General features: G+C 40.5%; 2 protein-coding genes and 1 long non-coding RNA gene across 4 annotated transcripts; 2 read left to right on the top strand and 1 right to left on the bottom strand.

The window, feature by feature from the left end:
• Positions 1 to 28265: 28265 nt before the first annotated feature.
• RAB43 (RAB43, member RAS oncogene family) lies at positions 28266 to 42669 on the top strand. 2 transcript variants are annotated; one of them, XM_042453403.1, is made up of 3 exons: positions 28266 to 28547; positions 40813 to 40996; positions 42095 to 42669. In XM_042453403.1, exons 1-3 carry the CDS (start codon positions 28329 to 28331, stop codon positions 42343 to 42345), a joined length of 654 nt encoding a protein of 217 aa, XP_042309337.1. In that variant the 5' UTR covers positions 28266 to 28328; the 3' UTR covers positions 42346 to 42669. The 2 variants fall into 2 exon arrangements, with proteins under 2 accessions (XP_042309337.1, XP_042309338.1); XM_042453404.1 differs by lacking the exon at positions 42095 to 42669 and adding an exon at positions 41850 to 41948.
• Positions 37775 to 41936, bottom strand: LOC121923206. Its single transcript, XR_006102330.1, has 3 exons — positions 41810 to 41936; positions 40766 to 41021; positions 37775 to 37874 (listed from the first exon to the last, which is right to left on the bottom strand). It is a non-coding gene; the product is annotated as an uncharacterized LOC121923206 (long non-coding RNA).
• Positions 42670 to 60917: 18248 nt separating the features above from the next.
• Positions 60918 to 61649, top strand: LOC121924080 (unconventional myosin-Va-like). Its single transcript, XM_042455182.1, has one exon. It carries the CDS (start codon positions 61203 to 61205, stop codon positions 61623 to 61625), a length of 423 nt encoding a protein of 140 aa, XP_042311116.1. The 5' UTR covers positions 60918 to 61202; the 3' UTR covers positions 61626 to 61649.
• Positions 61650 to 63039: the final 1390 nt, after the last annotated feature.

The following is a 63039-nucleotide window of genomic DNA, read 5'->3' on the forward strand; positions in this document are numbered from 1 at the left end:
TTCTTGCTTATATTTAGTGTGAGTTCCTATCACATGGCTGATGCCTGAATTGTTTCTGGAAGATTTATCATATTGTTTAGGCCTATGTGCATTAAATTGTATGTATTTGTGCTCAGTGTTGTGTTTTGAGATTTGTGTTTTCAAAAGACTACAAGCTATTCAGAGACTTAAAAGATGCAGTGCTTTTGTTTTTGTTTTTGTTTTGGTTATGTGGATTCTTCCCCATCCAAGGCCACAGACTAACTCGTCTAGCTTCCCAGACATACACCTGAAAACCTGGGGTAGTTTATCTACACACCGTCTAGAATGTTCCAACAAAGTTCACCCAAATCTGCTGCAAAAATTATACTATACTTATACTCTGTTCAAATCATTACAACTATCCTGATTTGGCTGTGACAATCATGATTCATCTTCTGTGATTCCATAATTTCAGCTTCTATTCCTCTTCCTCCCACTTTCCCTTGTTGCCTTTGGCCCCTTACAGACAGGCCAAAATAAAGCTGCTTTGGGTCACTTTGGAAGTATGCTGTTTCAATGATGCATTCATACTAAGAGTCCGGTAGCCGCACCAAAGCCATGATCCAGCCCTAAGGACTAGAGCGCAGCTTTAGCGCAGCTTCCAGACTCTTAGTATGCATGCATCACTGAAACAGCATACCTCCAAAGTGATCCAAAGCAGCTTTATTTTGGCAGTCTGTAAGGGGCCTAAGTCTTACTTCAGTTGCAAACCAAGTTCAAAGTGCAAAAGCAGTTTGCGTTAAATTGATTCAACCAGCAAGGGGATGGGGGGGAGACAGAAGTTTGCATTTCCCAGGAGGCTCAAGCAAAAGCAAACTGCTGCCTCTTTTCCTAGCTTTTGTGTTCTTTCTTATTAATGACTTTTGTCACACTGATGTCATGGCTGATGTTGCTTGGCCACACATGTCCCAGTTTTCATCTGTGAAATGTTGGCGATTTTGTCATTACATCCATGTGTAGGCATCTGATGACCTTGGAGATAAGGCTGTCGCAACAGTGGTTCACATGAAACCTGGATGGAATTTGGCAAGTTAATTTTAAAACCAAAGGAATAAACAGGTAGATTAGGAGACTGTCATCTATATAGCAAGTACTGTTGAGTTTCTTTTCCCACCTAATTTTAGCAGTTACAAGAGCCTTCCCCCACTCTGTTTGCTTCACCAGATATGTTGGATGAGGATGATGGGAGCTGTAGTCTAACACATCCTAAAGTTGCAAGGAAGTCACAGTTACAGTAGAATATGCTACACTTTCTTCAGCTTCAGGCCACTCAACTCTGGAAAGATTTATCCTATCACTTTGGATTCATTTTTCACAGACCCATTTCTTAGTCAGTGGACATGGCTCCCCAAGTAAGTCTAGCCAGGTGCTAAGGAGTTGCTGGCAGAGGCCCAAGTAGAAGAATCAGAATGGAAGAGATCCTCAGAAGACAGACAGTGGGAAGAAAGAATTAGAAGTAAAGTTAGGAGGAAGGAAGGCCAGAGCTTGGAAAAGCCAGTGATCTTGTGGGTTTATTGAAATTGTAGTCCAAAAGTTACTTCCAAGCTCTGTTAGGGACAGTCACACCCTTCCCAAGGCAATAGAATGATACACAGCATTAGCATTAGAATATATTATTTAGTAATTATAAAACTGAGATTAGCATTGCAAATAATCTGGCATCTTTCACTTTGTATGCAACACCAAGAAGCATAGAAATAAGGTTGTAGCATAAATGTTCGTAGCCTCGAGTCCAAAACACACTGCAGAAATAACCCAGTTTGAGACCGCTTTAACTGCTCTGGCTCAAAGCTAGGGAATTCTGGGAATTGTTGTTTTGTGAGACATTTAGCCTTCTCTGTCAGAGAGCTCTGGGTGCCACAATAAACTACAGGTCCCAGGATTCCCTAGCATTGAGCCAGGGCGGTTAAAGTGGTCTTAAATTGGATTATTTTTGCAGTGTATTTTGAACCTATGTCCAATAATAAATAAAGAAATAAAATTTTATTTTTATCCCACCTCTCCAACAGGATCGAGGTGGCTTAAACAATGATAAAATACAATATAAAATACATCATATATTATAAAAATGCATCCCATTATCTCCTCCCTCCTAAAACAACACATAATAATTCCTCATAACAATAATAAAATACATTTAAATCATTAAAACCATCAGATATGGGTGTCTTGCGGTGCTCTGTATGATGTTCTGTATCAGTGGGTAACCAAGTGAGTTATTCCAGGAAGGCCTGTCAGAAAAGATCTGTGTTGACAGCCTTTTTAAAGCTGTCAAGGTTGGTGATGTTTCGGATCTCTTCCGACAGGCCATTCCATAATTTGGGAGCAGCAGTTGAAAAGGCCCTCTGGGTAACCACAGCCAACCTAGTCTTTATTGTCTGCAGTAAATTGTTCCCAGAGGACCTAAATCTGTGGGATGGATTATACAGAAGAAGGCAATCCCACAAATAGGTTGGACCCAAGTAGGGTTGCCATCCAGGAGGACCTCAAAACCGGGAAAATGTAGGACAAGGCTTAAAATGTAGGACTTTTTTTTTTTTTAATATTTCCTGGCCAGGAAATTAACAACAACAAAAAAAAGTCCTACATTTTTAAACCTTCTCCAAGGCCTCACTGGGCCTGGGAGACAGCCTCTCCCAAGCCCCAGCGAGGCCTTGGAGGACTCTAGGGCCCCGCTGGGGCCTGGGAGACTCTGTAGGCAAGAGGTGCACCATGTTAAGAACTGCATTAAGCACACTTAGGCTGCTGCCACACTGCTTTCACTCTCATCACTCCATCCTATGGAATCCTGGGATTTGTAGTTTGTTGTGGTGCCAGGGCTGGGCCTTGAAATCTCAGGCATAAGAGAGGCAAAAGGCTTGGGCTGCATCTACACTGGAGAAATAATCTGGTTTGAGACCACTTTAACTGCCTCGGCTGAATGCTATGGAATTCTGGGAATGGTGGTCCCTTTGCAAACTCACTCACACTCACACAGCTAGGACTTTGCATGATGATGATGATGATAATAATAATAAATGTGGAAGGTCCCTTTGCAAACTCACTAACACTCACACAGCTAGGACTTTGCATGATGATGATGATGATGATGATAATAATAATAATAAACGTGGAAGGTCCCTTTGCAAACTGACTCACACTCACACAGCTAGGAAGCCAAAAACACACACACCCCGGCCCAGAGAGGCCTACCTTTGGTCCTCTCCTTTCCCTTTTGCTGCTGCTGCCGCTTTTGTTGCGGCTGGGGCTGCCCTCCGCTCCAGTCCTTTGCCGGCCCAGGAAGTAAACAGAGGAGAGCTCATCCTCTTTAACCTGGGCGGCCAATGGGGGCAGAGAGCTGGAACAGCCCCGCCCCTGCCAGGAGTCATAGACTACTGAAGCAGGGGGCGGGCTGTTCCGCTATTGGCCAGCCAGGCCCAGCTTGCCAGCCAATAGTAGGTGGCCCTCCAGCGCGCCCGGGAAGATTAAATGTGAGTGTGGGCGCGCGGAGGCGCGGGGCTCAGCACAAGCAGCAGGCCCGGCTTGCGGAGCCGAACCGTGGCGGCGGCGGTGGCGGCAGCGGCGGCAGCGGCCAGAGGAGCAGCCACAGCAGGCCACACAGCGACGGCTGCAATGGTGGTGGCGGCGGTGGCGGCCACAAGAGCGGCCAAAGGCGCCGCCATAGTGGCGCAATAACAAAGCCGGGGGGCAAACAACAAAGCGTACCGTGACCGTGCAGACGGTCCAAAAGCGGGAAATACCCGCCCCCCGCCGGGTTATGGCAAGCCTAGACCCAAGCCATGAAGGGCTTTAAAGGTTATCACCAACACCTTGTACTATGCCCAGAAACTAATAGGCAGCCAGTGAAGGGATTTTAGAATAGGCGTTACATGGTCACTTCTCGGTGTTGTGGTAACTAGTCTGGCTGCCATGTTTTGGACTAATTAAAGTTTCTGGACTAGGCACAAGGGTAGCCCCATGTAGAGTGTGTTACAGAAGTCAAGCTGTGAGGCTACCAGTGCACGTACCACAGTTTCCAGGTTCCCCGGCTGCCTATACAGTGGACCTTTGGTATCTGCTGAGGTTTGGTTCCAGGATCCTGGCTGTGGATGCCAAAATCTGTGGATGTTCAAGTCCCATTAAATACAAAGGCATAGTAAAATGGTGTCCCTTATATAAAGGGGGGAAATCAAGGTTCACTTATTGGCATTAATATTTTCAAAAAATATTTTCAAGCCATGGATAGTTGAATCCATGAATAAAGAATCTGTGGATATACAGGGCTGACTGTATAAACGGATGCCCATACATTTGTTTGATCTGAGTTCAAAGTTTCTGGGGAAGAGGCCTTCATTTTATCATTGCCTGAAAGTCAGCTGCACTGGTCATTATATGAAAAGGCACAATGGTAGTGCTTACCATCTTGAGGATTGTATGTATTCTACAGTGTAATCATAGGCATGACTGCTCAGAAGAAAAAACTGGCATGTATTGAAAAGAAGGTTTAGATGAGATAGGTCTGCAGCCTTTATATACATTTTTTCTTGACCTACAGAAAGAATCTGATAATTTCTGCCCTAAAGCAGTTCTGACCTTTACTGACATCACATCTGACACTGAAATTGTCCATTCCATCAACAACTACCCAAACAAAGCAGTTGGTTCTGGGAACATTTTGTGCATCAAGCCATATTTTCCAATGGGACTATTATAGGTTAAAACAATTCTATGATACTTTAAAAGTTAGTGGGATTTTAATCCCATTTACCTAAAGGTCTTTTCTAAAAACATAATTGATTCAAGCTACTCTTTGGCCTGTTACAGACTGCCAAAATAAAGCTGCTTCAGGTCTCTTTGGAGGCATGCTGTTTAAATGATGCATGCATCCTAAGAATCCGGAAGCTGCACCAAAGCTGCACTCCAGTGCTTAGGAATGGAGTGTGGCTTTAGCGCGACCTCCGGACTCTTAGGACCCATGCATCATTTAAATAGCATACCTCCAAAGAGACCCGAAGCAGCTTTATTTTGGCAGTCTGTAACAGGCCTTTGTCTATTTAATCATGTGCCTGTTATCTGTCAGTTTTACCTTTGTTCCTTAAATATTCCTCCCTGTAGGCAACTGTGTGCATAGACAACTACTCAAAACCAAAAGAAGCTATTTAAAATTAAATGCTGAGACAGGATTGAATTGCTTTTAAGATTAAAAGACACTGGGGATGCAAAACCTTTTACTACAGAACAGATGTGACATGCTCTAAGTTGAAGAGGCACCAAACATAGCCAACTTCTTCTGAAGCAACCATGAGGCAGCAAATTCCCACTAGAAGAAAGTGGATACAGTACTAGTTTTCTGTATTCATCCTTCTCCATATATCTCTAGAGTTGACCAGCTACTAAAACTTTAATCAGTTCTAACAAACTCAGCTTCAGTGGATGGGAGACATGTATTATGAAGATAAGAGAATACAAGTGGCACCAACTATGACAATATTATATTATATTATAGTATTATAGTATCAAATATTCCTTTTCAGGGATCAGCTTGGGAAAGTTACTTTTCTTTACCACAGCTCCTATGGTGGCCAGTAAGCCATGCCATCTTGCAGGATATTCCATTCTAGTCAAGAGCCAGTATTCAGTGCCCACTGATCGTGGGCTGCGAGGGTTCTCTCTTTAGGGCAGGGATGGGCAAAGTGCAGCCTTCCAGGATTATTTTTGGGATGCCAGGGGTCAAAAATGCCCACTAGGGCACATGGGGGCATTTATACAGCATTTTGCCCCCCTGAGGCATTTTAGTTCCATGAGAAGCCTTGCAAAACATAGCAAAATTACCACCACAACCCCAGCTAAGAGGGTATCTGGGGACAAAAAATAATATTTTTGTTGTGTGGTACAGTGGCCCTACCATTCTCCCTCTCTCTCCCTCTCTCTCTCTCTCTCTCTCTCTCTCTTTCTCTCTCTCACACACACACACACACCACAAACAAACACTTTAAGGTTGTTGTTTTCCCAAAGACTTTGGGCCCGAACAGACAGACCAAAATAAAGCTGCTTTGAGTCACTTTGGAGGTATGCTGTTTAAATGACACACATACCTTAAGAGGCCAGAAGCTGCGCCAAAAACTGGAGCATGGTTTTGGCACGGCCTCCAGCCTCTTAGGACACATGCCCCATTTAAACAGCATACCACCAAAGTGACCCAAAAGCCTATCTGGCCTATCTGTTCGGGCCCTTCCTCTGCAGGTGCAAACTTTGGAGTTCCCCTCGGGTACATAAGTACTGAAATTGAGAGAATAGAGGTTGCTATCAGTACATATTGTATGGAATTAAAAAATATAGCTACATGCTGGAAAATCACCATACAAGGGATCTTGTAGCATCTTTGAGACTTAGAAGCTTTTCGCACACCTTTTTTTCCCCGTTATGAAAACTGGAAGGGGATGCTCGGGACCTGGAAAAAACGGATTTTATTGCACAGCAAATCATCCTCAAAAAGGCCCCGTTTCATCCCCTGGTGCCAAGCCTTCCCCATTAAGTGCTGAGGGGCGCCATTTTCCTTGGTCGGAAGAGCCCTGACCAGAACATTTAATGCTCCTCAGCACTGAATGGGGATGGCTTGACGCCAGGGGATGGAACGGGGCCCTTTTGAGGATGATTTGCTGTGTGATAAAATCCATTTTTTCCAGGTTGCGCACGGCCCCGAGTGTCCCCTTCCAGTTCCCGTAATGGGGGGGGAGGTGTGTGATAAGCTTCTAACTGAAAGAGAAAAGCTGATAGCATGAACGTTCCTAGGCTTGAGCTGACTTCTTCTGTAGGAAATAGGCTCATGTCTTACAAAAGTTCATGCTACCAACTTCTCTCTTTCAGTTAGGAGATTATTGCACTGGCAAATCAGCCATCCTGAGCCCAGGCTGAGCGCAGGCTGAAATTTTTGGAAAATTTGTTAAAATTGGGTGTTATCACACACCTAGGGATGCCATAACCCTGCTGTGCCCGTGCTTGTAACGGTTTTTGCAGTTTGGCATGGTCACGGTCTGGTTCACTCTAAATCCTGGGTTTGGGCCCGGCCAGCAGCCATCGCGCCTAAAGGGAACACTCGTCCCCTTGAGGCTGGCTGGCCAATGGCACAGTAGCTGGAGCGGAGCTGTTTCCAGCCCCACTCTGCCATTGGCCAGCCTCAAGGAGGAGGTAGACCCTTGGAGGAGGAGGAGGAGGAGTGAGACTCTGGGCCAGCCAGGGGGAGGGAAAAGCGCCCTTTCTTAGTGCATGGCGAGGAGAAGGAGGAGGGGAAAACAGGAGGAGGAGGAGGTGGTGGTGGGTGCCCATTTTCAAAGGTTCCCCCCCCCAAAGTGCACTTTCTGTGTACAGTAGAGTCTCGGTGAAGAAGCATGGGACATTGGATTGGGGACAAAAGTCCCTCGCCTTGCCTCCCCCTTCCCTCCTTCCCTCCCTCCCTCCCTAGTTCCCTACTTACCTTCCCTGCTTGGGTCAGGCTTCTCCCTTTGTCCTGAGGAAAATGAAGCCTCTGAGGAGAGGCCTGGGGCTGTCCTCCACAGCCGCCAAGTCCTCGCCTTCCCTGCTCCCCTTCCCTTGAAAGGGCTCCAAAAAGAGCCCTTTGCAGGAAAGGGGAGGTCTGGGAAGAGCAGGACCGGGCTAGTGCCCAGGTCTCTCTTCTCCTTTTCTGCCTTCCTTCTCTTCCCTCCAAAGAGCCCTTTGGGGGAAAGGGGAGGTCTGGGAAGAGGAGAGTGGCCTCGGAGGACAGGCCTGGGCCGAGCACACAAGTCCCTCAGGAGCCTGCGTCCTCGGTCTAGGCTTGTCCTCCGCTGCCCAGGCTTCTCCTTTCTGGGGATTTCCTCTCCCCCCAAGGGGTTGGGGGGGGAGGAAAGTGAAACTGGGAGGGAGAGGCTTGGATCTGCTTTAAAAAAAGGTGTCCTACATTTGAAAACGTTGTCCTATATTTGTCCCGGTTCGGAGGTCCTGATTTATGGCAACCCTACACACACCTCCATGCTCAGTTCGGAGGCATCTTGTCCCAATCTTAGCCATCCCAAACCCAATCCGTCCTTCCCCCTTTCTTCACAATAAACAGTTAACTCCTGATCTTTGCAAAGGATGGGAGAAGAAAAGATTGGGTTTGGGATGGCAAAGATTGGGATGAGATGTCTCTGAACTGAGCATGGAGGTGTGCAATAATACCCAATCTTAGCAATTTTTTCAAAAATTTCAGCCCATGCTCAATCTGAGATCAGGCCAGCCAATTCGCTGGTGTGATAATCTCCTCAGTCTCAAGATTCTACAAGATCCCTTTGCATATGGTATGAGTATTTCTCATTGTCATTGCACACAGAGAGAGAGAATCCCCCAGCCAGCATGGCCACTAGGCCATAACTATCATCACACTGTCATACCATTCTCTATAACCTAAGACATCAATCCTGTCCTTCCTAAAGGATGCCCCTGCAAGATCTGGTTAAGCTTTAGTAGCCAGCTCTAGAGCTATATAATTTAAATGTGATAAAGAGAAATCTTATTTAAAAAAAAAAAAAAGGCCAGGTCACCTGCATTTCTCATCACTGCCTGGTTAGGCTAAACACTAATTGTCAAATGTAAGATTTTAGAGAGCATTAATGGAGTCAAACTGTGACATTATTCAGTTATTCAGACCAAGTAATGTGCCCTTACATTTCTAACAGTGTCCTTGTTCTAAATACGAGCACGCAGGTCTGCCATTAGGGAGACAGCTGTACAGAGAACCCTGCAGTGTCATTCTCTCTTCCCTAGAATAAGGAGGGATGAAAGCACATCTTTTCTGAAATTGGCATTCTCTCAGAAAATGTCAGAAGCTTGAAAGAGGAGGAGGAAGAGGAAATAAAGAATAGTAAATGGAAGAATTTTAATGGCACTTGAAGTTTTAAGATTTTTCAGAAAGGGGGGGGGGTTGCTGTTACCATCTTCTGAGACTGAGACAGTGTGACTTGCCCAAAGTCACAAAGTGGGTTTCATGGCTGAACAGGGATTCAAACCATATTTGCCAGAATCATAGTCCAGCACTCAAAACCACAGGATTACATCCACTGTTTTTAAGATGACCATCACAGCTGAGAGTACTGTGTTGGGTTCCATGTGGTAGCAAGAATGTTAAGCATTGAACATGTTCATACAAATTGAACAGCATTAAGAAACATGGTGGTCAGAGCTGCAATAAATGACATGAATCAGGACAATGTCATATAAAATTGTAATGTCGAAGGCTTTTATGACCGGCATCCACAGTTTTTTGTGGGTTTTTCGGGCTATGTTCTAGCAGAGTTTCTTTCTGACGTTTTGCCAGCATCTATGGCTGGCATCTTCAGAGAAAGTTTGCCTGGAAAAATTGGGTGTATATATACTGTGTGAGCCTGGGAATGCAGGAGTGATTTGCATGTGTATTGTTCTGTGTTGATGGCTGGCCTCAGGCTGGGAGGCTAATGCAAACGAGGATTAATGTCTGCTAATTGGTGATCAATTATCTGCTAGAAAAGCCCCTGATTCTGGATGGTTTCCCATTTGCATTTGCTGAGTCCTTATTTTGCTATTCTTCAGGACTGGTAGCCAAATTTTGTTCACTTTAAGGGTTTTTTCACATAAAATTATATACATCTGTGTATTCTTGGCCTTTTGTTGCTGCAGGCGCTGCAGTGGTGTCATTAGGATTGGCATCAGCCCCACATTGACCTCCTCCCATACTATGCCATACAGAATCCTTAGGAATGTTTTTGGACTAATGTCCAAAATTAATTGTAATTCCTGTATATCACTGAATGTAATGGTAATAGTTGTCCTTGCAAACTTCCCTGCCAAGTTAGTTCATCAGTTTTTAACATTTTAGTCTCATTACCAAAGGCTTGAGGCAGTTTTTAAAAATGTAAAATGAGAATGTACAAAGTAATAACAACAAAACATTGTAGGTATAAAAAGCAGCACATGAATGGGAATATCTAAACTTTACATTTTCAAAATATTATGTGGAATATTTTACATAGCCTCCAACTGTCCTGAACAATCCCTTTTCATCCAACTTTTTCAGCTGCTTTTAAAATATCCCAATCTTTCTCTCTTGCTCCCACTTTCCCCCTTTGTCCTCAGCTGCCTTCAATTGCCACAAACGTAACTCAAAGTGGGAACATAGTTTGCACTCCACTAATTCAACAAAGTGGCCAAGGCAAAAGCAAACTGCCACAGCTTCTCAGAGCTTGTCAGTTCTTCCTCATTAATATATTTTGCCATTTTCACCACACTCTACAATCACACTCATAATATTGCTTGGCCACATGTGTCCTGGTTTTCATCTGTTACATGTTGGAAGGGATGATTTTGCAATTTCTCTCATATGTAACACACATATTGTGGATGTAAAATATGGCTTTTAATTTTCAGCATGGAGTGAAACTCTAGTCTTTGAGGCATTCCTAATTAAACAACAGATTTTTACCCTGAGGCTCCTGGAGAAATCAAGATGATTGTGATGCAGGATGGCTATGAGGCCACATCTGATGTCATCATATTGTTAAAACTATTTGGAGGCCTGGGGCTTCCTCCTGCTGTTAAAAGTGAGTAGGAATTTTTCATTAAAGTATATCCTAGCTTTCAGGCAAATGACTTATATTTCAACTGGCATTGCAATAACTGAAAATTTCAGCTTCCATCTTTAATTTAAATCTCAGTTACCAAAATGAGATGCCATCAATAGTTCCATTTACCTACTGGAAAGAGGCCCATTATTTTATCTTGCTCTTTGTCCACTACAACTACTGGCATTTTATTACTGGAGCAAAATTTATAAGAAGTAAAATTGCTCTTGGGATAGTGTACTCCAAGTTTTGTATAGAAAACCTTAGTTACTTTCTGTCTCTAGCTCAGTTTCCCATTTTTTCCCCTCAGACTTTGGCCCTGTACCAACAATTTAAGATATACAGATCTTAGCAAAAAAGAGCAAAGACTTGGAATAACTACTGACAAAAGTCAAGGAAGAAAGTACAAAAGTAGGGTTCCAGCTGAATAGTAAAACAAAAATCATGACCATAGATTATTTTCACATGTGGGCCACTAGTGTTTGGTCAGCCTCCTTGACTGGATCATTCTAAGCTTGTTAGAGATAGATTTCCAAGAAACCAGAAGTAGTTTGCTGAACACAAACTGGCAAATGAAGTTAACTGAGTACACTTTCAGTTCAGAACTTGAAATTCATAGAAGTTGTGGGACCAATATTTTCATTCAGGAGCCAAATCAGGATAAAAACTAGTATTAAAGGCTCAGTACAGGCTCCTGGAAAGCGGCAGTCTGGGGCTGACTTTAGGGCTTGGGATTATGGAACGACTGCATGCTCCCGAGCTCTACCATGCGGCGGCAGCGCCATCATGGTGCAGCCCCATTCACCCTTGACTGAATCTGCATTTGCTCTCTCATCCCTCCTGCTTCTTGTTCAACCCAAATCACATACTTTTGCCCCGCGTCTTTCCTCAGGTGTCACTGATCTGCTTCAACAACCCACTTCCTCTTTTCCTTTCCAAACTTTGATCAGAAAAAAAACAAAATCAAAACCAGCACATGGTCAGCTCTCCACAGCCCTTTGCAGCAACCAGGGCAGTAAAAGATCTGATGACCTAGAGGCATTAGATGACATAAGGACAGGTTTTATGGCTCAAAATAAAGGACGTTTTGTAATTCCTCTCAAACCCCTCAACATAACACTGAAATGTAAGACATGTCCAAGAAAAGGAAGAGCTCTGGTCACCCTGAAGTGATGACACATACAACCCTGTCCTGGTAGTCCTGCCACAGTTACCAGTCCATTCCTTTCCCCACCAGGTGAGGGCTGGATGTGCCATCACTCACCACCTTACTTTTCAGTGCTTCAGAAAATCTTCTGTTGGCAGGGGTTAAATGGCTTCAAAGGTAGAGTTTTGGGGGCACTTGCAATTGCTGCAAAGGACTAGCAATTGTAAAAGTGAATTAATGTAATTACAGTGTCATCAGTGGCGTCATTAGGGGATGTGGAGGGTGCGGACTGCACCAGCTGACACCCTAAGGTGATGGTGGTACCACTGCTCCTGAAACACCTACCTTTTGGCAGAAACAGGCTGTGGCGTTCATCTGCTTCCCTTTAAAATGCTTGAAGAGATGGCGGGAGTGGGATGAAGCTCAGTGCGAGTAGAAAGGGGAGGCCCCAAAATTTTTAAAATTAAAATTTCAAATTTCAAAATGTTAATTTTTTTAAAAAATAAATTTTAAATTTAAATTTTAAAAATTATTTTACAAATTTCTTTAAAAAACATCACATTTTAACCAAATCTTCACTATGTATATGTAAATACATGGAGGTTATGCATATGATATTGTAATTTGAAGGTATATAATTTTAATTTTGCTAGTTGTTGATGTCACAACTATTAGCATGACATTCAGTGGCATATGGGAATTACAATTTATGAGTAACATCAGTGCAGAAAAGCATTACTAAGAATTCTGTGTATGGCATGAAATGGGAGGAAGTCAATGCGGGGGGGGGGGTGACACCTACACTAGGTGACACCAACCCTAGGAATGCCACTGAGTGTCATAGGTTGAGGCTTATAACATTGTCACCACCAAACAGGATGGCCACCTATGTTTGTAAACTCTGCCCTTTTATACCCCTTTCCATGTACAGGAAAACCTATCCAGGTTCTTCAGCCAGCAAGATATGCAACAGTCTGCTGCATGTGCTGGAACAAAGTCTTTGCATGGAAAGATGATATATTGTGTCAGTGATGACGGCTGTAAGATGAGCATTTTCATTCCTTCACAAATGCAACTTTAGTTCCCCTGATCTTTAATCTTTTCAAAATATACAGAAAAACATGACTGCAAGCTGTAGATATTATGCAACTGTAAACATATATCATGCTGATTTATTGGAAAGCAAGAACATCATTTTGAAAATACTGGGTGCTAAGGGCAGATGGAACTCCTCAGAACAGACAAAACATAGATAATTACACATGGAGACCTTAAAATATTTTAGTAAACTTTAGATATGTTCTGTTAGCAAAGGGTGGCTCTTAAACTAGAACAACATTGTCACCTAGTGGTCAGTGAAGTCCTCCAATGAGAAGAAATTCACAAAATCCACAAAAAGTTTTTACAGCAATGAAAAGGTAAATTACTACTACTATGCCTAATATTGTGGTTACTTTTATTACTACAGCTGCATCCACACTGCAGAAATCATTCGGTTTTACACCACTTCAATTGCCATGGCTCAATGCTATGTAATCCTGGAAACTGTAGTTTTGTGAGACATTTAGCCTTCTCTTTTGATCCTGTCCTCAGGGATATTAGCTACTCCTCCTAATTTGGTGTCATCTGCAAATTTGATAATCATGCCCTCTATTCCTTCATCCAAGTCATTGATAAAATTGCTGAATAGCACTGGGCCACGGACAGAACCCTGTGGTACCCCACTGGTAACTTCTCTCCAGGATGAAGAGGAGCCATTACCAAGCACCCTTTGGATTTGACTGGTCAGCCAATTACATATCCTCCTAACAGCTGCATTGTCTAGCCCATATTTTATTAGCTTGTTTGCAAGAATTTCCTGGGGGACCTTGTCAAAGGCCTTACTGAAATCAAGGTATGCTGCATCCACAGCATTCCCTTCATCTACCAAGCTGGTAAATTTATCAATAATGAAAAAGATAAAATTAGCCTGGCATGACTTGTTTTTCAGAAATCCATGTTGACTTTTTGCAATTATGGAATTCCTTTCTAAATGCTTATAGATGCTTTGGTTAATGAGCTGCTCTAGAATCATTCATGGTATTGATGTCAAGCTAACTGGACGGTAATTATTGTGGCCCTCTTTTTCCCCTTTTTTGAAGACGGGGACAACATTTGCCCTCCTTCAGTTTGCCGGGACTTCTGTTCTCCAGTTATTCTCCAAGTTTATTGCCAGTGGCTGTGGGATTACTTCTGCCAGTTCTTTTAATACTCTTGGATGTAGATCATCTGACCCTAAAGATCTGAATTCATTTAGATTAATCAGGTATTCCTGTAACACTTTAGTATAATGTTTTCCAGCGTGGTAATCTACTCCCTACAATGCTAGGATTAGAAACTGAGTACATCAATATATTATTTTAACTGGTTAAATTAAGTATATAACACTCTTCTATACCTCAGTAATGGTCATGTATCTTTCTGCATTCACACAGGCTTTTTCCCCTGCAACTCATCCACTTTTAACAAGCCTTCTCTCTTAATATTGGCACACTCACCTACTTTTCTTTGCTGGTTCAGTGTACAACAGCATGTGGAAGAACACCCCCTTATTCACCCAGCAGCTATATAAGCCATGGGTTGTTGTTTTTTTTTAATGGACATGCTATGATCTTTACAGTTCTGTACAGAACAGATTATGTTTAGTCAGAAGTAACTTATCAATGAAGCCTGCAAATTTCTCTTCCTTGAAACAAGCTGTGCAATGTGTATCTAGCCTGTGGCAGTGAATGAAGTGCAAATTGGACCTTTCTGTCACTGCCATAGCAGTATGATATGTTTCCCAAGTCAAGGACACTCAAGAGAGGACTTGCAGGGCACCTCTTCTGCAGTAGGAAATAGGTTTTATGAAGTTGGCAGTATGAGCTTTAATAAGGAAGAAGTTTATTCCCTAACACTACGAGATGAGAAAAAGATAAAGAAAAAACTGCAATGACTACTGTTACTTTTCAATCTTCATAACATAGTAATAACATATTATTGTGACCAACTTTCCAACTCTATCTGTGGCAAAGGAGGATACAGGCAGGGAGTTATGTCTAGCTGCATTGGATCCAAATGTATTGTTGCAGGTATCTAGCATGCCCTTTGCACCACGGATGCAGGGTTCCCTGACTCCTAGAAAGTACTGTTTTTATCACTCAATTTTATCATAGAATCATATAATCATAGAGCTGGAAGAGACCACAAGGGCCAATGGCTTATAATGACTTTTACCATTGCATAGCTTTTGTCAATCCCAGTTCGGTGTACAGTGCCAGTGGGCCTCAAGTGACAGTATCAATATCTCTCCAGTTGCTGTACTGATGAGGCTATGGCTATTACTTTCTGTGATGCAGAGCTGAATTCTTTTGTGGACATTTTGACTCAGGTACTACAAGTCCATCTCAGGTGTTCTGTACCAATTCTGCAGTATTATAAGAAAAAAATATGCTAGCTCATGACTGTTCTTGTAGGAGACAAGTATGAACTCAGAGACTGTTTGTAGCTCCAGAAGTGTGCAGGAGGAGGCCACTCACACTGACAAGCTTCTCATTGACCTTGCCTACTGCTTTTCCCACTGCAATGTTTCCTAAGGTGTCAAGATTGACAAATGGAGTACTGTAATCCTTTTGCTGTGATGGGATTTTTCCAAGTACCTTTGAATTGTCTAATTCCTGTAAATAGTTCCATATTTTGCAGAGGAGAAACCTTAAGCAATTTTTGAAAACAATTCTACTTGAATTCTGGATGAAACATGCTCTACATTTAACATAGTGTTATGCATAGCCATGTTAACCCATGTTAAGTGTTAAACCCAAAGGGTTTGGTTATACAATAAGCCTCTGAAATATGCAAGAGGCCATGTTAAATAAAGCAAGGGCGCTTTACAGACTGCCAAAAAAGGCGGTCTGCTGGCACCGGTGTTTGCTGCGTCAGGGAACCACAGAGGACAAACCATGCGATTCCCTGACACCGCAAAAACAACCTGCAAAAAGTGGGTTCTTTTTGCGGTGCGGAAATGACACCGCAAGGCGCCAGTTGCGCACTTGCGGTGTCATTTCTGCGGTGTGACGTGCAGACGCTAAACGTCCGCTACATCAAAATGGCGGCGCCCATGTAGAATGGGCACCGCCATTTTGTACGTGCTCGTCACGTACTAGGGTTAGGCACATCCGGAAAGGTCGCCCCTTTCTAACCCTAGTACGTGCCGAGCATGTACTTTTTTGCGGTCTGGAACCCGCCCATGTTAAATGCCCAAATGTGCTGTTGTGTGTGTTTTGGAATTGGGGGGAGGGGTATTTGGCCAGAAAGGGAAGTACATTTCTGCCATCTGTCTAGGAATAATGCCAAAATGTCCTCCATTCTGAGTATGCCTAAGAAACATGGATTTATATTAATGCTTTTTTAAATTATTAATTTTTAAAAAATTGTTCACGTGTCCTCTATTTAAAAAAATGTCCTACATTTGGGGCTAAATTTTGTCCTACATTTGTCCTACATTTTTTAACATTTGTCCTGGTTTGGAGGTTGACAGTTATGGCAACCCTACTTTTATACCCCTTTCCATGTACAGGAAAACCTATCCAGGTTCTTCTGCCTGCAAGATATGCAACAGTCTGCTGCATGTGCTGTCTGAGAAGGGAAAATTTGCCTCTCCTCTTCTCTCCCACCTCTGAATTAACTGAGTGCAAACTACTTTTGCACTTTTAACTAAGCTTGCATAAATAAAAGTAAGCCAAGGACAAAGGAGGAAAGTTAGAGGAGAATGAAACTGGGACATTTTAAAAGGACCTGAAAAGATGAGATAACAGAGGATTAATTGGAACAGTTCCTGCCAAATCAGAATTAGGGGGTAGGTACAAATAAAACGCAGAATTTTAGTTCTGTGCTAATCTGAGAGGATTTTTTTTAAAAAACCTCCCTAAAACCAAGAGCATTAATGTTTATAATATGCATTTTGGTTAAATGCCAGTTTTCATGCTATACTTGAGGAGAATATAAATATGTAATTAAAGGTTTTGCAAACCAAAAGTTCTATATGATGGAATACCAACTACCATATGGGGGTTTAGCTTGCCAGAGTTATCCATAAAGGGACTGGGAAAACCAACAAAAGCATTTGTTAATTTATTCAATTTGAAATATTTGGAACATGAAAAGCACAACTGTTCCACTTAGAGGTTATTAAATCATTTTAGACAAGTTAAAGTAAATACAAAGGATACTTTCTCAGGACCTACTAAAGCAGAACATCCAATAATGTGCTCAGTACAGGATCCATTTTCAATGGATTTTCAGGGGCAAGTGCTATGGAGTAGAAATCAAAGACAGTACCTTACATTTAGGGCCAGACTACATGAGACATGATTCACACCATCAGCATTTGCCTGAGTGGCTTTTAAAAAGTAAAAAGTAAATAGTGAGTATGGGGAGCTGAACAGGATGGGGATGTCAGTGGGGAAGTTGTTCTTGTTAACTGCCTTCAAGTTGATCCTGACTCATGGCAACCCTGTGGATGAGATATCTCCAAGACTCCCAATCCTCCTCTGCTCTGCTTAGGTCCTGCAAATTCATACCTCTAACCTCCTTAATAGCATCCATCCTTCTAACACATGATCTTCCTGTCTTTCTACATCCCTCCACCTTTCCTATGATTGTTTTTTGTGGGTTTTTCAGGCTATGTGGCCATGTTCTTCAAGAGTTTATTCCTGACATTTCGCCAGCATCTGTGGTTGGTATCTTCAGAGAATGCTAACCTGGAAGAGAGTGGGTATATATATACTGTATGACCCTGGGAGAGGAGGAGTGATTCCCATGTTAATCTATGTATTGTTCTGTTGTGGATGACCTCCTCAGGGTAGGAGAATATGCAAAAGAAGATTAGTGTCTGCTAATTGGTGATCATTGTTTGCTGGGAAAGCCTCTGACCCTGAGTGGTTTCTCATTTGCATTTGCTGAGTCCTGGTTTTGGTGTCCTTCAGGACTGGTAGTCAAATTTTATTTACTTTGAGGGTTTCTTCTTTCCTGTTGAAGTTGTCCAGGTGTTTGTGGATTTCAATGACTTCCTTGTGCATTCTAGCCTGATAGTTGTTGGCATGGTCCAGAACTTCCGTGTTTCAAATAGCATTTTGTGTCCAGGATGGTTTGTAATGTGTTCTGCTACTGCTGATTTTTCTGGCTGACCCAGTCCGCAGTGAACCTTATCGCACACTGTTTTTTAAACGTTTGGGGAACTGAAGGAGGATGCTTGTGTGTGTGTGCGTCCGCCCAGAAATGGAGTTTATCACACACAATTACGTCCTCCAACAGTCCCGGTTCCGTCCCCCAGCGTGCACCCATTCCCATCCAGTCCTGATGAGCACCATTTTTTGCTGACGGTAGTCAGTCAGGCAAAAATGGCGCCCGTCAAAACTGGACACGAACGGGTGCGCGCTGGGGAAAAGAACAGGGACTGTTGGAGGATGTAATTTTGTGCAATAAACTCCGTTTTTGGGTGGACGCACGCGCACACAAGTGTTCTCCTTCAGTTCCCCAAACGTTTAAAAAACAGTGTGCAATAAGGTTCGGTGTCTCTTGTGTTCCTTGATTCTTGTTTGCACACTGTGTTTGGTGGTCCCTATGTAGACTTGTCCGCAGCTGCATGGTATGCGGTTAACTCCTGCAACTGTGATAGGGTCTCTCTTGTCCTTTGCTGAGTGTAGCATTTGCTGGATTTTCTTGATCAGTTTATAAACCATTTGGAGGTTGTGCTTCTTCATCACTTTGCCTATTTTGTTTGTGATTCCTTTGATGTATGGTAGAAATACCTTTCCTTTGGGTGGTTGCTTATCTTCACTGATGTCTGAGCTGGAGTAACCATTAGCCTGCAGAGCCTGGTCTAGATGCTTCAGTTCATCTTCCAAGAAATGGGGTTTGCAGATGCATTTTGCCCAGTCTACCAGTGTTTTGATTGTGCTTCCTTTTTGTCCTGGGTGATGGTTGGAGTTCTTGTGCAGGTATCTGTCTGTATGTGTAAGTTTTCTGTATAAACACTAATAACAATATGCATTCACCAGTAGATAAATAACTCCGTAACAGCACTGTGAATAAAGTACTACCAAAAGTTTGATTTTGAAACCCACTAGCTGGCAATAGCACATTATGGGTTTTTTTTCAGTGCTAAGAAATATTAAAACAGCTGTTTGCTGAATGCATATTGTAATAATAGTCTCTGTATGGTTTAGAAAGGGAGAAAACTAGTTATGTCATACTGAAAAATAATGCAGCAGAGAGCTGACATAGAAAAATTGCAGTGAATGCCATTTTTAGGGAATCTGATATTAATAAATCACTTATGGTACCATAGCAACATAGTAAAATTATAGCAATCCTGCAGAATCATCAATCAAATAATTTTTTTCATAGCATATTCCAAAATTACAGTTCATTTTTAACATATATAGTACACTATTACAGCAAGCCAACTGTAGCTGATCTTTATTTTAAAGCTACAATTCTACATCACTATTTGCAAATAACTGTCAGTGTGAGCATTTTAGTCTGGGAATGTGTGAAACAATATAAAGATCATGGAAAGGCTGTCCTCATACATGCTGAATATATTTCCTTCAGCACTGTGTAACCACAGCCAGCTCTAGCATGTGTGTGTGCGTGTGTGTAAGACAAAGAACATGAACGCTCCATCTGCTGTTTTTACAAGTTGCACATGCCTTATAACTGGGGTAGAAATTTTGAAAAAATAACATTGAGAGAGCACCAGGTTGTCTATTCTTAATTTAAAATATAGTGGGGAAAGTTTATTAAAAACAGACCTTGGAAACATTACTTGTTGGACTACTCCTGCATGGCTGAGGAATGGACTAGTTGACTCTTCTGATCCCTGCCAACTTTATAAATCTATGGAGATTACTGCACTACACTCTTATAGTGATGCTATTCCATTTTTACTGCTTTGGGATTTGTAGTTCAATGATGTATAAGAGCTCTCTGGCTGAGAATTATAAATGCCCCTCCTTAAACTGCAAATCCCAGAATGGCACAGGAGGCAGCCAAAGCAGTTAAAAATGTAATAGCAGCACTATAAGAGTATAGTGTGGTAATCTCTATGATTCTATTAATTCTCAGAATATTCTAGCCAGAATTGCCAATATTCATGTTGGCTGCTGAATTCTGAAAACTGTAGTCCAAATAAACAAATTTTCTGAGCTGCAACTGAAATCACTGTGGCTGTGCCTGCCTCTGCACTGCAGAAATGATCCAGTTTCACATGACTTTAGCTGCCATGGTTCAATGCTATGGAATTCTAGGATTTGTAGTTTGTTGTGACACCAGAGCTTTCTTCTTCTTATTATTATTATTAACCTTTATTTATAAAGCGCTGTAAATTTACACAGCACTGTACATACAGTTTTAATTAGACAGTTTCTGACACAGAAGGCTAAATTTCTCACAAAACTACAATTGCCAGAATTCCATGCCATTGGACCATGGCAGTTAAAGTGGTGAGAAACACGATTATTTTTGCAGGGCGGATGCAGCCCAAATAATATTTGAAAACATACTTCAAGGCTTTAATCAAGGGATGAGAATCATGTAGCCCTCCAGATGTTCTTAGACTGCATCTCCCATGAACCCTAACAGATGAAATCTGGGAATTGCAGTCCAATCAAGAGGTTCTCTCCCTTCTTGACTGTACAGCACTTTTGCTATATCCATCCTTCCATGTTCCACCTTCTAAGACACCAATTGTTCAAGGCCCTAGTTTGTCCTCAAAGCCATCTGTTGCTGATTCTTTCAATTGATGGTTCATATTTTGAAATTAGAAGCCCATAAGGGTTAGACAGACAGAGCCAATGAATAAGAACACAGGCAACAACAAAGGCCAGACATTGAACACTCAAGAAAGTTTAGCAAAAGACCAAATAACTCCCTTTATTTTGGAACTGAATGTCAAGTAGATTTTAGGTACTGCTATTATATGGGGGTATCAGAGACAGGACAGATGACAGCAGATTGAAGTATTTTTGCCAATTTCTTTATTAAAAATTCAACTTTTAAAATAGACAGTTGGTCTTGTGTACTTAGTACTCCACATTTTACTTGATGCTGAACATTGTTTGGGGCAATAATAAACAAGGGATGGAATTATGCAGTAATTTAGATTGCTTTTCCATTCATTTTCTGAGTGGAAAATAAAGGCAGCAGGGTAGCTTTGCCTATGAGTAAGGAGTTTGTTGGCTGAATCATACATCACTACAATTGCTGGAGCTAAATCTGCAGGCCCATCAAATTTTATGATGAGGTCATAGAAATTTATATAGCCCTATTGGTTTGCCTGGACAGACAAGATGAATAATATATATTGCTTTTTGATAGTGTTTTCCAGCCGAAAGCCCAGATCCATTTAAATGAGTGATATTGTTTCTGGTCTTTTGAGTAGTTCCTAGATGATAGGATCAGAACTTTGAATGCTTGAAAATGAAAACATTCAAGACATGTGGGCAATTGGTTTTCACCCTGCATATTTCCAAAAGCGTCTGCAAACTCTGTTTATGGGCATCTCTAAAAGCCAGAACTCTTCAGAACACTGCAGAGTAAAAATCAAAAACAGGATTCCATTAGTAAGAAATGTGCCATGTATTCTGACAAACGTTTAGGCACCCTGCATGGTATGTGTGGATGTGTCCAATGAATTCTGTAGAATTCAGTGGGAAAGCTTAAATTATTTGGGGGGAAGTAGGGGTCGACAAGGCAGCTTTCATTCTCTGATTCTCTCAAATTTTAACTAGATAATTCCCCCTGCATTCCCTGTAATCCTTAAAAGTACTGAATTTAAGCATAGGCTTAATTCTCTCATTGAAGTCAATAGAACTTTTAAATGACTGGCTTTGAATGGGAATTTGATTCAATCTAATTTATCTATCTACCATCTTTTTGTCATGCACTGATGTCACTACCCAGACCTGGAAAAGCCAGGGTTTGGAAGCCATCTGCATCTGCAGGCATCAAATGAAGGGAGCAAGGATTATTTCTCCTCCAGTGGTATGTCTGAATGCATCCTTCTAGTCACTGGTACAGCTAGATAGTTTATGGCCCTGCAACCCAATGGTCTTACAGGGTGAGGTAGGGAGCCATGTTGCATCACTTCATGTGATGGATCCCCACTCCAGGCTGATCCCGCACTTCCAAAACCTTTGATCTCCTGTCACTCACTTTGCCCCCTTGCGCCTCAAGAGCCCTCCCTGAATCAAGTACTTCAGCCTCAAGGTGATCTCTGTATGGGCCCATGGATATGTTTTTAAGTGGGCTCACTTTGGTAAGCATGACTACACTCTCTATCAAAACGTAACAGGAAAAGCCAGAAACAGTTTGTTAAAAGAATAAACAAGTAGAGTTTGTTAATGCACAATCAGATCACACATTAACCTCTGAACTATTCTATCATAAAATTTTAGATTATTGCATTCACTAATAATCCGACTGCTCCCCAACAGGATATGGTCGGTTTGCAGGTACTCTCTCTTGTAATTTGCTGCCAATTCCACCAGGCGATTGCAACCCCGCTGCATCTCAGGTCCCAGGCATGCTTCGGAAACCGCTTTTCCAAAATGGGAGCTTGCTGTCTTGGAAAAATGGCCTCCGAAGCACACCTGGGATGCAGCCAGGTTGCAATCACCCGGTGGAAGAGGTGGTAAATTAAGTATAATACCCAGGATTACTAGTAAATACAATAATTTCCTTAGAATCATAAGAGCTGTAAGGGAAACTATGGGTTATCAGATGAACCCCCTGCTCCATGCAGGATCTCCAGCTAGAGCATCCACAGCAATAAGATCTCCAGCATCTTTTTGAAGATATCAGGGAAGGAGACCCCACCACCACTCTAGGCAATTGGTACCAATGCTGAACCCCTCTCACTGTTGAGAAGTTCTTTCTAATGTTCAATTGAAACCCACCCTCTCATAATTTAAAATCATTAGACCTAGTTCTCTGAGTCAGCCAAGAACAAGCCAGTATCCGTCTCTTTCTGGCAACCCTTGAGGTATTTAAAGAGGGCAATCTCACACTTCAGTCTTCTCTTCACCAAGCTCAACATGCCCAGTCTCTTCAGCCTCTCCTCATATGTTTCTTCCCCATGCTTCTTATCATGCATGTTGCTCTTCTTTGAATAGTCACTCCAACTTGACTATATCCTTAAAATGAGGTGATCAAAACTAAACACAGTACTCCAAATGAGACCTGACCAGTACAGAGTATATCTGAACGATTACTTCCCTTGATTTGGAAACTATGTTTCTATTAACCTATATGATCAACATTAATCCCAAAATCCTTTTCACATGTAGTACTGCTAAACCAAGTACCCCCCATCCTATATCTGCGCATTTGGTTTTGCAGCCAAAATGCTGAGTTTTGCATGCATTTGTTGAATTTCATTGTATCGATTTCAGCCAGGTTTTCTAGTTCATTAAGGTCCTCTTGAATTCTGTTCCTCTCTTCCAATATCTTAGCAACCTCTCCCATTTTTGTATCATCTGCAGATTTGATAAGGATTCCCTCCCTTCACTCCACAATCTAAATCATTGATTAAAAAAATATTGAGGTGTCAACCACAGGATAAAACTCTGTGGTACTCTACTTGAGGCCTATTTCTACTATGAAGCCCAGCCACTGATGACAACTATTTGAGCATGGTTTTCCAATCAATTATGGATTCATCTGATGGTGTTTCCATGTGTTCCACATATTGCCAGTTTTCTAATCAAAATATCACGGGGGACTTTATCAAACGCTTTGCTGAAATCCTGATGAATGACATCCACAGCATTCCCACCATCTACTAAACTACTGACCCATTTAAAAAAAGGTTTAAGGTTGGTTTGGCAGAATAATCATTCACAGTTCCCTAAAACCCAATTTATTTCTCCCCCCTGGCTGACTGTCCTATCTTTCTTACAGCTTATCTCAATGTCATCTTTCCCTTACTGCCTTCTGTCAGAGACAAGCCTCAGTTTTGTATCCTTTCTCCCTTGTAGGACCTCCTTCACACCATTCCCTGAGCTGTGAGTGGTTGGCATCAACCAGACTCACCCAGCTTCTCCCTTTACACTTCAGCTCCGAAGCAAACTACCATATATACTCGACCATGGTCCAAAACACACTGCAGAAATAATCCAGTTTGAAATCACTTTAACTGCCCTAGCTCCTGGGAACTGCAGTTTATTGTGGTGCCAGAGCTCTCTGACACAAAAGGCTAAATATCTAAAACCAAAACGAAACAAAACTAGTTCCCAGAATTCTCTAGAATTGAGCCAGGGCAGTTAAAGAGGTCTCAAACTGAATTATTTCTGCAGTGTGTTTTATAAATCGAAGCAGATTATTGCACTGCAATTCGCCCATAGGACAGACACGGGATTTAAAAGTCAAAGACAGAAAGCATACAACCCACATGCAATCCACACTTCTGTGGGCTTCTTGCAGAGTTTTTCAAGAATGGGATTTTCCCTAAAATCCTGTGTCAATTTATATATAAGTTAAGACAGTAATACTGCTCAGCAAGGTCCTAAAAGAAGCACCTGATGCCCTACTCTCTTTGCTTCGGCAGTAATCTCTAAAAGAGCTGCTGAGGCAGAAATCTGTGTGTGAAAGAGGTGACCGTCTCTCTGTGGATCTTGGCTGCTATACCGAACACCTCATTTTGTTCCACTTCCATCCCTTCTCAATCCGATGTTAAAACCTTCTTCTCTACTAAGTTTTATCCTTGACCTATCCACAGTTCATATCAAAATCCATTATTTTTTGGAGAATTGTTATTTATTTGGTTATTGCTGCAAGACTAATTATAGCAATAAACAAACAAACAAACAAATAAATGGAAGCTTGAAGAAGAACCAAAGACAGAAGAATGGAAGCTGAAAATTACTGACATGAAAGAATTAGACAGATGGACTTACTTAACAAACAAGACTATAAACAAAGTAGAAAAGGAGTGGCTTCCTTTTGATGACTTAGGGAAGCTTTAATCAAAAATATAATTTGGAAGCAGACAAGTCATAATATACTGTGACTAGAAATATCATACAAAATAATAATGTTATTGCTAACTTTGCATATAAGAAAGATATCAGAAATTAGGTTGATACTAATATAAAGATGATATTCAAATAGAATAACACACAGGATGATACTTTTTAGATACTAATGCAATAATAATATTCAGTTTTTGTGAAAAGTAATTAATCATGAGCAGTATAAACAAAATGATTTTTCAGTCAATGAGAACAGTAGAAAAGACATGATGAGGTTCAAAAAATATATCAGTTACCACTCCCAACTAATGAGGAACTATGGGAAGTACATATTTTTTAATTTAAAATGCAACAACTTTGGAATGTTACTTATTTATTTTTATTTGAAATATGTAAAAACATAAATTTTAAAAGTCCATGATTTTGGCCCCCAAACCTTCCCTCGACTTACACATGAAGTTGACTTGTACACAGGAATATACGTTATTATATCTCTTCTTAGACCTCCCACTTCCATACTTCACAACCGCCTCTACATCCTTGGTATGTTACAGAAAACCAAACAAATAAAAATGGTATTCCACCCTATTTAAAATAAGAAATGTTCAACACAGGCATTCAGATAGATTTACCTAATTGAGTAACGCGCACAGTCATGTTAAACAGTCCTACGTTATTGTTGCTATTGTTCTTATATGTCATTAAGTTGGTTCTGACATAGGGAGACCCTATGAAGGAAAGACTTCCATGAGTCCTGGTCAGGTCTTGCCAACCCTGGAGTGTGACTTTTTTGATTCAATCAACTCCTCTGTAATGTGGCCTTCCTCTTTTCCTATTGCCTTCCTCTTTCTCCAGTATGATTATCATCTTTTCCAATGAGTCATGTCATCTTAAGATATAGCCAAAACCTGACAAACTCAGTTCAGTCATTTTGGCTTCTAGTGAGAATTTAGGTTTTATTTGTTCATTTAATTGCCTTTTTGGCAATGTATGGAATTCACAGAACTCTGCTCCAGCATCAAATTTTAAATGAATTGATTTTCACCCTGTCAGCTTTTGGTCCTTGCCCAGCTTTTACCACCATACATAGAAATTGGAATTATAGCATGGTCAATAGCTTGGTATTCAGTAGAATCTTTATATTTGAAGATCAGTGTTGCCAATAAGCCTCGAAGATATTCCCTGGAGTGTTTTACCAAAATCCCCAGAATTCTCCCATATGCCTGGTTGCTTCACAGCTGTCCTTTTAAGTTTTAGGTTGGATCTGCACTGCAGAAATAATACAGTTTGACACTGCTTTAACTGCAGTGGCTCAATGCTATGGAATTCTGGGACTAGTTTTGTGAGATATTTAGCCTTCTCTGTCAGAGAGCTCTAGTGCCACAACAAATGCCAAACTCCAGGATTCCATAGCACTGAATCATTAGTGCTATAAAGTAGTGTCAAACTGGATTATTTCTGCAGTGCAGATTCAGCTTTAGGCTTATTTTGGCTTCTTGACTAGTGTCTGTTTTGATTAATGAATGAACAGAATGTAGAAAATGGTTATTGATTTCAGTGTCTTCATCTTCCACTTTAAAGCTGAGTAAAATTACCTATTGTACTTGTTTTACATTTAATTGCATTTAAAGGGTCCTATTTGGATGTGGAGAAAAAAGGACATTGCATTAACAACATTTGTAACTTTACACATAACTGCTAAGCAGCATGTCCTATTGCAAGCCAAGTCTAACAGCTGGATTCTGTTCTTAGTGCTGTTTTAGCACATACTGCCATGCCTTGGCTGTGTAGTTTTAGAATTAACTTCAGAACATTTACCTAAGCAGAAGTGACAACTATTTATGGCTGGGAAAGCTGCAAGCCTATGTTTTGATCTGTGGGTAGTGATTAATGTGATGTGCAATTTTATAATCACTGACAAGAAAGCAACACATCCAATTTTCCAATAAACTACATCATGTTGTAACACTTTAAAAAAAAAAGTCTGGCAGCCCTAGTACTATTTCTCCCTGAGAAGTCAATTGGAGCTTAGCTATGGATATTTATCACTTCATCAACAAAATGTAAAGTAACTGAAAGCACAATTTACTGCATAGTGATTCCAGTATTTTATTTCCTCATTAACAAATGTGATATCTTGACTAGTCAATGATTTTCAAACTTGCTTTTAAAACAAGCTGGATGATCTGCTGCATGAAAGAAATGTGCAGTGGGAGCAGTGTTTATATATTAGAACTAAATTATGCATTTGGGGCTTGTAAGGAGCATTATAAATGCATTGCATACTCCACATTAAAATGTTCAGGAGTACTAAATAATACTGTTTAGGTAAATCAGGCAGGCATCCAAAGGAGTAGCATGGTATTAATGAGGTACTTTCATTATGCCTACATAAACTGGATAAATGTGTGTTCTTGTCACAACAGTGAAGTAAAACTTCTATATACCCTAAAAAAAACATGTCCTAGAACAGTTGGTGATGGAACCAACTGGGGTACCAGCATGCGTAAGAAACATTGTCATGGATGCTACTGGAGAAAAATGTTTTCTTCAGAAAATGGAATTAATGGCCAAATGCGAATAATAAAAAGAAACACAAACCTGCATAAAAGAAACAGAAGCAGGTGGTAAGGATAAAATAAAGCATTTTAGGAGCATTTGCTAGCATTAAGACCAATTGTTTAAAAACTGTACATCAGAAGCACATAATGAGCTAGGCAGGCAATTGCATGGTTTAATTTTTAAAAGATTGCATCCGCACTGCAAAAATAATCCAGTCTGACACCAGTTTAACTGCCTTGACTCAATGCTATGGAATTCTGGGAACTGGAGTTCTGTGAGAGATTCAGCCTTCTCTGTCAGAGAGCTCTGGTGCCACAACAAACTACAAATTCCAGGATTCAATAGCATTGAGCCATGGCAGTTATAATTTGATCAGGAATTCGCTGTATTTCGTAGTAGGAATGAGCCCAAAGTGTTGTCAACCTGGATTATTTCTGCAGTGCAGATGCAGCCTAGGGAGTTAAAGGAGTATAGAGAACAAGGACATTTCAGAAAAGCTGGATTATTGGTGTGTCTTGAGGGGAGAAGCCATATCTTGAAGTGCTTAGACTGGTATTTTCTGGCATGAAGAGGAACTAAGGCAAAGAGTAGTGACAAGAGATGACAATCTAGACCTGACAAATCACTAGGTCCAGACGGTACCCATACAACATTTCATCAAGAAATCAGATGTGTAATGGTTCATTCAAAAGGAAACCCAGCAAGGTTGGGTCTCTGACTTAACAGGGGCTGCACTTTGGAGCGACGTGTCTCGTCTTATGAGTGTTTTATAGCCCTTCTTCCGCCTCCTTTGAGGGACTGCCACCGGGGCCGGCCTCTCTCTCCTCCTTGGAGGGCGGCTGGCTCTTGGGCCTGAGCCTGGGCCGGGCCTGCGCATGCCCAGCCGGGGAAGGAGGCGGAGGAGGAGGCGGCGGGCGGCGGCGCGCGAGGCCCGGCGGTGACCCTTCCCTTGCTGCATGTATGGCCTCGGGGGCGGCTGGGCCTGGGCCTGGGCCTGGGCCGGACCCGGAGGAGGCCTACGACTTCCTCTTCAAGCTGGTGCTGATCGGCGACGCCAGCGTGGGCAAGACCTGCCTGGTGCAGCGCTTCAAGACCGGGGCCTTCGCCGAGAGGCAGGGCAACACCATCGGGGTGGACTTCACCATGAAGAGCCTCGAGATCCAGGGCAAGAGGGTCAAGGTGGGGCTCTCACAGCAGGCTGAGGAATAACCCAGTTTGGCACTCGTCGTCTCACTCCTTGCTATGGAATTCTGGGAGTTGGAGGCCCCACAACAAACTCCAACTCCCAGAATTCCATAGCCTTCAGTCACACAAAGAGTTCAGTGCTGTGGCATTCTGGGAACTGTAGTATTTGTGAGACATCTAGCCTTCTCTGTCAGTGAGAGCTCTGAGGCCACAATGAACTACAGTTCCCAGGATTCCCTAGCACTGAGCCTACAGAAGTTAAAAAGATACCTAAAATGCTCACTGTGTGACAGAGAGAAGGAGGCAAAAGCAGGAAGAGGGGCTTCTTCCATCCCTCGCCACATAGGTAACAGGTGTTTGGGGAAATGTCCAGGGTAGTTGTTTTGGTAATATAGCAAAGTGTGTTGTTGTTGTTGTGTGCCTTCAAGTCATTTCTAACTTATGGCATGCCTAAGGCAAGGCTGTCATGGGGTTTTCTTGGCAGGTTTCTTAGGAGTTTACCCCGTGAATATCCTAGGAAAATGGCATAATTACGCATAACGCTTTCACACAACATCGCACAAAACCCGCCATTAAAGTGGTCACAAAGAAGCATTTTCACTTTCAGGATTTCAGTGACAATGCATTTCTGATGCACTTTATTTGCACACTTGGGTGTGATAATAATTCACGCAATCACTCGCCATTTGCGGGATGCTTTAAATGCGTTTTAATCTCTTTTTAATGTCGAAATCAGCCCCAGTGTGATAAACCTCTTGAGAGGGTTTATCATTGCCTTCCCCTGAGGAGGCTGAGAGCGTGTGACTTGCCTGAGATCCCCCAGTGGTTTCCATGGCTGAGTAGGGATTCAAACCTTGGTCTCCAGAATTGTGGTCCAACACTCAAACCACTATGCCATGCTGACACAACATCCAAAATCCATGAAACAGGGATACCTTTATGAAGTTGCAAACTTTCAAAGCCCCACTGGGTTGTTAATCACTCAAAGGAGTTTTAAAAAGTCATACGGCAGGACTATGGTAGTCAGAGGGTTGCATGTTCTCAAGGTGTTGTTGATGTGTTGTTCTGTGGGGGGATATCTATACAAGCAGGTTCCTCCTCTTTCTGCCCATGAGGCAATGGGAGCAAAGCATTCCAAAATCCAGGAGATAAAATCTGGATTCTGTTAGCAATGGGGAAAAGTACTTCTTCTGAGCACCCAGATGCCTCCATCCTTTCTGAGGGCAACAGCCCCTCTTTGTTAGGCAGAGAAAGGACAACAGCCTCCTTCCCTCCAGAGTCTGGAGGGGGGAGAGGAGCCAGCAAAACATCTTCCACCTGTTGTTGGTTTGCTGGCTTCTCTCCCTGCTGAGGGACAGTGAATGCATTGCCCACTGCAGAGTGTCCTGCTTTTGTGCTAGTTTTGCAAGCAAGATTTGTGCTTACAAAACTATTGTTATTAGTTTTCTGTCGGTTTTTAATGTGAAGTCGAAGGCTTTAATGGCCAGCATCTATAGTTTTCTGTCGGTTTTTTGGGCTATGTGGCCATGTTCTAGAAGAGTATGTTCCTGACGCTCCACCAGCATTCACCACAGATGCTGGTGAGACTTCAGTAATAAACTCTGCTAGAACATGGTCACATAGCCCGAAAAACCCACAGAAAACTAAACAATTTTAATGTTAAAAAACATTACACATTAAAAACTAAAATGCATTAAAAACTCTATACAAACCTTAACATCACAGTACAGTCGGCTCTCCATTTTCATGGGGGATCCATTCCAGACCACCTCCTGTGCGAAAACGGAGACTCGCCGATATTCAAGCCCCATAGCCTTGAGTGGGGGGCCTGCCTGCAAGCATGTGCGGGCTGCGCGCTGCAGGACACGTTCCATTAAAAATAACGGAGGTCGCCCCTCAGTGAGTATTCAAGACCACTGACCTAAAGTCCACAATAAAGAAGGGGCAACTGTATTTTAAAGTCCAATCCTTGTCAGCTGGAAAAAAGCCTGGTGGCGTAAGAATGTGTTTACCTGCTGTGGAAAGGATGGGACCATCGTGGCCACTCTGGAAAGGAAGGTCCAGAGCCTGGGAGCAGCCACTAAGAATGCCCTCTCCCTGGACAGTATTTGCTCCACAGCCTTTGTCTTAAAACATGTTACAGGGCTTATATCAAATGAGCAAACTAAGAGTTGTATATCTTCCCTTCCCATCACTTCCTTCTGCTCTAAGGGCCAGGAAGATAAGTGCATCAGGTGTGGCACAGCCTGAGTGCAAGTGCTCTGAGGAGTATTGCATGCTTCTCTGGAACTACCCATGAATTATGGAAAGGCCCCCAAGCTTGATTGTTCAAGGCCGCTTCAAATTAAGACTCCAAAAATTGTGCAAAAACTAAAAACATCCAATCTCGGCAATGTCAGTGTGACAGTAGGACTGAAAACAGAATCATACTGAGTGATTGATTACGATATATATTCATGTATATGTCTAGAAAAAAAATTGACCTCAAAAACCTGAGTTGACTTATCAATGGGCCGATGTAAGTATTGTACTTTAACACTTATCAAAAGAGGTACAGTGTGCCCGTGCCATGCGCGGATGCATTTTGCGCAGCTTCCAGCTCACGTGGAAGCTGCAAAGGGAGTAAAACAATGGTGTGTGCGCCTGTGGCTCACACCATTATTTCCTATGTGGCTCGAGCATAGGCGGATTTTCCCTCATGCAGGGGCACCTGGAACGGGGAGCCCCACTGTACTATCCCATTCTTTGATATTTGAGATCTTCTGCACTCATTTTCATACAGATGGAATCTTATATAATTTAGACTTCAGTTCCTGTGTGTGCAGCATTTCCACACTAGGGATCCATGTCCCAAGTGCATGGCATCCTTGTGTGCTAAACCTGCAAAAGATTATTTGCACCCTGTGGTCTCCTACACAGGTAAAGGGATTTCTTTTCTTTGTTTTTGATCTACCTAACATTTTTAAAGCAAGTTAACACGGTGCTTTTCTACAAATCCCATTATTTTCTATAGGTTCTTAACATATAGAAGTGTACAGTCCGCCCTTCCCTTACACGGGGGGATCCGTTCCGGATCCCCCCGCGTAAGGGGAAAAACGTGGATGCTCAAGCTCCATTCAAATGAATAGGGCATGTGCCCATGGAGGCGCAGCGGCAGGGTGCAAGTCGCGGGAGCACACACCATTGTTTCTTTCTGGCGCGCACTACCTTACTTCCGTCGTGGGCTTCCAGTATATGCTGGAATCCGCATATAATGTGGGCACACTGTAGTACGCAATCGATCTATAGAAGGCCTGTAAGTTCCGGATGGTGTGATGTTAGGAAATGCTATATTATCTCCTCTTTCAGACTGGGAAACTGGAGATGAAGGGTGATAGTGTTTCGTAATCAAAACATTTTACTGCATTTTTCTTCTTTGAAATATAACTTGAACAGTGCACTTCCAGTTAATATGCACAATAATACCTGTTGTACTTCCTATCCTGTATTAACAAGTATTTTGACATGAAGATGGATTTTTTCTTTTAAAAAAAGAGGCAAAAACATGTTTGGTATTCTACGAAACAGAGTTCTACAGATACCGTGGACTGCTAAAAAGATGAATAAATCGGTCCTAGAGCAAATTGAACCTGAACTCTCCCTAGAAGTCAATACGACTAAACTGAGACTGTTGTACTTTGGACATACTATGAGAAGACATGACCCTCTAGAAAACACAGTAATGTTTAGGAAGGTAGAGGACAGTAGGGGAAAAAAGGAAGACTACATTCTAGTTGAATAAACTCAATCAAGAAAAGCACAGCCCTGAGTCTGCAAGACCTGAGTTACGGTGGTTGATGATAGGGGGCTTGGAGGTCTCTTAATCATAGGGTTGCCATCAGAGTAAGCTTGATGTCAGTTAACAAGTTGCATTAATTTCCCTGAACTTTCAGTATTACAACATGGTTTTCTAAACTGATTTGAAAAAGGGCTTCCAATAATGCTAAACAGGTTCCCAAAGAATGTGTTTGCAGTAAAGTTTGTTGTGCAACTGTTTTATCATCTGACACAGCTTTCCAAAGTGGCCTAGAAAACTGTTCAAAGTACTGAGAAAGTAAATAGAACCATTTTTCCAGATCCCATCTTGGAAATGAAACAAGTAGGACAGCAATGCTGTTTTTTCCAGAGGCAGATGCTGAGCTCATTGTGTGTACAGTATATGCTTTCCAGTCAGCTGTCCTTAACAGTTACTGTTATGACATTGCTATGTAGACGATGTTCATAGCAGGGTTTGAAGTTAAGCTGTTTACACCTAAATACAGTAACCTTAACCCATGAGCCCAGTCATAGTACAGCAGAAAGAAAAAGAAAATATTCAAATAACAATGGATTCCATCTGATCCATCTAACTTTGTGGGATTCCATGGAGCACAACATTTCCTCCCATTCAACAGCCTCCCTTGACCCTCTGTAGCAACCATAACTATGAACCACACAAGATACTGAGTTATATTTATGATACTATTATGGCTAAAGTATTTGTTGTTGTGCGTTTTCAAGCCATTTCCAACATGGTGGCCCTAAGGCAACTATCATGGGGTTTTCTGAGGGTAAGAGTATATGATTCACCCAAGGTCATTTGTTGGGTTTCCATGGCCAAGCAGAGAATTGAATCTTGATCTCCAAGGTTATAGTCCAGTACTGAAGCCACTATGCCATACCCGCAGTATATTCTAGCTCTGGATCAGCCACAAAATTTGGTCGTGGTTGAATTTGCTATGTGTGCAAGTGAGAGTTGTACTTTGGGATGGACTAGTAGTCCCTCTGCTCTGTTGCTGAGGTGTCTGATAAGGGCCTCAGTAATTATTTGCTATGACCTGGAGCTATTTTCCATTCCTTCAATGTATAGAAGTTTTTTTTAAAAAAGAATACAATAAGATAAATTATTTGTGTGTTTTGGGTTGCTAGTTATCTTGGAACTTCTGTGAAGTGGAGGGAGGAAGAAATCTCAGCTGTTTGTAGAAGAACATGTAATGTACACCCCAGATTTTGTTGTTTTCAGTTTCCTCCTTAGATGATACCCTGCACAGATGATACTCTCCTTGACATTCCCCCAGGTTCTAAACCTGGTTTGGGGAATATGACATGAAAACAGTTGAAAGGGAAACAGATGCTAGTAGGAATGCAAAATTTCTTCTCTCTGTTCTTCTTTATATGAATTACTTCTGCAGGTCCATTTAATAATTTCTTTGAACTTGAAGAAATTTTTAAAATAACCATATGTAGGTTCTGTTAAGAGAAGCTTCTGAAACAGCTCAGAATTGGGGTGCCTGTGTGGAATATGTGCCAGTGCCTCATGATGCTATTTTGGGACATTATTTTCAAAGCAAGGTGACTCAGTCATTTTTAGCCACAGCCTTTATATGTGGAAAACATGGCTGACACATCTCCATTTGCTAATGCACTATCATAAAAATTCTGTTATGTAGGCTTGCTTGGCTGTGTCTGTAGTGTTATTTTTTCTTTAGTCAGGAGAGCAGGTATTATGATTAGAATACAGTATTACAACAGCTAGTACTGAAACAAATCACCTTATATTTTCATGTGTTTTGACACTAGCTTCACAAGCCAAAAATATAGTCTTACAATCATACAGCTGAAACAGGCCTGGAAATCATGTGTGGACAAACATAAAGATTACCTTTCCATAGCAGCGTTCACTCACACCACCTTTTATGAGAATGGCAGGACATAAATGAATAATTTGGGAGAAAGGTGGGGTATACATTAAATAAACAAATAAATAAAATTAACACAGATAAACCATTCACACTAACTGAGGTATAATTTGTTTCTTTGAAAATGCCAAATAAATACTATACAGTTCTAATTTACCTGTTCTGAAAATGTGTCCAATTGAGGATAGCATGTCTTTTGTCGGCCCAAGTTTAGAGAGCAAGAATAAGTCTAAAAAGTGAATTGGTTTTTCTCCCCCACATACACACCAGGGTATGTGATGTATTAATTAACAGCTAAGAGGTGGAGCTGTACTGTATTACTGTTTGCTAAACATGTCCTTCATTTACGTAAATTTTTCTCCCTTTCCACCTCAGCTGTTAGAGCTTTTTTGCTTCTGAGAGTGCAGCTTGGCTGAGTTTAGGCAAACAAATTACAAATCGTTTCCTTCCTGGGACTCCACCTAATACCAGGTGTTTCTGCCAAGTGAAGCAACTCCAGCTCAGAAGCTAAAGAAGCTTCTTACACGTGGCAGAAAGTAAAAATAAATGGTCTGTGATTGCCAGTGACATGTATCAGCTGCAGGAAAACAAAATAGATGCACACAGATTACTTCAAGATCCCACTAGTAGAGAGTACTCAGGATTTCGGTGCTTCATAGTCTATAATTTGAGAGTGGATTATGAAATTCAAAAGCAGTTTCACCCTTTCTTAGTGGTGTTCAGTATCTTGGGCTTGGTTGAAAAGGCTCTCATACAGAACATTTTGACAATATATGTACTGCAGGATGAGGAAATGTGACAGATGTGTTATCTGTGTGACATCTAATAATCTCTTGTAAAAACGTTGCTAAAGAGGCAGTGTCTTTGCCAGTTTATGAGTTTCCTGGCCTCTGTATGCATACACTTGAAGTTTGTATCCTAGGAAAAATACTGCCCACCTGACAAATGTACCCCAACATTTGGGGTACATTTCAAACCCACCCTTTTTCTCTCTCTCTGGCTGCAGCCATACTGCAGATGTAATGCAGTTTGACTTTAAATGCCATAGATCCATCTATGGAATCCTGTGAGGCACCAGAGCTCTGTCTTGTTGCTGTTAACTGCCCTCAAGTCGATCTTGAGCCATGGTGACCCCCCAAAGAAGGCAAAATATCTGAGAAAGCTACAAAGCCTACAACTATATAGCATTGTGCTATGGCAGTTAAAGTGGTGTCAGACTGCATTAATTTTGCAGTATAGAAGCAGCCTCTCTCTTATATATACATACAATCATATACATTGCTCCCTCTGACACTGCAGTATGATTTTTCAAAAGCTTTATTGTCAATAGTGGTGGCTTTTTTAAAAGGCACATTTCATTTGGGGGGGGTCAAGGGAGCTCACAGCACCAGGGAGGATAATATAGGCCTTTCTGCCTCCATTTGCAACCCTTCTCCCCCCCTTCCCCCAGAAAAATGTGGTGCAATTTAGGTATTTTAAAAGCTTCCCTTTGTACCAGCTGTCATTTTAAAAAGGCTGAATACAGTTTAGGGAGTCTGGGAAGATGTGAGAGCACTAGGTAGAGATGATTGTTGTCGTCCCCCCCTTCCCTCCCCCCCATCATTTTATAGTCCTGCAGTCAGTAATTGGAGGTAACAGATTTTCCTGTGCTACCGTTGGAGAGCAGAAGTAGGGGATACGTTGTTTTATCTTTTGGACTAGTGAGAGCCAGTGAGCAGGGGAAATTTCCGAAAGGCTGTATTAGACCTACATGCTGGAGAGTTGCCATACCATGGATAATAGGATAGAGGTACATTTTAACACAGGGGTAGGCAACCTGTGGCCCGCGGGCCGGATGCGGCCCAGCGAGGCCTTGGGACTGGCCCCAGCCTGGTCCTGCCGCCGATTGCCGCCAGGGCCTTTGGCCTCTCATGCGAGGGGCATGGTGGGGCAATTGTCTATAGAAGCCTCAGAAACATGCATTTATCTTAACATTTTTTTAAAAAATCAGCAATTTTTTCCGTGTCCCGCCATTTTTTATTTAAAAAGTGCCCTCCATTTGAAAATTTTGTCCTACATTTGTCTCGGTTTATTTATTTATTTAATTTTTTAATTATTTAATTATTTATTTTTTGGCTTCGGCCCCCCAGGTGTCTGAGGGACAGCAACCCGGCCCCCGGCTCAAAAGGGTTGCCTACCCCTGTTTTAACATATTAGGCAAGTGTGAAAAGCATTTATAATTTATTTTATAATCTTTTTGAAATGACCAGGTACTTCAGATTGTTGTTCTAAGTGTCCCAAAGTTATTTAAAAGTTCAGTTACATGGCATGAGGATAATCTTTCTTGAAGGACTTGTTTAGAAGGTTTGATGAATATGGGTGTGATGTAGAAGTTGATCCAAAATCTACAGGTGCATGGCTGTGGGGAATTTTCGTGGAACAAAGTTAAAGCTGGAGAAAGGAGGGCCAGATTCTCATTTCCTGTTGAAGTGTAGTGAGAAAGAAATTCTAATATATCAGAGAACCTGTATGTTCTCTTATTCCCAAATCTGTGCAGGACCTGTTCCCACAACCTGCAGAATTTAAGACTTTTTTCTGCTTTGGTCAGGTAGGCCTCCCCTGGAATGCTGTATCCACTTCTGGGCACCACTGTCCAAAAAGGCTGTTCACAAGCAGGAACGTGTCCAGAGGAGGGTGACTAAAATGGTGACTCATCTGGAATCCATGCTCTGTGAGGAGTGATTTAGGGACCTGGGTAGGTTTAGGCTGGGGAAGAGAAGGTTAAGATATGATAGCCGTGTCTAAATATTTGAAGAAGTATCATATTAATAATAATAATAAATAAAATAATAATAAAATTTTTATTTATATGCCGCCCTTCCTTCGATCAGGGCGGCTCACAACATATTAATAATAATAATAATAATTTGTTTTATTTATATACCGCTATTCCAAAGATCATAGCGGTGAACAGCAAGTAAGCTAATTAGCAAGTAAGCTAATTTGCCCCCAACAGTCTGGGTACTCATTTTAGCGACCTCGGAAGGATGCAAGCCTGAGTCGAGCTTGGGCCCTTTTGCTGGTCTTGAACTCGCAACCTTGTGGTTTCGAGTGAATGGCTGCAGTACAGGCATTTACCCACTGCGCCACCAGGGCTCCTTGCGCCACCAGTCATACAAAGTTAAAAACACAACAAAAACAAAACAGCAGTAAAAAACCCCATAGCCCAGCCTCTTGGCCACGAAAGAGGAGGGAGGCCCACAGGATATTTATTCGGGGAATGCCTGCTGGAATAGGAAGGTTTTAAGAATGGAGCAAGGTTGTTTTCTGCTGCTCCAGAGAATAGGATGCAGAGCAATGTATTCAAACTACAGGAAAAGTGCTTCTGCTGAAACTTTAGGAAGAACTTCCTGACAGTAAGAGCTGTTTGATAGTGGAACATGTTACCTCAGAGAGTGTCGGAGTCTCCTTCTTTGGAGGTCTTTAAACAGAATCTGGGTGGTCATCTGTTGTGGATGGTTTGATTGTGAGTTCCTGCACGGCAGAGGGTTGGACTGGATAACCCTTGTCGTCTCTTCCAACTCTGTGATTCTATGATTTGTACAGTTAGAGATGGTTCAAAAGCCTGTCAAGCATGAAAAGGAAGAAAACCGCAAGAATGTTAAAATGTTGGTTCCATTTAATGCAATTAAGTAAAACACAATTTAAAAAAATAATTGTAGACACCACAGTGGAGGATTATGTAAATCCTCTTCCCCACCGGGCTACCTAGGTTGGCTGAAAGTTAAACAGCCTTTTCAAGTAGCCATAAACCCTCCCCTCTGCATGCTGTATCACCAGTCAGACTTGGGGGTGATGATATAATACCAGGAGAGAAGTCCGCTATTCCATGTTGTACTCTGTTCAAATTTAAGGACATTTCCCCAGTTATTTATTGGGTAGAGATGGATGCCTAACCCTCTTCATTTGGTAAATTGAGATCTCCAATTTGACAATTCCTGCTAGCTTTCTGGAACCATCCAGCTAATGTCTCACAACTACGTTCAGGTATAAATGAAAAAAACTGGGATTCTTCCTCCCTTTGTGGTGATAAATTGTGTAGTTTTTGTTCCTGGGTTAGGCTTATTTTTTGCAAACTGTTTTAGTCAACACAGCAAATTACAGTGGCTCACAAGTTGGGGGAAATGGCATAAGTATTATACTGTAGTTATTAATCAGTACTTCATTGTGAATCAAGCTGAGAAAATGCCATAGCATCAGAAGTGCTTCCTTTTGGTACTTCATCCATTTTGCATATCTTTTCTAGAAACAAATAGTTCACAAGGCTGTCATTTGTTCAGGAAGGTCAAGCAAGAGCTAGATTAAATCTCTGGCTGATTGCAGCCAGTTATCAGATCGGTTTGTTCTGGCACTTAGCCCTCATTCTCTTTCAAGCATTTGCTTTTTCAGAATGTGATCCTCAGTTTACAGGCAGGATTTTCTGATGCTAGTTGTATGCATGAATATCACGAGATGGCCAATATAGAGATCAAATAGAATACATAATTGGGAGCAGAAGATGAAGAAGCTCCATTCTGTCCGAAAAGAGAAGATCAAGAGAAGATTGTGGCACAGATTATCAACTGTTAATATTAAGATAAATACAACATTGAATCAATCAGATTGCCAATATACAATTTAGAGAATATTGCTGAAAAATTTAAAGGTTGTGTAAAGAACAGATGTACACTAATAAGCCTAAATGATCATGAACCAGAAGAACTATGGACTGAAGCCATGGACATTGTCAGGGAAAAATGCAATAAAATGATTGGCAGCCAAAAAGAAAGAAGAATCTCATTGGATGACTGATGAAACTTCAAACAGTTAAGGATGGGGAAGAAACAAAAGTAAAAGGTAACAGAGATCCTGAAAACAGCTGTTCAGTTACTTGAATATAGAGGCAAAGATTAATATCATAATAGTTACTGCAAAGAAATTGAAGACGACAACAAAAAAGACAGAATAGGAAGAATTGGTAGTTTTGTGGGACATTTAGCCTTCTCTGCCAGAGAACTCTGGTACCATAACAATCTAAAATGGAGCCATGGCAGTTAAAGTGGTGTCAGCCTGGATTATTTCTGCAGTGTGGATGCATATTAAAAACCTTTTTGCTTCATTTTTTCCCGATTACCATATATTCTTGACTATCAGTCGACCTCATGTATAAATTGAGGTCAAGTTTTGGGGCCAGAATTAAGGATTTTGATATGACCCATGGATAAATCGAGGGGTTGTTATTTAGGGGCATGTAACAAATGATGTAAAGGAAAACTAAAGTACAGTACTTGCATTGGCCTGTGGACAAGTTGGCTCAAGTTTTTGGGTCAATTTTTTTACTAAATTTCTACACTTATACATAAGTATATACATTAGTATATATAGAGTGATACATCCAGAAGGCTCTTCAGCAGCTGGAGAAGCTTCCTGTATGCTTTAGTGTAGAGATGTAGAACTGGTGGTCCTCCAGATGCTGATAGTCTCATCATTGACCAGTCTGGCTGGAGAGCTAATGGGAGTTGTAGTTCAACAATATTTTGAGGGCCTTAGGTTCTCTACCTTTGCTTTAAAGAACGGATGGATGTACTCTGGAGTTTAAAATGTCAGCTCTTCTGGCATTTGGGGCTCTTCTGAGCAGCTATTTTTCTATTTCGCTGGTGGCGTGAGGGTGATTTTTTAAAAACAACATTTTAAAGCAGTAACTAGTGCTTTTGCAGCAGAAAAAATGATTTTTTTCAGTTGATTTTTTTTAATCCTGGAGTACTGGGGCTTGAGAAATTGATGGGGGTCTCAAGGGCCTCATTGCTCATCCCCAGACTGTACGTGTCTACACAAGTCTCACTGCTGCTTGAGGGTTTTCCTGTTGTTCTTGCTGAGATCTCATCTCCTTGTATTGTATTTCATATCATGTCGAAAGGAAGGACCTCCAGTAGACCCATGGTGCACATGGGGGCTCGCCAAATGGTTCTTTGAATCAATCCGTGCACACTTTTGTCTATAGAAAGGGATGTTCCTTCTTTTTACTTTTGTGGGGGAAAAAAACCAACCAAAAATTGGTGGGCAGTGGACATATGGGGACGAAGTTTTCCTTGTTGTCCAAGCAAATGGATCATCCCATATTTGCAGAGTGTTCTAGGCATATGCTTATCTCCCTGTGTGAGCAGTGGAGCTCTTATATCAGAGTAATAGTTTACATATCCAGAATTTTCAGACCTTGAAGTGAAATTTCTAATCTGCAGATATCAGTGCCTGTGGGTCTCAAGTACCCGGGTCCCAGCACTCCCATCCCCATATAAAAACAGTATAATGCTTTAAAAAGAGCATATTAAACAACCACAAAAGTACAGCTTGTGTCTGGTCGTTTTAGTTCCACTGAATGAATTTATAGTGTTTGGAAGCCTAAATTCAAAATGAATCTGTCTTGTTTTGTCTTTCATCAACAGGAAGAAATAATAACCTAAGAAGTACACCTGGTACCTTATAACTGAAGGGGAAGTGATCACCTTCTTTTTGATTTCCTTTAGTTGCAGATCTGGGACACAGCTGGCCAGGAAAGGTTTCGGACTATTACCCAGAGTTATTACCGAAGCGCCAATGGAGCGATCCTGGCCTATGATATCAGCAAGCGGGGTTCTTTCCAGTCTATTCCTCGCTGGATCGAGGATGTGAGGAAGTATGCAGGCTCCAACATAGTGCAGCTGCTTATTGGTGAGTATGATAGATTATTTCCAATCTGGAATGCAATAGAAGTACAAATTATAATAGGACAGTTGTAGAGATAATAGCCAATGATTGTTGTTGTGTGCCTTCAAGTTATTTTTGTCTTATGGCAAGCCTAAGGCAACCCTATCCTAAGGTTTTCTTGGCTGTGTGTGTGTGTGTGTGTGTGTGTGTGTGTGTGTGTGTATCAGTTACTTTTATTTCCTGCCTTTCCCTCAGTTTCCTCTTTCTCATTTGATCTATAGCAGCCTTTTGAGGTAGGTCAGGCTGAAAGTTTCAAATATGTTAAATATGGCCAGAAGTGAAAAAACTTTTAGATATCCGTTCTCATTCTCTCTGTTGCCTTGAGATCCAATTTTGGGAAGAAGACAAATACGAATAAAGTTGTTAATGATGCCAACAATAATGTTAGTAACTAGTGAGATAAAAAATATGGATGGGGCAGGGGCTGTGCCCATATTATGTGTTCTGTAGAAAAGACAGCATAGGTTCTTGTGATACCTTAAAGGCTAGGAAGCTTTATTTAGTAGCATACTTCACCAGATCTAACACGAAAACTTATGCTAAATTAAACTTGCTAGTCTTTAAGATACGATAGGCCTCTTTGTTGTTTAAAATATAGATTATGACTAATTGTTATAGGACTCTACAGTTTCAGCATACACAGAATTTTACACGACATAGAATCACTACGTTGAGGATGCATGCTTTGTTACCATCAGCATGAGATTATATATACCCTGATTATGAATCCAGGATGCAAATTTTATATAAAGTCAGAAGCCAGAAAGCAAATCTTACAATATTCAGTGGCTCAGATCTCTTCATCCTTCTTCCACAGACTTTTTCTCCGCTTCCACTTTCTTCTGCTCTTTCTCACCTCCAAGATAACAGTGGCATCTCATCTCCAGCCTGCCTGTATGCTTCACCCTTGGGGTCCTACTGCGTTCCTAAGCACAGTTCATGTGTTCCTCCTGTTGTCTCTCTTATCTTCTTCTTCTTAGACTCTCCTTGCTGAATACTGACCTCAGGAGTTACATGTTTAAAAATTGTTAATCTGTAAACAATTCCACTTTCTCCTGCCAGGAAACAAGTCTGACCTAAGTGACCTTCGGGAAGTTCAGCTAGAGGAGGCTCAGAGTCTGGCTGAACGGTATGATATCATCTGTGCCATAGAGACATCTGCGAAGGACTCCAGCAATGTGGAGGAGGCTTTTGTAAAGATGGCGACAGAGCTCATGATGAGACATGGAGGCCCCATGTTCAGTGAGCCAAACACAGACAGCATCAAACTTGACAGCAAAGATGTAGTAGAAGGATGGGGGTGTGGCTGCTGATACAGTTAATGACATATATCTTTAATTGTTGCTGGAATTTATAGTGTACCTTCCCTTTTCCCTCGCTTCCACTCTGTGTCTGTATCATTCACATGCTGATATGAACTTCCTGCAAGCCTAGTGCGTTTATAGGTTAGATATTAACATTTTCAGGTTGTTAATACCTATGAAAGGACTCAGTTGCAGACCTAGAAGTTCATGGAAGTTTTTCAGCAGTAGATTCTGTCTGATTCTCCTAAGAGGAAATAGTGCAGTTTGAAAGCTAATTGCACAGAAGGAAACTACTGAGATCTTTCTGTACAAAATAAAGAGAGAACAAGGAAATGCTGCCTTGGTACTTGTAAATCCCTCTGCATGGAATCTCCTCAGTAAAAATAACATTTCTGCTTTTAGGTGAGCCAGTCTTAACACTGCCTCTTTAAACTCTCAACATTCCATCAAGTTTCAGAAACCAAACAGGGTTACACAGTATCTCTGAATGGGTGTTTCAGATTTGAAATACTTGAATTGTTTTCATATAGGACAAAGCAGCTGACATTTTTCCAAAATGAGGAACCTCCATAGAAGTTATGTTTCTTTAGACACACTGAAATGCAACCTATGTGGAGGGAGGGAACAAGCTTGCACAGCTTTCCCCTCCCCCCAATATTATTCAGACAACTAGAGAAACCAGCATGCAAAGTACTGTACATCTGTGTAACATAGGAGTCACTAATGTATCTTTATATCCCCCTCAGAAATTTTAATACATCCGTTGGATTTAAGACTCTTTGATTTCAGTGGAACATTATTGAACGTAAATGCCTTTGGAAATTTATCAGGCTCATTTAAGACTATAATATTAAGATAGGCATATTAAGACTTCATTTTGTATCTTCTGAATAATCTCCTTCTTGAAGTTAATATTGTGGATTTTAGTCCACGAGTATATTAATTTCAAAATGTACATTCACCGCCATTAGAAGAAGGGATATATTTTGAATATATTCTGCTTTTTTAATTATAAAATATCTAAAATCATTGCTGATGAGCATAATGCTGTTGTTCTTGCTTGCTTGTTTTCACATAGGATGTTATCCTGGCTAGAACTAAAGGACCCTGTTAGATTCCTAAATACTTTCAAACATCACAAAATGAGAAATTACAAGATTTCTCCCAGCCACTACTGTGTTAAAAATTTCTGTGTGTATAGTTAGATATAATTCATAACTGCTGATTTTCCGAGAAGGATAACCCATGGTGTGGACTCCCAATACATCACACGACAATTACTTTCTTATATCGTATATTGGTTCCAAATACACAGAACATTTTCTGATTTGGTAACTACTGCTTTTATACTGTTGACCATATTTCTACTGCCACTGCTTCCTCACCTAGGAGTATATGCCACTAGACATTTTAAAAGTACTTCTCCAGGAATTTTCTTTTACACTTGCTACAAAGTCTGCAATCTGTTAATCAAAAACTGTTTGACTATTTATGCTGAATATATTTAATTTAAAATTCTGTGTTACTTTTTATGTCAGATTAAGTTTATGCCTGCAGTTCAGATGTTCACATGTTTGCAGCTATCAGGTTCCTTTTTGGAGCACCTTAAAACTGAGATATGAAGAGTTAATAGTGTGTTTGAAAATTTTTTAAGCCAGTCTTTTTAGTGCTTTGATTAGGACATCTTAAAATGGTCATACTTCAGAGCAAAGGACTTGATTATGTCAGAAAAATGCAGATTGAAAAGTACAGTCAACCTTCCGTTTTTGCGAAGGATCCATTCCAGACCCTCCCCCCCCCGTGCGAAAATGGAAACTCGCAGATATTCAAGCCCCATGGGCTTGAATGGGAGTGTGTGCCTGCAAGCGGCGGCGGACGCACTTCTTATTTTAACCCTCTCCGTTTGCTCCTCATGAGTAAGTGAAGGTCTGAAGTCCGTGAAAATGGAGGGGCAACTCTTTAACAGCATTAATCCAGATTATTGTTATTGGAAACATTAAAATAATTTATGATTTCCATTGGCACAAAACAGAAGGTCAGGATAATGCTGATAAGATGTCAGAGATCTTTTTTTTAAAAAAATCATATAATCAGAATCATCTTCCTATAGAAAATTTGAAATATTTCTATGTATTTTGTTTTTTTGCAGTATAATAGAGGCGTATTGACAGCATAATAGAGGTAATTAACTTTTAGTCATTTATATTCTACCTTTTTCCATGAAAGAAGGTCCCAGATTGGGTACTGTTTGTCCAGTTTTTATTTGTAATGTGACAATAGTAGCATTAATTTATAGATATAAACCAATAAAGCGGCCTTAACTTTAGGAATTAGTGTAAAATTCAGGGTGAAGTGTGACTGAGAGGTTTTGCTCCTAAATATTATTTTGTTCCAAGATTCTTCAGATCTGTTGGAGCCAGACTTTAAATGTGCTGATGGTCCAGAGGTAACTAAGCACTATTCTTGGATTTAGAGAAAATTCCAGTGCTTAATTTATTGTATGAAACAGAAATGTTTTATACTGTGAATCCAGTCCTCTGGGGACTACTCTTGCAGAACTTCCTTTTATTTAGGGCAGTCCCATTAAAACAAATAGAAGCTGCTTAGGAATTGTGCCTAGTGGTTTGTACCCATCAACTCTAAGCCAAGGCCCAAACGGTTGGGACTGTGGAGAAGGTTTTATGGCAGAGCTGGATTCCATTCACTTTAAGGAATTGAGAGCTATTTGGATCTTCTCCAGCTAACCATTTGAGGAGCTGATGCCATTATATATTTGTGATCATTTGGGGTTAAATAAACATGGTAGTGCAACCATAATAGGTTTTTTTTAAAGTGTATATGGTGCTCATTTGGCAGGTACTACCTGTAGCCATGTAGATCCTACCTGTACTGTAGAGCAAAGATCTGGCTGTATGTCCCTAAACACTTAGACTGGGTATTAGCTTGTAAAAGTGGAGCTTGGAAACAGTATGTTTAGAGAGTCTCTTATCAGTAGAAAAAAATTAAGCACTTTGTTTGCCTTTTTTTTAAAAAGTGGATAGATATTTCATGCATATTATAGAGAAAATACCATAGATACCTGTTGTAGAGCAGGGATGAACAACTTCCAGAGCTTATACAGCCCATCTCTCCCTATGGAAAACTCGATACCCACCCCACACCACTTTTGTCTTCTTTGTGTTATTGGCACCCAAAAATGTTGGCACTTGAAATGGCCAATACTGCCTGAAACTTCCAGGGGAACAATTAGCCATTTTGCCAATTGGTGGTGGTAATGGTTTTCCACCTTCTGGAGGAAAACAACCATGGGTGACATGCTTTAGTCATACCTGCTTTAGTGGGTAGACAATATTTATTTATAGTAAAGAAGTTGATTGTAGATGCTGGTTGACTGATGAATCAAACACCTGATTAGCCAGATCATTGTGGTTCAAATTTACTAGCTGGCAACCACAGTGTAGATAATCTGCAGTTTGTTTAGCTCAGTCATGTTTCTTTGCCCAAATTCAATTCTTATGAAACTGCATTTAATTACATTAACAAAGGCAGGTTACAGACCGCCATTTAGGACGCGCTCCGTGTGTCCTAGGGTTAGGAAGAGGCGTGCTAGGGTTAGGAAGGGTTGCCCCTTCCTAACCGGCCCTGTTCCCAACACGTGCAGAGCGCGTCCTAAATGGCAGCACCCATCCACATGGGCGCTGCCATTTTTAGGTCGTGGACGCTGTGCATCCAGACGTGGCGCAGCAGAAGTGACGCCGCGAGTGTGCGCCTCGCACCTCGCGGTGCCACTTCCGGGGGCCAAAAAGGAGCACCATTTTGGCACTCCTTTTTCACTGCGTCCGGAAGCCTTGCGGTCTGACCACTGGGGCTTCCCGCCGCAGCTAATGGCGGCAGCGGGAGAACAGCCGCTTGAGGGCGGTCTGTAACGCACCAAAGTTTTCTTTATTGTTAGATCAAGAGACACATTACCAAGTCAAAGACATCTTTTATCACCAATACACACCATTAAAAATGGAGAGTGGTTTGCCAGACTCAGTCTAGTGCAGAATTTATGCCCATAGGCAAACTTTGGAGGTATCAGTGGGAAGGTATAGAACACAATAATTGTTAGAAGGTCATAATGGATAGAAGGTCATTTATACTGACAACAGTTGCTTGCCTAGACTGATGAGCATTTGAAATATGCCACCTTTCTTGCACAGAAAGCAATAATTTGTGACATGTTCAGTGTTGTAGGGAAACAATGATGTTTAAGCACTGTTCGTAAGTAATGTACTATATTTTTTGTAGTTGAAAAATAAACTACAAATTGTCTTAAGACTAAGCTGAAATTGTTTGGGAATTTTGTAGTACAAGTGTGCAGTGAGCACAATAAATGAGTGGTGTAATAAGATGGTCAGATTATGGCATAAATATTATAAAATTATTTCCTATCTAGACCCTTCAAAACTTTGCTCAGAGTTTTGGGAAGTGCTCTCTTTGTAGTAGGTAGCTCTCAGCCTTAAAGTAGGGTAGTAATGGCATTTGTAAATTTTCATTATAAGGTGTATAATGCAATGTAAAATGACCTAAACTATTTCCTTAATGGCTTATAGGTTAAAAATCCATCCTTTGCTCTTCAGCAAACAAAATGCAGTTTATGAGATTGACTTCCCCCATCTTTATGTGGACAGTAAATAAATAGCATTTTTACAGATAACACAGCTTCTTTTTAGATGCCTGCCTTATGAACCTTTTCGTAAAATTCTCTTCATGCAGAGTCTATGCAAATACTTGTTAAGATGTGTAGTAGTATAGTGCCTTTCCTTTCATGTTTTATAAAATACCTGAAATAAAATGCTGTTGGAAGCAGTTTACTAGGCTTGTGCACCTAGCTATGTTTGTGACATTGGCACAGTAAAAATGGGATGTGTCTGGAAGCAAAAACCATCCACTTTAATAGACATACAATGAATTCTGAGTGACCTTGACAGTGACTTTGTACATTCCATACAAGCATGGGTTTGACAGAAAAATGTCTCACATGTCTTTGCTCTTCCTGTATGAAGCTGAGAGAGGCAAATCTGATGGGATGCCAGGGCGGGAGGCAGGTAGGGTTATGTAGAAAGCTCTTGCTACCTCTTCAGGCAGCAAGTTGTCCACTCCCTTTATTCTAGTGTACTAAACCCTCTAATACTACATTTTCTAAAGCTCAAAATAATGAGAATTGTCAGATCTGCCAGGCACCAGATTCCCTGAATCCTCTTTCCCATTTTTTAAAAGAGATCAGCCAGGTGGCAGCTTGAAGCCCAACCTCCTGCTGGGAGCCCCTGTCACATCTCTTTCTCCCTGCTCCATTCTGACTTTTTTGGCCCTGGTGTGATGATTCCACTGCTGCTCTGTACTTTTATTCCTAACTTTCCAAATAAGCAAGGAGGCAAGAGCAAAAGCATGAAGAACTTAGTGAATTGCTCAAGTGGGCAGAACTGTTAGGATTTGGAGAAAGGGGGGGGGGGGGGGGTTTAGAGAAGAAAAGCAAGAAAATGATGCTAAAATTAGGTGCATTACTTTTTGTCTTTGTTCCAAACTAGAGCACCAGGAAGTAAGTTCCACCAAAATCATGGGACCTCTTTTACAAACATATGTTTCAGATTCAAGCATCTGCCTCACTTAAATGCAGTCCTGAATCCTTATTAATTTGTACAGCTAGGAAAGTAAGTACAGGGTAAATACTGAGACAATCTGGAACGGTTTGATATTATAGTATATAAAACGATTATGTAGTTATCTTAATTGTTTTGTATTTTGAGAAAATAAAAATTAATGAGTGAGTCACATACATGCACCTAATATATAGATATTACAGTAAAAACCCTTTCATCTGTATTGTGGTAATCAAATAGTAGAAAAGGTTTTTTTCTTCTTCTGGAATAAAGCCTAAAAGGTCCTCAAACCTGCCTGTTTCTTAAATTTTTAGATTTCTTTGTGCTTAGTTAATGAGCAATGTTTCCTCTTTTGAGGACTCTCCCCACTCCAAATCTTGCAAGAGAGATCTCCATGCAGAGGACCAGGCTTCCATGCATACATTATTTTACTAAATCAGGAACCACATGGACAGATCAGTTCATGATGTCCACATGTATTGTGAGGTATACTCTCCAGGTATATTCTTTTGAGGTGGGTCTCACCTGCAATGCAATGCATTCCATTTTGCAATGCAAGTGAGATACATGTCTTTCTGTGATATCTTTGGCCTAAGAGAACACACCTATCCAGTCTAGGTAAAAAATGAAGAAAGCTGCTCTCTCTCTTTTAATTTAAGCCAGAATTGTCTAACTGATAAGAGCCTGCATTTTGGAGATGAAGGGCATAAGCAAAACAGACATAGATTTCCTATTTTGTTTTTTATTTGTATTTTGGAAAAGCAGAAAGTTAGATTGTTTTACAATACAAGAAGCAGGATGAGAAAATACGCTAACCCTAATCTGGAACAGATTAGTCATACCCAAAATTGCAAGACAATATACGTGGGTTTGGGAGTAAGACTCACTGAAGTAATGGGAACTTGTATGTGTAAATTAGGACAGTAGCTTACTGTCATATATAAAATAAGTAATAACTTGATTGCAGCCGACAAAGTTCTGCTAAAAGTTTAGATAAAATTTTCTCGAGACTGGTGTGATGTATTTTTAAAATATGAGGACTGATCTTGGCTATGTAATGATCAGTCCAACTAGCTTTCCTGTCTTGGTTGACATATTGTCTAATGTTCAGCTCAGGACTATGATGCTTGATTATTTCCCTTCCTGTTTGCCTGTTCAAAATTGTGTCCCCTTCTAAAACTGCTTTCCCACTTTTGGGGAGAAGACAGAGATAGACTGACTGATGTTTGACTCATTTATATATATGTTAGCATTCCATTACTTTTAATTTTAGTTTTGAATCTTAAATTTTAGTCTGGCGCTCAGGTAACCTGGTGGTAGAACCTATAGAAAGTTAAACAAAACTATAGATTCAGGTATTTTGTGTGTGGTATTGGCACAGATTGGGATCTGATAAAAAGAGTGTCTGCACTATCTTTTGAAAGGGGTGGTTACTTTTAGTTAAATCATCTAGTGATGAATACTGACAGTCCCTGGAGGTTCCTCATGTACTCTGTATTGTCAGTGGCATTTCCTGCTCTGTAATAGTGCCTCGCTTGGTGGTATCAGGTGATTTTTAAAAAGAAAATAAAAATCCTCATGTCCCAGAGACATGGAGCTTCTACTCGCCGTAAAGAAGGCCTGGCTCACATACTTAGTGGGGAAAAAGCTCTGATTCATATTGAATTCACTCACTTCATTCCAAAAGGACCTAAAGATTTGAAGAACTCCGGTGTTACTGAAGTGTTCTGCATTTTTAGAACAGTTTTATTGCTTGTTATAATCAAGGCTTCTTGGAAGAGTCACAGAGCTCATCTTTCTGATCACCGGCAGCAATCTTGCTTTTCCTAGCACAGTGTTCACCAGGCGAGGTGGAATGCAAGATAACAAGGGAACAAAGTTTGTGTACAGTAGTCAATTCTGACAATTTACTGTCACCTATTTATGAATTTATAAGAAAAAAGTTTATTTTTAAAAAATCATGAAACCTACCTTTTTTTGTAAATTTTAGCAAATCTGTAGCAAACCTGTTGTACTGTGTATAATTAAAATGAGCATTTGGCTATTACATTGCTTATGTGTGTTTAATTAATGGTGCTATACAACAGTCTTAGCTCTGATGGCTTCCATTTTGTTTCTGGGTCTAATTTAATGTGCTAGTTCTTAACAGGAAACCTGAAATACTGTTTCCTCTGATATGAACCTCCCTTGTCGGTTACAGTTGTATTCTGAAGTTCTGATATATACTTCACAGCAGAAAGAGGTTTGGGTAGAAGACGACACGGCCTCTTCTGTGGCATACCCCACTTACAGAAATATTTCCATCTTGACAAGTAGATGGGAGGGATACATGTTTTTATTTGCTTACCTTAAATTCTTTTTTTACTTGGACAGTTTAAAACTATTTTTAAAACTGCTTCATTTATTATTAGGTTTTGCTCTATTTTGTTTTACCTCTTGGCCCTGAAAGGGATCTCTAAGATGGTTTATAGACATTTGTATAAACATATTGTTTGCCAAATAAAATTTAAACTTGCCAAAGGAAGGGAACATGCTCAAGAACGTGAGACTATGCATTCTTTGATGCTTCTGTAACTGTTAGATTTTAGTCAAGATTAATGGCCTTCACCTGAAAGTTAAAGGTGGGAATGAGGTGGAAGAATGAATGTTACCTTCAAGATTGCAAATGTTAGGATTATTCTTAAGGTTTCACGTCTTTAAAAAGAGGGATGGTAACCACTGCACTTCCCTGTCAGTAGCAGAAAACTAACACTGTATAGGATGATGTGAGCTTAGCTAGAACCTATCTCCTCAAGCTTCCCTTTTAAGGGAGGCAAGAATAGGTCACAGGGTTGTGTGTTTTACATTGCTTCATTGAAAAAGATAAAATGCAGTTTGAAATGATGCTGTCTACCACCAGCTAGATTACCGCACCACACTCTTATAGCGCTGCTATCCCACGTTAACTGCTCTGGCTGCCTCCTGTTGCATTCTAGGATTTGCAGTTTAAGGAGGGGCATTTAGCATTCTCAGCCAGAGAACTCTTAGGCCTGACTGAACTACAAGCCCCAGAATGCAACAGGAGGCAGACAGAGCAGTAAAAGCGGAGTAACAGCACTATAAGAGTGTAGTGCAGTAATGTGGCAAGTCAGGGCAAAAATAATAGGTTTAGCAGAGGAATCAGTGTGGCTGCATCTGCACTGCAGAAATAATCCAGTTTGACACCTCTTTGACATGGCTCAGTGCTATGGAATTCTGGAACTGTAGTACTAAAACTGACAAGACTAAATATCTCACGAAACTGCAATCCCCAGAATTCCATAGCATTGAGCCATGGCAGTTACAGTGATTTTTTTAAAAAAATTTTTTAGCAGTGTGGGCTGCCCCTGTATTTCAGTTAGACTCTTATCTATGAAGAGTACATGTATGCATATTGTGTATGGACAGTTATGAGACCATGAGCATCACTCTGAATATTTGCACAGCAGTAAATCACTGCTGCTCTCCCTAACAACTGGTGTAGAAAGGTACATTGCCTCTGGTACTGGAAGCATTATGTACCCATGGTGAGTACTAATAACCTGAATTCCATTATTTTGTCTGCATTTCCTTTTTAAATCTGTCCCAGGTGGCAGTCAAATTTCATAATAAATGAGCAAGTGAAAGGGGAACGGACACACAAGGTACAAATTGATACTTAGTCAGAGATGCCAAATACCTAAATAAGACACCTGTTTGGTAAGAGCCAGCATTAGTTTCTAATGAGCTGATGATATTTGGGGTCCTTTATTTGAAATATACACAATAGAATGTTGACATTGTATAAATTCTTGGACCTTTCCTTTTCTACATCTCCATTCTGCCTCATTTATGTACTGTATGTAGAAGCCCATGAATCAGATGGGTGTTACCAGATGAAGGACGGAGTGTAATGTAGGGAGGTTGGGTGTAATAACATAACATTTTTGCCCCCAGTTGCTAGCAAAAATGTGGCGTTTCTTTACATGGAAAGAAGTATTTTGTTCCTTCAATTAGTTTCACTTTTTCTCTCATTAGCTAAATATAAATAATATTCTCGAGAGTGGAACAAACTTACTTGGAGTGTAGTGGAATCTCCTTCCTTAGAGGTTTTTAAACAGAGGCTGGATGGACATCTGTCGGGGATGCTTTGATTTAGATTTTCTGCATGGCAGAATGGCATTGGACTGGGTTGCCCTTGCGGTCTCTTCCAATTCTATGATTCTATGACTACTGTCACTTCTAACTGTGATTGGTACCATTTTTAAATGTCTTCATCTTTTGAAATGTTTTTGATAGGGGCTGAACAGACCAGAAGATAGCATCCTGGCTGATGCCCCACCCCCAAGCCGCCATCACGCCGCACACCTGACCAGATGGGGCGGTGTGGGAATGGTCTTGTGACACAGCATTTACACACACTTCACCGAAGAAACAGGAAAACCACCGCAGCAGGGGTGGCTTTTTGCCAGCTCAGAAAGGAGAGGCATGTTGCTGCTTCTTTTTGAACCGACAAACTGCCAGATTGGGGCCGTGGTGTGCAGTTGCTACAACCCCAATCCAACACTCAAAGAGGCAGCAGCAAGATGCTCCAAAGGGGTCTTCTGTTCAGCCCAGTAGTGTTGTTTTTAATGTCACAATGTAATACATCTTGGTTAACGTATGGTAACCCTATCCTATGGTGTTCTTGGTAAAAAATTTTCAGAGGAGGTTTGCCATTGCCGTCCTCTTAACTGAGGATGTGTGGCTTGTCCAGGATTACCCAGTGGGTTTCCACCACTGACTAAGGATTTGAACTCTAGTCACCCATAGGCCTAATCTAATACTCAAACCATTAAAAGTGATTAAGCAAATACACAGTGTTTTGGAGAAGCTTGTTTTTTCTGCCCTATAATGACTAGTCAGGGGAATAAATTACAAATTTATCTCCATTCATAACTGATTGATTAAACAATTTTTGCAGCTAGTTCTTAGGAAATGTTCTTCGCACACAACCCCCTGGATAAATGAGTTGTGGATTCTTCATCCTTTCTTTGTTTAATGACTGTGAGCCCAACATTACTGTTAGGCCCAGAAGATGAATTTACCACTCTGTCTAGTAAGCATGAAGATAAAGTACAACACTTATCCAATCGAAGACATTGTTGTCAAGTGTTTTCAAGTTGTTTCCAATTTATGGCGACCTTATGGCAACCCTATCATGGAGTTTTCTTGGCAAGATTTGTTCAGCAGGGTCTTGCCTTGGCCTTCATCTGAGGCCAAAAGAGTGTCACCAAGCAGGTTTCTATGGCTGAGCAGGGATTTGAACCTTGGTCTCCAGTGTCATAATCCAGTGGTCTAACCAGAACACCAGCTAGCTCCACAGAGGACACATATTCTGTAATTTAATACTGTTTGTAACACAGAATGAGTGCATTTAAAAAGAAATAAAATAGAAAATGCATCAACAGTAATGAAGCTTTAATGAGGAATTGGCCCTCGTCTTTGTTTTAAATGCACATTTACTGTGCTTTTAACTCATATTTTCTGCGAGATTAAAAATGCTGCTAGAGTGCTTGGTGGCAGATACTACAGAGTCTCTAGAGGTGTTTGCAAAATCTACACATGGTGCTAACATGGCAAGCCAAGAAGAGGGCAAACATTTCAATTGGTATGAACAGCTTCCCAAACAGAATCCTATGGAAATAATCCAGGATGAATCTGGGTCAAATCTCTGTTGTTTACATGCATCCCAAATGCACCTGATTAAGTTTTTTGGTGGGTTTTTTTTGGGGGGCGGGTAAAATAACCAATGCAAATAGTCCCGAATAGACCCAGGATGAAACACATACCTTGAATGTGTTTCAAATCCATTTGCATCATCGACTCCATCTTTATTTGAATGCTTGCATGTGAGCAACCGAGCTCATAGAGATGCAGTTCCATAGTGTGAATAACAAACCCAGAATGCATGAGAGAGATGATTCACATCATTTCACTAAAAAAAGATATCTGGTAACCGTAGTAGAACATCTCCAAGAAGAAATGTGTTTTAGTTTAAATGTAGGATATTCCATTTGCATCTTCTTAGCACCAAGGCACATTATTATCCCAGACATGTGATTAAGCAATTTAACAAGAGTTGCTCCACAGAGCGTTCCATATGGATAAATTGTCTCAATTGGTCATATGAACTGAAACGTTGGTTTGTTTTTTTATTTGTTTTGAGACAACTATATCCCTATTTTCTCCATTTACAATAGGTAAGAGAAATTATTGACAAGAGCAGAGATCACGAATAACAAATTACAATGTAACATCATTAACCCTAACAAGTCTCTCCTTTGGAGAATGAAGGTGTCCGAAGGTAATTTCAAAAGCAATGCAACAAGTAAGAACAAAGTTATTTTATTGCTAAAAGTTTCTAGCAATACAATTTAACAGATTGTAGAGGGATTTTGACAGGAAATGTTCTGTTCCAAGACATTCTGTTACCGGTCTTAAGAGGGGTTTTCCCCGCTTAAATAAGTAACATAGGTGAAGTAACAACACAGCGCAAATATAACAAGTTAACTTTGTAGCCATCACATTGAGCAACAGGAAAGGGTTGATTTTTAAACATTGTGATGAGTAATGGAAGCAATTACTTTTGAAGAGTAAATTGCCAAGCTGTGACCTTTCTCTTGGTCACCACAGAGAACCTCACATGCCCAGAGTCATAACTAGCAAGGGAATCTCCCTGAAACAAACAGTGAAAAATGTTGGAATAGAGCTTAGTAGACTGTTGCTTTAAGATCTCAAAACCTTCATTATCAGCTTCATGAGAAGAAAAACTACTCCTTGTAAACTTTGGGCATTATTATTATTATTATTATTATTATTATTATTATTATCCCACTCTTTTCCCAGAACTGGGACTGAGAGTGGCTTCACAATATTAAAAGAACACTACAATTAAAAACCTAAAGAAGAGGTGCATTAAAAAGGAATTAAATTATTACAGTGTTAAAATAGATCGCTATGAAAAGAATAAAATACAGTTTTAAAAGATAGAACCGTACAGAACACTTTAAAATAAAAAAACAACCCAAGAGTAATCCAGCCTGGCTGCGACTATTACACACATAACTCTGGCCAAATCATATCTTTCTAGTTGGCTATCAGCCAGCTGCTAAGGCCACCCGTGCTAGATTTAGCAGTCGGCAACTCTCTAGGATGTAGCCTGATCCTTGAAAGAGGAGTGTGACCTACGAAACACTAAACAATAATATTGATCTTCACCATATGTTTTTAAGTGGTATATTTTATGACTTTGAAAAAGAAAAGAGACACATGACTAAGGCAATGAAGAGATATGTAACGGACGACTGAAGAAGTGTTTTAACAGCCCTACCAAGTTTTAAATTAAAAATTTCAGTTATTAGAGGTTACCTTAGAATGCATGCTTTGGTGTTTTTAAAAAGATAGCAAACTATATTTATACTATTTCATCAGAATTTGCTACAAAAATGCATATTAAATAATATGTACTTTCTACATCTACTTTGTAAACTACCCGCCTAAGTTCTATCTAATGGTGACAAAACATTTAATTTCTAAGAAACACAATACATTTCTTAACAAGTTTTGTCTAGTCTTAGGCTTACTATTCATATGTTGCCTCCAAGTAGTCTCAGCCCAGCTATGATATCAAGCCATTTCCAAACTGACAAAGTAATGGATAGTGAGCGCTTTAAACTCAAAAGCACAATATAAGCAATGGCTTGCATCCTATTGCTAGTTCCATCTGTAGACCCATTGAGTCAATGGGATTTCACTACATTTTGACTCAAAATCTATCAACTGATTAAGTGTATCTACTCTTCTTGAGACATACTCTTACAATTCAGACCATTATTGTTCACCAATCCTATCTAGTCTCTAGGAGGAGTTATAGACTATCTAGAAGTGTCTCTAACTACCTTGGTTGCAGTTCCCTTCATGTCCCTCCATTTAATTTCTCAGTGAGGCACGATGCTCATCCACTGGCTTTCTCCATGCACTCCCTGCATCACTTAATTTGCATCTTTGAGATCCTACAGTAACAGGCTTGCCATATCTCTCACATGTGTAGGCCCTGAGCATCTGAAGCATATGGTTTCATTTTTTATCCACACTGCTGATCGAGAAGCTAAGAGAGCACCGTCTCCCCCCCCCCCCAGCTCAGATACCTGGACTCTGTCCCCTAAAAACCTCTTCTCCTCAACTCCTTGAATCAGGAGCAAGCAGCTAAGATGACACCATACAGGCAAGGGATCCTAAAAGTGGCTGTGTAAGGATGACAGTAAGGTATCCAAGATGGTGCCTCCTCAGTAGCTTGTAAACAAAGAGCAGAAGTGGGGATAACTGTAAAGGGTTTTCTCCCCTTCCCCATGATTTCAACAAACTGTTTGAGGAGTTTCTGGGGAATTAAGGACAGTATAGTTGTGGTATTTGCCACCCAAATCTGCTCCTTTCCTATCAAATAGGAGTATAAAAGCACAGGTCCATCAGTCTTTTTAGTATCCCAATCCAGCCCTTTGGAGTTTTCCAGAAGGCCACTCTCCTTTCCATGTAACATGATCATTTGGTGGGTTTTTATTTCTCCCATTCCAAAATGCTGAAATACCTCTTCTAATGCTTAAATGCCAAAAGTAAAGAGCTTTAAGCTCAAATACAAAGGTATTTTGTTGCTTCCCACCACTCTCTCTGAAACTGAACTCAGGGCTGAAAAACATCTACCATTATTCTTCTGAAGCCTTGGTAGCCTTTCTATTTTACTGCAGTAGTAAAAGCAACACAACAGGGACTTGCCTTGCTTTACACAAGTTGAATTTCCCCGTTCTTCAGAACTGAATGGAAGACTTTGCAAAATGTTAAAAGTACTGACCAAGAATTAAAACCACGCATCCCAAAACAGTTTGGTATTACTGATGTAGAAGTAAGTGCACTCAGACATTCCATTGTCTGCCAGACAGCTTTATTAAATGTTTGATTCCACAGACCGAGTTTTGTAAACCTTAGTCTTATGAAAGGCACACTTTGCTAGTGATAAAACAATGTTTTTATGGTCACCTCAATATGCTTTTGCTATACAGTAGCTTCACTGAGATAGTCAAAGAACATAAAGCACTTTACATAGTTCTGAACTACACCAAAGCTACCCAGCATAAAGTCAATGCCTAATTTCTCCACTATCTGCAAAGCCTTAATTAAGAAATGCACTTGCAAGGGAAACTACCAAATGTAACCAATTCTTTAGTAGTAAGGCTGAGTTGCAAGATTCAACTGTGTGGGGTTTTCTCTGTCTGTGTGTGTGTGTGTGTGTGTGTGTGTGTGTGTGTGTGTGTGTGTGTGTGATTTTTAAAAGAAGTTTACTAGATTGGATGCCTTTTGAACAATCAAAAGAAAAAATGCTAGGGTGATGGATGAAAGTGTATTCTGGTCACAGCAGAGAGATCTAAACAAGTGAGGGAAGGAGACCTCAAACATAACTCTACAGGATGCCAAAGAATGAGCCTGGTTGAACCAACTGGGAATAGTGACCAATTATCGCTAATGTCACATCTGATTTCAGTGGAGTTTTCCCCCCCACCCCCTAAAATGAGGGGACTGGTAAAAAGGAAGGAAAACCAATTCTCCAGAACAACTGAAGCATTCTGAAAACCACAGCAAGAATGTATTTCTCAAATCAGGAAAGGTACTGCCAAATCTAAGGGGATGCTAGCATGATGAGTAAGCAAAGTCAAAGAAGCTGAAAAACAAGGTTTCGTCCAGGAAATGGCAGTCTTACACAAGAGGTGTCAAAAGAAATGCAAGCAAAAGCAGAAGTTAAAACATTAAGATAAACACCTTAAAAACAGAAGTAGGAAACAGGCAAAAAAGGCACTGGTCTGCTAGATAATTACAGGTGTGTTAAAAAGGATACTGATAAGGAGATTGTAAAGAAGCTGAATGAATTCTTGAGATGATATCCAACAGTGTCTGCCTCCAGTGGAGCAGATACCACTAGTGGAACAGATCCTCCCTCTCCTCTACAGAGCTGTGGGATCATCCCCTGTGTGCTTGCAAAATCTACTCTGCAGAGTTGTGGGGTCATCTGGAACAGATCTGGAAGGTGAAGATGGAAATAAGCAAGACTGTGTAACACTTGATGAGAATCTTTGTGTGTAGCTTCACCACAAAAGCTGAAGGTATCTGTAGCTGAACAGAGAGACTGAAGAAGTAAGTGAGGAAATGAGACAAACAGTGACCACAATTGAAGTTCCAGCCCTCAATGACATGTTGAAAGTTGGAAAATGACTATATCCAGATGTTCTTTGCCCAAGAATCCTTAAGGAACTCAATATCTAAATGCTCTCTTTCTAACAATATATGTACCTTGTCCCTAACCCAGTCATTATCTGAGAACTTGAAAGTTACCAAAGTAATTCCAATTTTTAAAAAATGAAGAAGGCAATTAATATGTGTTTTGAGTAAACTACATTAATTATTTTGGATAAACTAGTGGAAAGCATAGAGAAGAAATCATTCTGAAGAAAGAATTCAAAGTCACTGCCATGTTAGTCTGGAAAATTAGTATGCAAAGGGAGACTAACAAAAATAGAAGTTGGTAGCATGTGCTTTCGTAGACTAGCAAACTTCCTCAGATGCATTTGATGGAGTGAAAAGCCCATGGATAGATATATATAGCAGCTTGCATGTGAGAATGTCAATAGGAGTACAAATCTTTGTGGGTGTGGAGATGAGATAACAAGTTCAGTTTTAACTATTGTCGTTAGGGGACAAGACAAGGATATTCCCTAAAGACAAAGTTAGTACATAACCACATGAATAAGTATTGAAATGTAGTGTGAGAGCCAAAAAGAAAATGTGATGAACTGGCCAAGAGAGCCCCCATGAGGCTGGAGTGTTATCATGTATTGTATACATATAGTGGTATAATATGTGTAGTGTGCCAGGAAACCATTGTCTCAGTTCCAACCACTTCTGATAGACTGCAGTTTGTTGATATTTTACTATTCTGCCATTGTAATCTTCCTTTGCCATCTTTTTGTTCAAGGATCACTATTCTGAGGTCCAAGAGGGAATGCCCAGGAAGACTGAAGTATTCTGCAACCAGTTTTTATATATTCCCATTCCTAATACCTGATTTATGTCAGTTTATCCTCTGGTGCAGGGACTAGCTACTTTGCCCAATGTAAAGTGCTGAAGGGCATTGCTGACATAATATGGCATAAATCATATTAGAGAAGAGCTAATGAAAGTCTCTCTAAGAGACATCTGGCTGTACCCTGTGAGAAGAGAATGCTGCCTCAAATAGGCTTTTGGTCTGGTACAACATGGCTCTTGTTATGTTTTTACTAGGCACAACTGCTCCACACAGCTGACTGGTGTTCTTATCAGTAAAGAAAAAGGGTAACTACCATTGTAAAATGCAGATTTTTAAAAAAATCATGAAAGATAGAGGGATGCAACAGATCATCAGCATCAAACTGATCCAAAATCTGCAAGTGTGACTATTAATGATAATATACACATAGAATCCCCTGAGGTCTGTACTAAAACCTTGACATTGCAAGAATCCACGGTTGAAGTACCCCTGAGAGGTGGCTATTTGCTTTAAAAACCCCAATGAAAGTTGAACATAAGAGATAAAAATCACATGTGTTTAAAATAGAAAGTATTTCACTAGACAAGTTTCACTGAGTTAAACAAAATGTTTCATAAAACAGATAAGACATGAAATAAGTTATTTAAATGTATACATCACTGAGAGACATGATCTTTAATAACCAACAGAATTGTTGGGAGAGGGGGAGGAGAACTTCACTGGCATATTTAAGCAAATGTGAATTACAGCCAGTATGATTTGGAGTTTAAAGTTAAAATCAGTGGTCCAAACAGTTGTTTGGCATTGTGCAGTTCGGTGCAGGAGAAACACTAGAATGATTAATAACAAAACTCCAGTGTATCTAAGGATTACATAGGAAGCCAGACAGACAAGAGGCAAAGTCTACAAGGACTTCTTACAGGAAGTTCTTTAAAATAAATGGGATTTGAACACAATCTTATCATTCTGGTTATGTTCCCATTAACTTTAATGACACTTTAATGACACAAAATTATGCCTGATGGCTTACATTCAAGGGCACCTTTGATAGACCTTTCAGTCCAGTTACAAACCCAGTCAATTGAACTGAAATAGAAATCCACAAATGGACTCAGCAAATGTTCATGGTACAGTGGACCATATATTTCAGTATTTTTTCCATAGGTGAAACAGAGAAAAGAACAGAGACTGAAAGAGACAATAGCTGAAAACAGGAGAAGAGAACACTAAGATGATCCCCCAGGAATCATACATAGCTCATTCCACACACTGGTTGGAATTCTATCAGGGTATATACAGTATATGTGTAAATTTCCCTTATGCATAAAGTTATGCATGTCTTTTGGGGTGAGCTTCAGGGGTTAGTATTCCCTCCCCCTTCCCTCCACAGTGCCCAAAACTCCCTCCCAGCTGTAAGACCACACCAAAGGGCCATTCTCTGCTTCATTGTGAGCAAATGGCTCAGAAAAGCGTCTGGCTAAATCCCCATAGTCAGATGCAAAATGATGACATGACTGCTAAGATCCATTGGGGCTCTCCAGCCTGCCTAATAATAATAATAATAATAATAATAATAATAAAATTTATTTATATCCCGCCCCTTTGAGGTCAATCGGGGCGGTAACAGCAATAAAATACAATACATTATACATCAAAATTCCCTCCCCCCTTAAAAAGTTATTAAATCACTTATAATTAAAACCAACAAATTAAACAACATTAACACATACACATTGCAAGACAAAAACAAGCCAAAACAAAACAAAACAAGTAAAACAAAACAATAAACTATGGTGGCACTTCCAGGGAGGATAAGAAGAGCGTTCCTGAGGCCAGGGTTATCTATCCCGGAAAGGCCTGCTCACAATGAAGCATGGAATGGCTTTGCAGGGAAACTTCAGGGGCTTTTCAGTAAGTTGGGGAGGGGATATGGCTCAGCATAGCATAGGTCTGCACACAGATATTTATGCTATGCTGAGGGGATATTGGATTGAGGCCAATATGAAGCATGTTCAGTTTCCATTTGTTTATTGTATTTCTTATTTAACACATGAGATGTTCCTCCTCAGCATTCAGAGAACTAGGTAGAAGTTTTTGGGCTAGGTGGTGAAATCAACATGCAAAGGGAAAAAATCTCAGCTGAACTAGAATATGAATCACATAAGTGCCAAGAACTTGAATCAGAAAATAAGAAATTGAAGAATGCATTGAATGAGCTGAGGAAAGCCCTGATGGAAAAGAGCTCTCCAGACACTACTGCTCCTGGTGCCCCAGCGAACAGAGTCCTCTTAGATCAGATGACCTCTGTCAGTGAGGAGGTAGAGGTACGCAAGGAAGAAGTCCTCATCCTGAGATCTCAACTAATGAGCCAGAAGGAGGCAATTCAACCCAAGAACATGATGACTGACTCCTCAATCCTTTTAGAGGATGTACAGAAGATGAAGGACAAAGGAGAAATAGCCCAGGCATGTATTGGTTTAAAGGAGACAAACAGATGTCTGGAATCTCAGTTGCAGTCTCAGAAAAGGAGCCATGTTTAAGAATGAAAAATTATCTCGCGAGAAATGGCTGACTTATGAGGATATTACTACAGTAGACAAAAACCAAAGGAGATTAAAAACAGAAGAAGAATTACACAAATTGGTTTTTATATAGATGTGTAAAAGAAAAAAATAGTCAAGATATGAGATTGGTAGGAATTGGGAAAGGAGATGAAGAAATTGAAAAAATATAAGACAAGAGGAAACAAGAACAAGAGGTCATTAAAAACTGTATGATTAAATGGGCACAAGATCTATATCAAAATATCCAACTCAAACAATGGGGAAAAATTGGGGGAAAAGAATGAAGTATTCAAAACGTTAAGGAATTTTTAAGAAAATCCAATTAAAATGTAATATAGATGGTATTTGACTCCTAATGTTATAGCAAAAATGAGTACTAATTTAAAAAAATGTTGGAAATGTGGTTCTGAAGGTGGTACTATGATGCATTGTTAGTGGAAGTGTAAAAAGATTGGAAAATTTTGGTCAGAAATACATTTCTGGTTATTGAGAACTTGAGAAGTTACTGGAAACTAAGATAAATAAGGACCCAAAATTGTTTTTTGTTAAATATGATAGAAGATGAGGAATTGGAGAGAAAGAATGGGAAACTGCTATTTTATTTAATTTGTGCAGCTAGATTATTGTTAACAAGCTTATGGAAAAAAGAACAAATGCCTTGTATAGAGGATTGGGTAATAAAGGTATATGATTTCATGGAAATGGACAGGTTGACTTGTTACATAAATGGAAAATCACTGAATGACTTTGATAAGATTGGAAACCTTGGATAAATTACTTAAAAAAAGAAAAAGGAATTTACTGTTTATACTCATGTATAAGTCTAGAAATTTAGGTTAAAAAATTGACCCCAAAAGCCTGAGTCGACCTATCCACAGGTCAAAATACACACACACACACACACACACACACACACACACAGAGAGAGAGAGAGAGAGAGAATTCAAAGATATAGCCATGTTAGTCTGTAGAAGCAGTACATAGAGAGATCTTGTAGCACCTGACTCTTTTCTACTCTCTCATCCACCTTTCAGTATGAGCACAAATAGTTATCCCTGCTGGAATTTTGCAAGTTCTTTGGCATTGTTTTCCTTTCTCCATCCTTTACATACTTCATTAAATGCCCCTCGACTTATCCACGGGTCATATCAAAATCCATATTTTTGGCCTTAAAACCTGCTCTCGACTTATATATGAGGTCGACTTATAGTCAAGTAAATATGGTATGTTGGTATAATTTTTATGTAAATCCAAACACGAAATAAAGTGATTTGTGTGTTTAAACATTTTTTTAAATGTTTTTATGGAAGAAATAAATTTAATAAAAAAATATTTTCCCTGTTACTTTCCCATTTATGTACAGTGCTGTGCAAATCTACAGCACTATATA

Source organism: Sceloporus undulatus, chromosome 2, assembly GCF_019175285.1.
Source record: "Sceloporus undulatus isolate JIND9_A2432 ecotype Alabama chromosome 2, SceUnd_v1.1, whole genome shotgun sequence".
Classification (NCBI taxonomy): domain Eukaryota; kingdom Metazoa; phylum Chordata; class Lepidosauria; order Squamata; family Phrynosomatidae; genus Sceloporus; species Sceloporus undulatus.

Bases quoted from the DNA above. Each gene is read 5' to 3' on its own strand.
- RAB43 (XM_042453403.1), top strand. From the start codon at position 28,329: ATGGCCTCGGGGGCGGCTGGGCCTGGGCCTGGGCCTGGGCCGGACCCG. The intron at 28,548-40,812 runs GTGGGGCTCTCA...GATTTCCTTTAG, and splicing joins TCCAGGGCAAGAGGGTCAAG to TTGCAGATCTGGGACACAGC. The intron at 40,997-42,094 runs GTGAGTATGATA...TTCTCCTGCCAG, and splicing joins CATAGTGCAGCTGCTTATTG to GAAACAAGTCTGACCTAAGT.
- LOC121924080 (XM_042455182.1), top strand. From the start codon at position 61,203: ATGCAAAGGGAAAAAATCTCAGCTGAACTAGAATATGAATCACATAAG.